Here is a 71,762-nt window from a genome sequence, read left to right on the forward strand (position 1 = left end):
ATTAGTTACGTCCTCGGTATCTCTCGCTCAAAAACAAAAGGGCTATTGAGGCAAACCACGGGCGGTGGGCCGTGACCTCCAGTCAGCGCAAGTCAGGAGGACTTGAACGGGTTCCCAGAAACTAATTGGCAGAACAAATGCAATAGTCCATGTCCCTCCCCAAGTTGCCGTATTTAAAGAAAAGCGCTGGTGCGTGTTGGGAGCCCATCGTGACGGTCTTGGACTTTGTGGCGTGTTCAAAACGGGATTTGGAGCCAGTTGACATCATGGGCAAAACTCTCCAAACACAAAGTCCCAGACCTAGACTGTCAGCAGGCCTCTGTCTTGGGGGTGAGAAAGTATTCAGTATGCAAAACTTCTGAAAATAAAATATTGAACTATTTGGAGAAAAGTAAAAATGTTACCGCTAAAAAAAGTCTGTTGTAAAGTGACATGGCTGCTGGTCTCAGGCTTGTTTGTTTCTTTATGTAGCATTTACGACATTTACTTATTCAAACCACGACTTGTTTCTTTAAAATTTTTTGCTTTTTTTTCCCAGTGGGACCCTAAGATTAATCTATAGTGAAACACCAAGAAAAATAATGTGTTTATGTTAAATAGCTACTCTTAATCCTTATACCAGGGGTGCCCAGACTTTTTTTTTTTTTTACCCCAAGATCTACTTTTCAAGCAGCCAGCCTCTCTCGAGCTCCCGACGGGGTTTGTGATGATGATGCTCCCAAACCATTTTAAGGTTAATGTTATGTTGCCTCCTATATTTAAAATACAAGAATTAGCTCTTTGTGCACTGTATTGTCTGTGCTTTCATCCTGGATCAGGCTGTGCCAAGGTGGAATTAAAATTACATTGAATTGAAATTACACACCGTCTCAACCTGCACTTTCTACTTTGGCTTGAGACCAGACCTTTCCCTCTCAGACAAGAGAAAATGTCATCCAGTTTAACCACTTTTTCTTCGATTATTCACATATTCCGACAGACAGTCAGTGCATCTTAAAACAACAGCGTTTCTTTTTTAACTTTCTCCATTAATATCAAAAGTAAACATAAGCAGCACGTCTAGCTTGTCTTTGCTCTGCGTTGCCCAGACTGTGTTGCTAACTAAAGCAGCGGTGGTGGACGCTGTCATTATAAAACACATTGATGGGCTGTGTAAGTACTGTAACATTTGTAATTAGGAGTGGAGGTCTTTAAGAGTGGGGGTCGGGTGTAAGGTAAACTAGGAAAAAAAAGTGTGGCGGAGCAGCGGTTGTTGTTAGCGAAGGTTTCGTGTGCTGCCTAAAAGAAACCAGTGGCTTCTTGTTTTCATTTTTTTACAATATATATGTGAACTGTGCCATTGGATGTAACAACCAGTCACTCATTGAATCATATTGCAAAATGCCACAAACTGAATAGCTGTATGTTAGATTTTCAGTTTGCATTGGATTATCATTATTATTTTGCGCGCAATGCAGAATATCTGCGAAGAGACTGCATCAGCGGTGCACAATGGCGCACGTGCGCAGTTTCGAAGGAACATTGGCTGCCGTCTATTCTTTTTTGGCACGCCGTCCCGCGATCGACCGGTCGATCGACGCGTTGAGAACCCCTGCCTTAGACGGTACGTATGCCAAGTGAGAAACAACCGAGTACACACAAAAGTGTGTGTGTGTGTGTGTGTGTGTGGGGGGGGGGGGTGGTTCCCATACTGCACTTCTTCTTGTGAGTCCCCCATGTGTGTTATGACATGTGGAATGTTATGATACTGTTAGCTTTAATGGGGAATATTTTAAAGGAGGACAAGGTTCAAGTGTCAATAAAGAGACTGGATGCTCAATTGTGTGTGTGTGTGTGTGTGTAAAATTACATGTTTCTTATGCATAGTTTTCATGTGTGGTTTTGGGCGTGTTAAGTTGCTTACACTGGCACATTTTGCTTGCTGAGGCTCTCAGAGCGGACTTGAAAATCTTTATTTTTTTTTCTGAGCAGGAAATAAAGACCAAGACATCTTTACAAAAGACTTCATGACATTTTGAGAAGGCTTCGCAGTTCATGCGATGACTGTAGTTTGCGTTGTTAAGCCGTTATAATTACCTCAATGCAATTGATATCGCAAAGAAAGCTTAGACAAGGAATCTGGATCGGGATCAAGAGTAGATCCAGTTGCTCCAGTTGTTCCTTCAACTGAAGCTTCAACAGTTGTTGCAGACTGTTTTGGCATGTGCGATTATGAATGGCCGCACGTTCACATCTGAGGGAGACATTTTCACCAATTTAGCATTTAGCTGTTGCTAAATTCCTGAGATTTGTTTGGTAAAGTTGATCATTGTTGCAAAACGACTTTTTGCATCCTGGAAATTGGTTGCAACCGAACTGATTCAAGCCCACAAGTTAGGGCGAGCATTCCAAAAGTGAATGAAATGAGGCTCCACCGGCAGACGGTGTCGGCGCCTGGTTTTGCTCCCCTGGAAGCTAGTTTTTCTCATGCTCACATTATTCAACAAGAATTAGTCGGCTGTTACTGTTGTTCCAGTTGGCCTGTGGGGAAAAAAAAATGCTTTTCCACTGAACTACCACAGGAAAGTGCAAAAACCGTGCTGCCATTGAACTCATCACTCAGCATGAGCAAGTAACAACAGTGTCGGCGAATAACTGCTTTTCACCATACAGCTCTTAATAACGCACTAATTTCCACCATTTTTTCCAATGTGAGAGACCTGATGAGGAAATCAAATCAGGAAGTGTGTTCTTAATTCTTTTGTTGTGTGGGGTGTACTTCAGCTGACCAGCACCGTATCCCACACAAACAATCGTATCACCAGTGATGATTGCGACTCACCTCACCAGTCTGGTATTTGACCAAGACTGACCTTCCAGACTACCCAAAAATACATGAACCAAAACCCAGCCAGTTATTGAAACATAAAACATGACGAGGTGCTCCTTACTTTTTTGTCCGGCAAGGGTCTGTCTGAGCTTCAGGGGGGTCTCCTGATTGCTATCTTTACATTTGAGGTCACAGACGCAATCCTTGGCTCGGCGGGTCTCCGTTTCCACCACACACAAAGATTTGTGATCAGAAACATTGAACATTTTTGACATTTACGATTGTCAGGACAGCCATACTCATGATAGAAGATGATAATCGCTCGGGATAATATTTCAGAGACATCTGGCAAGCAGTTCTGACTTCGATCAGAAGAGAGCGATAGCGTTAGAATTCACCCCGCTTATTTGTACCACACTTAAGTAGATCCAGCTTTTTTTGGTTTTGTTTTTGCTGTTTCTTACCTGATATCCTCGAGCCTGGTTAGGAATATAGGATTGAAATCTAGAATTCAGTCTCAATTGCTTTAATGTGACAAAAACACGATGCAAACGGAACAATCAACAATTGTTGGATCTCGAAAATTCCTCCAAATGCGCCATCGCTAATTGACTTGTCAATATCAATTGACTGCAGGGTCTGCTTACAAATTGCAACGGACAGTCGAGGTGAAGGAGGTGGTGGAGGTGGGGGTGGGGGTGGGGGCGACGTGAAAGAACAAAGGCTTCAGAGGAACCGGTACAAAAAAAATGTGCTCTGTTACATCAGACTGGTGCCATTTTTCTTGTCTTTCACACGGAGAAAGGCGAGAATGTGCAAATGCGGGGGAAAAGCGATGAAGAGGAGAAGGGAGGGGAGTAGTGGGAGGTAAGAGAGGGAGGAGGAAGAAGAAGAGGAGGAGGGGGAGTGTTGCTGCATCTGCCGGCCCTGTCATTCTGCCGTTGCGCACTCTCGCTGTCGGAGGGGTGCGTTCGGAGAGAAGCGCGTGGAGGACGAGGGGGTGGAAGGAAGACGAGGGGGGGGGGGGGGAGGAAAAGCAGGACGTTAGGGAAGGGAGCGCCCGGGCAGCACTGCAACAGCTGCAGCGTGAGGAAAAAGAGAGGGAGCCAGGGAAGGAAGGAAGAAGGAGGAGGTTGCAGGAAGTCCTTTTTTTTTTTTTTTTTTTCCTTGCAGGGTTTCTTTGTGCCCCGAAGAAGGTCGCCGTGTGGAACCTGATTTTTTTTCCTCCCTCGCCCGCTGATGCTCGTCTATCCGCTCGCATGCAGGAGGCATGCTGGCGAATAGTGTGAAAGGCAGGGAAGGAGATTTCAAGATGGATAGCTCCAAAGCATACAGCCAAGCAGATGGGAAAGGACTTGGCTACGGGGCCAAGAGGGCCAAATCCGGGACACCTCAGAGCACCCAGCGGGGAGAACTTAAGGTTTACCGGGCGGGTAGCTCCGAGGGGAGGCTGCCGGTAGCGTCCAGCCTCCGCAAGCAGAGGTCCATGACCAACCTGGCCGTGCTGACCGATGCCGAGAAGAAGTTGCACCTTTACGAGCCCAAGTGGTGCGATGACATGGCCAAGACCGGGGTGGGCGCCCCGAGGAAGACGGCGAAGCCGGCGGCCAAGGCGGTGGGTCGCGGTGCACCACTTTCTCGCAACCTCTCCAAGTCAGAACACTCTCTTTTCCAAGGCAAACCCAAGCCCTTCGCACCTCTGGCGGCTCCCTCAGTCCCCGGCAAGCAAAGCCGGATCCCTCGCGCTCCGTTTGCAGAGGTGAAGCCCCTCAGCAAATCCCCGGAAGATGGCAGGTCGGACGACGAGATCCTCTCCAGCAAGGCCAAAATCGCCACCAAGAAGCCGGGAGGTACAGGAGATTCTGGCTCCAAGGGTCAGGGGGAAGAAGGTGGCGACAAACCCTTCCTGAAGGTTGACCCTGAGCTTGTGGTGACCGTGCTGGGTGACCTGGAGCAGCTTCTCTTCAGCCAGATGTTAGGTGAGTGCAACAGGGCCAAGTTTCCAGAACGATTAGGTCGCTTTGCTCATGCGCTGGTTCACTTAGCTGACTCTTGTGCAGCTTGCATCGATTTGATGACGGTAACTCTGCGATGGATCGCTGAGGCTAAGCAATAGAATATGGATGGATGGAGGGTGTATTTGGTCATTTGTAGTAGTTGTTCACATAGCTAACGCTTAAACGACTTTGATCAGTCTGATCAACCTAATTGTGTACTTGTCCAAGGTATAGTTTCCCTGTCAACTGGGGTAGAGTCCACCGTACCCACTATCCTGAACACGATGACCGGTAGAAAAGAAATTAATTGATAGATGTAACGGGCTTTGTCTGTTTGTAGTGTAGTTGTTCACTTATTTGTGTGTCTGAGCTGAGTTTTGGAGTTGACAAACAATTCGTCCTTGATACATTCCAGCTCACCCACAATCCTGGACCGGGTAAGCGCCAGAAAAAGGCTCCATCTGATAACTGGATTGGGGTTGTCCAGGTTGTGCTCTCCCTTTGCCAGTTGGGATAGACTCCAGCTCGGGGTGTACTGGTTTTTGGAAGTGTAACAGTTCAACATAGCAGACTTGGTGTTGGATTCTCCCAGTCACATATCGCCCTGCTGACCAGTTCAGGATGTAGTCTTGCCTTTCACCCTAAGTGAAGTGGGATGGGCTCCAGCAAGAATGGTATCAAAAATGAATGGAGGCGGTTTTGGTCATTGATTGCGCAGTGGTTCGCATCGCTGGGAAGATTCCCCCTCACAATCAGCCTCGCCAACCGGCTCAGGACGCAGTCTGCTTTTCACCCCAGGTTAGCTTGGGTAGGCTCTCAGACTGCAAAATGGATGGATTGGGAGGTTGCGGGTGCATCATACTACTGCCCCACTCCCGAATCCTCAACAGGCGGTGCGACACGGCACCTGCTTGAATGCCGCAGCCTTGACAAATTACGCTGGCATCTGAAAAGATTCGCGCATTTCCTCTTCAGTCCCAATGTTTTCCATCTAGAGGACTGGATCGGATATGGATTGCGGTCATGTGCTGCGCTGCATTGTTCTTCGTCCCCATCAGCGTGCGACTGTAATTGTGTGAAACGTGCTTGTTTCCGATCGCTACGTAATTGCGAACATTTCAAACAAAGCACCCGAGGGCTCAGCGACGATGATGATTAACAGCAGCCTGATAGCTCCTGTCAAAGCCTCCCGTTTGCTGCTCCCAAAAAGTGGGTGGGGGGAATGGAATGATCGGTGTGCCATATTGAATTCATTTTCGAGGTGCAGACGCACATTTAGCCTCCTCCCGCTTCCATTCATGTGTTAAGGCACCGACAGATGGTTTGCTCCCCGTGTGCAAATGGCAGGGAGGTGGTACGGTCTTCTCTTTTGTGTGGTTCGCGTTCACTCTTATCAATAGAGGAAGTCATTGATCATGGGTTCTGACGGTTTTGTTCTTTCGCAGGCTTCCCGTGCAACTTTTGATTGACACTGTCAGAGATGTATTTATTTAACAATGAGCTTGAGGTTTTACTAATTGCACTACATCGTACGGAGAGCTGTTTCTAATATTCTACTGACCTTCTTTTGCGATACAATAAGAGCAAGCTAGTCCAAGTCTGCATGATGCAGTTCTACACTACTGCAAACTGCAAGTTTATTGTCTTTGCGAAGGTAAAAATGTCCCATTTGAAACCGAATCTGGAAGAAGTGATACGGTACACGGTCAATGTAGTACTAAAAATAATTAGTTGTGGTGTTGATGACTGCATGTTTCCAATTATATCCTAATGAATACATCTGTGCTGATTAAACACATTACACATGCTTCGTTAGCCCATTGGGATGTCCATCAGGCATATTAGTTATCCATAAAGATGCAAATATCTTGCAGTATAAGTATTTAGTCCCTTGGCTTTTTTTGACCTACTATATTCTGTTACATTACAACCTCTGCCTTGATGAAATGCTTTTTTAAATCTGAATTTTATTTGATAGATCTTCAGTTTTGAAGTAAAATGAAAAGAGTTTTCCCTGTGCCTGCGTGGGTTTTCTCCAGGTGGGTACTCCGGTTTCCTCCCACATCCCAAAAACATGCAACATCAATTGGACGCCCTAAATTGCCCCTCGGTGTGATTGTGGCTGTTTGTCTCAATGTGCCCTGCGATTGGCTAGCAACCAGTGGGATAGGATCCAGCACTCCTGCGACCCTCGTGAGGATAAGCGGCTAAGAAAATGGATGGATGAATAAATGACTGAAAATTGGCATGTGCATTTACATCCACTCCCTTTGGTTACGAAGGAACCAGTTACCTCCAAAACGAAGTCCACCCGTGTGCAATCGTAGTGTTGGGTGGTCTTTGAGTTTCTCCACACCTTTTTTGAAAGACCCCCAGAGGCTGCAGCCCCAAAGAGAGAAGGACCACGAACCCAACACAGCCATGAAAACCAAGGAGGTCTTGAAACAAGTCAGGCACAAAGTTGCTGAGAAGTCATGGTTGGGTTGATAAAACGAAACCTGTGAGCAATAAATTGTCTTATCCAGAAGACCACAGTAACCCGTGCAACTTCATAAAGTTGAGCTTTATGGAAAAAGCCTTGTGGGAGACTCCTGAAATGTAAGGAAGAAAGTGGTCTGGTCAGATGAAAGTAGATTTTCAGCAATCGAGGACTTATCTGGTGCGCACCCTTTACATCTCATCACCCCCCCCCCCCCCCCATCATGCCGTGGGGGGATGTTTTACAATAGAAGTTACTGGAAGCCAGTCTGAGTTGAGTGAAAGATGTCGGGTGGTAAAGACGGACATTTTTGAGCAATAACAGTCTGCAAGTGACAACCTTGAAGGGGGTGCTGCCGATTTCCTTGGAGAAATGGGGGGAAAAAATCCCGATGGCAAGATGTGATCCTACAAAGTACTGACTTCAGTGGAATAAAGAGTGAAGTACATGCCAATTTTAAGCTTTTTGGTTCTCAATATTTGAATCGTTGAAGCCATCCGTCCATCCATTTTTTTTTGCTGCTTATCCTCACGAGGGTCGCGGGGATTGCAGGAGCCTAACCCGGCTGTCAACGGGCAGGAGGCAGGGCACACCCTGAACTGGTCGCCAGCCAATTGCAGGGCACAAAGAGACAAACAGCCACAATCACACCAATGGGCAATTTAGAGTGTCCAATTAATGTTGCATGTTTTTGGGATGTAGGAGGAAACCGGAGTGTCCACCCGGAGAAAACCCACGCAGGCACGGGGAGAACATGCAAACTCCACACAGGCGAGTTCGGGATTGAACCCGGGTCCTCAGACCTGAGGCCAGCACTTTACCAGCTAATCCACCGAAACTATAGATTGTAAATGTGACATGGTTCAAAAGCTGGGGGGCGGCGGAGGCTTTTTGCAAGGCACTATGTGTGGAGTTGTATTAGCAGGATCCAGCTCCAATATATTAATTTATTTATGTGAATAGATAAGTATCTGGATATTGCAGGATGCATGGTGAAGTTTTATGTTTTTTTTTTGTTTGTGTGGTAGAATAAATGGAGATTTTCTTGGAAAATAGCTTCACTCGTTTTGTAGATTTATGAAACAAGATGAACAACAAACATTCATTTATTTCTCTTCAAAGCTAAATTAAAAGTGACAGCGACACAGTTTCCAGTTCATCATGACAGACTCACATTCCCGAAAAGTGGAGACTGTTATATTAGCACTGGCATAAAAACCAGACCAAGGATTGTCGGCGGTAGTGGGTTTTTTGGGGGGGGTTGACCTAACATCTCATTGTAATGATATGTGATCGGTCATGCAAGAGCTCTGCAAATGTCGCCATATTCCCCCCCCGCCCCCCATCGACTTATGCCGAGAGACGGGAAGACGGGGCTGCGGAGTCAGTGGCGCTGCCTGCGACCATTAAAGGGTTCACAGATTTGACTTTATGACATTTTAAGGAAACTGCTTTCCGCGCAGTAGAACTTTGATTTTAAACGTGCCAAAGAACTACAGTAGATGAAGAAACTACATTCCTCACTACAAATGGCTTTGTCAGCCATTTGTACGTCTACGGCATATACAGAAAGGTTCTCTCCTCTGCGTTTTGATACAATAGCGCAATTCCCCTGTCAAGTGCGTCCTTGTGATCCAATTCAACTTTTCTCTTTCTGATCTTCCTCTTTGCTTCTCGCAAATCAGATGCTGCAACCGTTTTTTTTTTTTTTCGTTTTGTTTTTTTGTAGTTTCACTTCCATTGCATCATTCATTTACTGGAATTTGCCGCTTGAGAAGAGCAAGTGCGCTTTTGTGTTGCGTGTGGCAATCATTGCGATGCCACATGTAAAATACATAATAATATATTGTAAAATATACTCATGTCCAGGAGTACAACCCACCATACTTAACCCATTCGTGGGCAGCGTCCCGTTTTTGGGACATCATGATTTTCACGCATTATATCCTTCAGTATATCAAAATATTTCAGTGTTTTAATCTGATTCTAGTTTTTGGGACGATCTACTAAGAAAACCCAATTACCCTCTCGCGGGCGGCGTCCCATTTTTGGGACCAGATTATAAATGAGTAAAGTTATCATGTAATTTAACCGTAAACAAAAAAGAAGTTATTTCCTTGATTGTGGCCTGCTTGGAGAATTTTATCTCAAGAAGGCAAAAAATTGCCACCCTGCCCATAAATGTATTATTTTTAACAAAGAAAAAGTTATATAGGACGGTGATTGTGTTGTTATATTTTATTTTTTCCCTCCCCTAACAAGATTACTTACTACCTGTTGCAAATCTTTGCAAATGAGTAGTAAGCGTGAGATAACAAAACTAGTAGACCATGATCCAAATATGCCACAGTTTTATAAGTAACCCTTCAGGTTTTTATTTTTTTTCACATTTTGGCAATAACTTGACCTGACTCATCCAAATTAACCCTGTAAATTGGCAAAAACTGTCTAAATCAACCATTTAATTTCCCTCTTTCTGTCACGCTGATGGAGCAAATTGAGTCAAATACCAATTTTTTTTTAAAATTGTCATTGTGCAGTTTATCAATGAATGTTTGTAGAATTCAGCAATCATGACAATGCCCAGTGACAGAAGACCTTTTTTGATTTATAAATGCCACTCCTTTCCAGGATTATCACATTCATACTTCAAAGCAATATTTAGTATGACTGAGTACAAACACAGTCATGACTTTTGCGTCACGACGTCTTTTGTGAACGTATTCCTTCCCTGCGATAATATCAAATTAATACCATTAAATTACCTTTTGGGGGACCGTAGTCACAGTCTAAAAAAAACGGGGGTGTCAAACTCCTTTTTGTCGTGGGGCACATTTTAATTCCGGTTTCCCTCAGAGGGTCGTTATGACTGTGAAACCATAAAAATCGTCTATCGCCTCATCATATTGACACATGAAATTTACGAGTTACTTTTGGAATCAGAAATCAAAGGGGTAATGGGTTTTTCAACTATTGTTGATGTTTGGTAATGTAAAAACACTTGCAATAGCTCAACGTTATGATTTATATGACAATTTGAAATTTTGGTACAGATTTGAACAAGGATCACGGAAGTTGACATGCATGATTTGCCTCTGCGGGCCACATAAAATCATGCGGGGGGCCCGGATCTGGCCCCCCGGGCCTGGAGTTTGACACCTGTGATCTAAAAGATGGACTGACAACGGTGACTGACGAACTGTAGTGATGATGAATTCCAAATAAGGTGAAAAGCTAATGAGCGTCATGTTTGTTTTTCGATTCACAGATCCCGAGTCCCAGAGGAAGCGTACGGTGCAGAACGTCCTCGACCTCCGGCAGAATTTGGAGGACACCATGTCGAGTCTGCGGGGGTCTCAGCTCAGCCACAGGTGAGCACGCCGACGACAAAATGAACTACCCCGCGGGTATAAGCGGAAGTGCGCTAGTAACATAATCGACCTCCTGATCACAAGAGATGATGACGAGCGTGCTAAACCCTGTAGTCTGACGGACTCTGGCTGCTGCTTGAAAATGGCTCTGGAGCTTCACCCAGGCTGGTTAAAATAACATGAGCAGAGAAACTAGGGGGCGGCACGGTTGATCAGCTGGTAAAGCGTTGACCTCACAATTCTGAGGACCCTGATTCGATCCCGGCCCCACCTGTGTGGAGTTTGCAAGTTCTCCCCGTGCTTGCGTGGGTTTCCTCTGGGCTTCGGTTTCCTCCCACATCCCAAAAACATGCAACATTAATTGGACGCCCTAAAGTGCCCCTAGGTGTGATTGTGAGTGTGGCTGTTTGTCTTGATGTGCCCTGCGATTCGTTGGAAACTAGTTCAGGGTGTACCCCGCCTCCTGCCCTGTTGACAGCTGGGATAGGCTCCAGCGCTCCTGTGACCCTTGTGAGGATAAGTGGTGAAGAAAATGGATGGATGGAGAGAAACTAGGGGTGGGGGCGGTTGTTTTTGTATGGTAATTAGTTCCACTGTTACATGAAAGAACAGCCACAGGCAAATGCTTGCTGGTTGCTGAACTAATTGGCGCCAAGACCAAACTATTTGTGTACGAGCAATAAAAAGGGGAATTTTTCCGTATGAATTTCCTTTAAGGCGTTGGACAGGTACCAATCTATGATGTAAAAGTGATGTCTGCCCCTCTTCAAAGTGGAGCAGGTTAACGCCGTTCCCCTGCTGAATTATCCAACAAGGACGGATATAAATACTTCCACGGTCGTCGCCATTGCAATATTTATTGCGGTGACTCGGTGCCTATAGTTATGTAATGAATAGCGCCCATATACACACACACACACACTGACAAGATGCTCCCATTGTTGCGGAGAGTAGTTTTCAAACCCTGACCCACTTTACAGGAGGAAAAGTTGATACGAAGATTTTGTGAGAAAGCGGCGTACTGCCACAGCAGACACTTTCAACAGCGGAACCTGCAAAGTCAATCACCCAAAAATAACAAAAAAATGATACAAACTAGGCCTTATGAATGATTACCTAATGAATTGTCCTCTGCCGTGTGCGCCCCCTAGCTGCGTGGACAGCAGCAACGTGGGCTACGACAGCGACGACACCAACGCCCGCAGCATGTCCAGCCTGTCCAACCGCTCCTCGCCGCTGTCTTGGCGCCACGGGCAAGCCAGCCCTCGCCTCCAGGCGGGCGACGCCCCGTCCTCGGCGGCGGGCGGCTACCAGGGCACCAAGACCGCCTCCCAGTACGTCGCCCAGACCATGCCAGCTCGCTGCTCGGGCAGGCTGAGCGGGACGTCGCGCGTGGACCTCCTGGACGACGGAGACCTCAAGTCTGGTTACCTGAGCGACAGTGACCTTCTGGGGAAGAGCCTCCCGGATGACGAAGACAACCTCACTAATGGGTAAGTAGCGTGGATGTATAGGGTGTTCTGTTTCCATGGCAACACATCCCCGTTTCCACTGCTGACTGCAAATGCCCTTTCGACGGCAGCAGCTTTGCCCTGGAACTATGAATTGGGGTAAGCCCCCGCTATTCACTCATGACAGGGACCAAGCCTTGCCGAAAATTGCAAGAAGATGCGAGTAATTTCCCCCCACCAAAAAGCGTTTCTGATTGCCTTCATAAACAATTTGAACTGCAAATATCGGACTTTGAAGACTCTTTGTAGTTTCCCCTCTTACAACGAGGCTGAACTTTGTTCCTCGTCGACATACGAAGCCCTCTCAATCGAGATTAATACGTCATTGATACCAATTACTACTTTCCGATTAGCCGGGCCTTTGACGTCTTGTGTCATCTTAATCCATTCCGGAAAGAAGACAAAAATTTGTAATGTGTGATTTTGTGAATAGTGAACGGCGAATAAGTGTGGTAATAAGGAGCAATCGTGCATTGGGATCCAATGGTGGTCTTAAGCTCCGCCCCCTTAGCCATGTCCCACAAGCTTCCAAAATGGCGATTGAACAGAACAAGTTTGAAGTCGATTCTCTATCGTGTTTTCCAGATAATATTGTGGTATGTTTTTTTGGCAAATGCGTCAGACTCGTCCAAGAGAGTTCTACAGAGAGGTCTCAACTATTTCACGCAAGGATGTGTACACGGAATTAAGATTTTGGACGGAGCAGGACGCAATGTCAGAGTTTCGGCGAAACGTTGGCAATCGATGCAAAAAAAAGTTTGACGCCATATTGAAATCCAACAAGTTAAAATAGCGGAATCGTACTGAGCATGTGAAGCAGGGTGAGTACTTTTTACTTGGAAAAATCACGAGTAATATCATTCTAGTATTTATAAGTGAGTGTATTCATTTGACTTGGCTCGTAATGGAACCCAGTGCTCTGTCTTAAAAGTCTGATGAGATACAAATAGGCAAATAGACCTTTCTCTTGCATGACATCGTGCATTTACATATCACTAATCATAAAGTGATCAGTTCGGCATAAAACATGACACACTTCATTCAACAGGTCAGTGATACACTAACAAAGTGAAAGTTGTTCTCCTGCAATGTATAAAACACTGATAATAATTCAATCAAACTCAGAAAAAAAAAAAACTTCTCCCTCACTTACCTTCGAACATACAGTCTTGTGTTTGTTGGTATTGTTCACATTTAGTTGTACGTGCGCTCTTCCGCGAGCCTTAATCCATCGTGGGCACTTGGTCAAACTGTGTTTTAGGCTTTGGAAAACGAATCAAGCCCCTTGTAACCTAGCAGGATATCTTTCATGGGAATTGCACGTTCCCCAAGCGCATTTTCTTCGTAACATTAACCTTTCCAAGCGCACACTACTGACAACCAGCATTACTTGTGAGACAACATGGCGGCAGGGGCGTGTCTAGCCAGGGGTTAAGAAAATCCGGCTATCTGATTGGCTATTATTGGTCGAGTGATTGACAGGTCGGAAAGGTCCGTTCTAAAGTCTTTACACCGGCTTCCAGTCAGTTTTGGAATTGGATTTGAAAGTTCTGCTCCTGGTCTATAAATCGCTAAATGCTTCAGGTCTTGGCTGGATAGTACTTTTGTCCATCTCATGTATTTCCATCCATCCATTTTCCATTGTGCTTTTCATCATAATGTCACATTTTCACTTATTATATTGGTATGGAAGCAACATCGTCACGAGCATGGAACTTCTAAACGCCGCACACGAATGCCAGAGTTGAGATTCAAATCCCAAATTTATCGGTTATGAGGCAGATCTGGTCACCTACATTTCCGGTCGGAGTTGATTTTTATGACACAGTTGAGTTGAATTATAGACACCACCTAAAAATGATCTGATGCTGGCTATTATAAAGTAAAAGCTCTCCTCAATGCTTCGTCGTTGCAAGGGACATTTTAATAATTCAACAATTTTGGGTGACGTACACGCCACTTGTGCTCCGTTCAACAGGCTTTGGCTCGTCAGTCGCTTTCATCAGCATTCTCTGGAATCAAAAGACTTCTTTCTTAAAGTGCTCACAAAAAGGAAGCTCTTTTCCCCCCGCTGAGGAGACAATCTGGAAAAACACACCAGGTGTTCCCTCCGTTATGCAACAGGACAAGAATAAATCTTTTCAGGTGCACAAGTCTGGGTTTTTTTTTTTTTTTGGTGATCATTTTGGATGTCAAAGAGGGCTGACGGGAGGATTTAACAAGGATGCAGAGTCCTGTTGACAGCAACATTCTGAGAGGAGCCGAGAAAGCAAAGTAGGACGCTCCGCTCGGTGCGGTTTTGCAGCTTTTTATCGTTGTCGGTCATGCGGATAGGATTTGAGCTCAGCCTCTCGAGTGTTTGGAAGGGAAGGACTTACTGGAAAGTGCATTAAGGGAAGACACGGAGACTTTTAAAGGGCTGGAAAGTGGAAAATGGAAAATTCAAACGCATCGGTGTAGAATTTATACTATGAAATATGCGATACGACTGAAGATTGACGGTTTCTTTTTTTAAACTACGGTGTAATTTTTTTTTTTTTTTGCTTGTGATGCGATTTCATGATGGCTTCATGTGCAAAAAGCCTTGACAGAAGATCCTCAGTAATGTCTCAGGTGGAAAGACTAAAGTTTTGTCTGCAGAACAAAAATAATGCGACGAATGTCGAGTCGAAGTTGATGTTTTATCGACCCTGTAAATGTGGCAAGACCAGTTCGTCTAACGTTTGATGCTCAATTCGAGGCTTCGCCGTGCAAAAGCTGCTCGCAACTTTGAACGTGGCCGTGCGGTAAACCACGATCCGTCTGCGCCGGACGTGTCGTCAAGGTGACACGCGGCTAGAAACAGCTGCTCCCTGGTCGTTATGCCCTGGACCAGATTGTTCCACGCGCGATACGAATACATGCATATTACGGATGTGGCACTTCAGAGATGGATGCCAAGGTCGGAGTTAAAAATGCATTATTTCGCTATGTTTGGCCCGCACTGTGGCATGAAAATACCAGTCCCAGCTGGTCAAAGGCGACTCGTTCAAGGGAAATAGTAGGCTACAAAGACACACCAAGGTATGAAAATAGCCGCTGCTGTTTTTACTTTTCACCTCTTTAATTTGCAAGGTTTTTTCTAGTCTCCACCGACTTGTGTTACTGGTCTGTAGTTTGAATTTGCTTCCTTACTCAGACTCCTTTACATTTCGCGCTGCATTCGCAGTCCTACTGTACATCCACGTACGCACTCGAAAGCTTATTGAGAACCATCAGGCGCGGGCTCTTGAAAATAGATCAGGTTGCTCCAGCGTAGCCATGGCAACAAGCTAAAAATCATCAGGAAGACCCCCACCCCCCCACCCCACCCCTGGTAGTAAGTCTTACATTGTTTAAACATGATTAGCCTTTCACAAGCGCAACATAATGATCTCTACTCCGAGCTTAAATGTCCAAAGACTTTAAATCATCGACAAGCGGCAGATTTCTAACACTGACAGGGCCGAGCTGAAAAGGAATAGAACAAGCTCGACGACGTGTTCAATGAGTATTGATCGGCATCACTGCACGCCCGTGTGGACATGGTGTAATCACTGTGGCCGCCATATCATTCGTGCCATACGCGACACCTTACTTTCTACATCGATATTCAACTGCGCACCTTGTCTTCTATCGCAAATCATACAATTACCATACTGTATTGTATCATACTACGCCATACCATAAAATATAGCGATAACACATCAGGCCGGATTGTGCGGTATACTTTCCACACAGCATTGCATCATTCTATCCAGGGAGTCTTCGGTCTACGACTGAGATTCGTCCCCAGAGTAGCAACTTAACTCGAACTTCGACTGTTCCACCATTGAAGTCAGAATTTACATCAAGATACTTTGTATAAAAAAAACAATACCGTATTTTCCGTACTATAAGGCGCACCGCATTATAAGGCGCACCTCCATTGAATGGCCTATTTAAAGACTTTTTCCACATATGAGGCGCACAGGCTTGAGTTGCAGCGTCTTGTGGAGAAAACGATTACGTTAGCGTTTAAAATTGACCGCGCGTGACGATGAGGTGCAATGATGGGCCGTCTTAGGTTTTACAATGGATTTCGGCATTCTGAGTTTGTTGGCGGATTAGACCTAAATCGGTTAGCCCTCTATGTCAACGACACATAGTGACAGCCACGATATTTAATTACCGTATTTTCCGTACTATAAGGTGCACCGCATTATAAGGCGCACCTCCATTGAATGGCCTATTTAAAGACTTTTTCGACATATAAGGCGCACCGGATTATAACGCGCAAAGAATAGACGCTACAGTAGAGGCTGGGGTTACGTTATGGATCCATTAGATGGAGCTGCGCTAAAGGCTCAATGTTGACCCATGTATAATGCGCACCAGATTATAAGGCACACTGTCGGCTTTTGAGAAAATTAAAGGCTTTTAGGTGCGCCTTTCATCTTGTTTATTTCAATGTACCATATTTTCCGCACTATAAGGCGCACCTGAAAGGCTTTAATTTTCTCAGAAGCTGTCGGTGCGCCTTATAATCCAGTGCGCCTTATATATGGATCAATATTGAGCCTTTAGTGCAGCTCCATCTAATGGATGCATAACTTAACCCCAGCCTCTACTGTAGCGTCTATTCTAAGAACCTTATAATTCGGTGTGCCTTGTAATGCGGTGCGCTTATAGTGCGGAAAATATGGTACATTGTAATAAACAAGATGATGTACTTAGCATTACTGCTGAGAGGCGGATAGAGAAGAACAAGACTTAGCTATTGCGAAGGAACCTGGTCCTCAATCCTCTCCATCTCGACAAGTATCAAAGAATCTCTTTTTGTGATCATCGTAGCTGACATAGGAACGGAACCCTTCACGTGCGCTAAAATACGGGCTTTGTCTTCAATAATTGCCACCACGGTCGGGCGACTGAAGTCTTGGCGGTGTCGATGTCTCTCCCTTCTCCAATCTTTTTTATGATCTTAGGCTTTGTTTCCATGGTAATGGATTTTCTTTTGGCTGCAGAAGCGTTGCTAAAAGACACAGCTTTCTTCTTTGGGGCGAGAATGTCTAAAAAGGAGGGCGAAAAATGCGAAGATACTCCCGGCGCACAAACACGGACAAGCGTTAGCCAGACAAAATGGCGGACGGGCGTTGTAACGTCGAAATGTCTTGGGTCGAGACCGTCTTAACCCGAGGACTCCCTGTAATGTACAATGACCCTATCACATCCCGTCACACGATGGTCATACTTAATACTGTTTAGGAAGTGAACATCTATGATGCCGTGAAATTCAGTCTCAGCTCGAAAGAGATGAAAATTAGCATTCTGAATCACTCATAATTAATTATTAGGATTGATTGCAGTTGTTAATGGTTATCATTTCATTTGAACTTTGTACAGCAATCTTACCCGAGCCAACATTCAGCCCGCAGTGTCACGTTGCGTATTTTTAGTGGGTCATATGGACCATAAATAAAACGAATCCAGCACAAATGTAAACTGTAATAGTGAGGACGGGGACACTGAACATGTGCAGGTTCTGGACAGTGTCTTGTGTGTATCGTGTACTTCACATGGGCTGCGGCACAGTAGTGGCAGCGGCGCGGCGGACAGAAAGCAGACCGGCGCGGCGAGTCGCACTCGGCTCTGGATGTGCTGCCATGGCAACCATCCTCCACTGACCCACTGATGCGGCTGCCTCGTGTGTCACGGTGATAACTGCTGAATTCTTTGTGCGTGCGCGCGCTGAGGGTAATACGAGATGGTGTTATATTTATTCGAGAACCTTGATATTCATCTTCAGGTCCATATGCTCGTACGCTCATTGTCCTTATTAGTAAGACAATTTAGCACAATCGTACAAGGGTAGGGGATGCTAGTTGTTAGTTAGGAGTAATATTATTCCATGACGAGAACCACTTTTGGGCTACTAGTACAAAATTAAGATTGATATTCTTGATCTCAAATAAACGCTCCTACTGGTTCGATATTCTCGAAATCCTTCTCCCACATATCTCCGTGTGCTAATATGCTTTCCCTCTGCACTAGTATTACAACTTTCATAGGACGACTGTTCCTGATAAGGCAAAACAGCGCACTAGTTGACAATTGCGTCCGACTAGTGCTATTTCTGACACTGTCGGCAAGTTAGCATCTAGCTCTTCACTAGTATTAAAAGTAGCATGCAGAGGTAAATTACTGCACACTGTTACCGTACTACTAACATGTAGTTGTGGAAGTGGAAAAATTCTTCTTTCCTTCCTTTGCCATTCCACTAGTGCCCTAAATTGTCTCACTAATGAGGACCAAAGTGCGTTATTCCCGGCCTGAAGCTGGATATTGAATAAATGCTCAAATGGCTTTCCATAGTGTCTTCCATTTTTTTTTTTTTGCCTTTGGTAGCACACATGACTCCTTCTCGCTTGAAACGCCAGGCCTTAAGATGCTTCCCTGGCAATGTCATCTCCATGGCAACGGCGATAAGGTCCGACCGGCGCCGAGTGCAATGCGCTCAACACTTTGGCACGTATCGTGTGACACCCCTCCAATGGCCTCGCCGGTGGAAACTAAATGCGTACCGAGCAAAGACGTTCTGGACTTAATGAAGGGTTTTGCTGCAGTCATCTCATCCCAGATTTATGCTCCCTGCAGTCTGCACTCAATTTCCCTTTTCCTGGCTCAGCTCGGACTTTTTATTTTTTCTTTCATTTTTTTTTTTTTTTATTTTGAGTCTCTAAGTGTGCTCTTTTGACTATTGAATCTTCACGTGCTTCTGAGCTCAATTGTGTCTCTGCTGTGAACACGTGAGTCCTACAAGGGCTCCCGTGGTCATTTTGGATCGGACGATCGCGTAAGCTCATTCTTTTCTCCCTCCATGGTCATGCTTCAACTCTTTTAGCGTTTTTTTGTTTTTTGTTTTTGTTTTCCTCCAAAACTTTTCTAATTGGATTTTGTACTGCGGCACGATGGAGCAGCTGCAGAGTGTCGGCCTCGCAGTTCAGTTCAAATGCCGGCCCCGCCCGTGTGGAGTTTGCACGTTCTCCCCGTGCCTCTGTGGGTTTTCCCCGGGCACTCCGGTTTCCTCCCACATCCTGAAAACGTACATACATTGGACACACTAAATTGCCCATAGGTGTGATTGTGATGCGACTGTTGTGCCCTGGGATTGGCTGGCAACCAGTTCAGGGTGTACCCTGCCTCCTGCCCAATAATAGCTGGCATAGCCCCCAGCACTCCCACGACGCTTGTGAGGATAAGTGGCTCAGAAAATGGATGGATGCTTTATATATGGGTTTAAAGGTGAAATTATGGTTCGACCCGTCTGTTCTGTGTTTCTGTACTAACTAGGACCTGAATATCCTTCCACCCATCAATTTTCTTTTGGTCCGGCTGGAATTTGCTCCAGCACTTCCGCGACCCTCGTGGGGATAAGCGGGAAGTGGATGAATGGTTGGGTTTGGTACTAAAGCCACCACGCACAACGAAAGGCGTGAACAAGATGTGCTGGGGAAAAAAATACGCACAGGAAGCTATGCTAAGTGAGACTCCAGGTTTTACGTCATCATCCATCCATCCGTTTTCTTTGCTGCTTATCCTCATGAGGGTCGCGGGGAGTGCTGGAGCCTATTCCAGGTGTCAACGGGCAGGAGGCAGGGTACGCCCTAAATTGGTTGCCAGCCAAACACAGGGCACATCGAGACAGACAGCCGCACTCACAATCACACCTACGGGCAATTTAGGGTGTCCAATTAATGTTGCATGTTTTTTGGGGGATGTGGGAGGAAACCAAAGTGATGATCCGGAGGCACGTGGGGAGAACATGCAAACTCCACACAGGCAGGGCCAGGATCAAACCTGGGTCCTCAGAACTGTGAGGCCAATGCTTTACCAGCTGATCCACCGTGCCTTATGTCATCATTCATTGTTAAAATTTTGGTCGACCGCATTGATGTTTTGACATTTTTCAGTTGTTACACAATTTTTTTCACTTAACTTACGGCGTCCTCACTAAAGTTCAGACAGTTTTAAATTATTCACATATTAATACAGAGAGCAACAACAAACCCAAGACTTGTTTTTGCTCCAATTTTTCAGGGTCTGAATTCAACAATTGGAGCTTTTCTATGGACACAGGAGATCGAACCCTTTGGCCCCAAGACTTGGGGAATTTTGACAAAGACTTGTCATAGACACACGATTAATACACCCGGGGTAACATTTTAATTGAGGGGGGAAAAAAAGCCCCTTTGTCCCCCTTTCGGGTTTATAACGTCATTTGAGTTTGATGGATGATTTCTATTAAGTCCCATGGGAAGAATAGTTTTTTTCTTTCACCTACCGTGAGGAAAGGTTTGTGTTCAACATTAGGGGGGAAAAAAATGGATTTTTTTTTTTGGGATGGGTTATATGGTGAGGGCGGCATGGTGGAAAAGCTGGAAAGCGTTGGCCTCACAGTTCTAAGGTCCTGGGTTCGATCCCGGACCCGCCTGTGTGGAGTTTGCATGTTCTCCCCGCGCTTGGGTGGGTTTTCTCCAGGTGGGCACTCTGGTTTCCTCCCACATCCACAAAAATATGTGCAACATTAATTGGACACTAAAATTGCCCTCGTGAGGATAAGCAGCAAAGAAAATGGATGGATGATGACATAAAAACTTTGCGTAGAATCTTGTGCATATTTTTTCAGCACATCTTGTTCACGCTTTTCATCGTACATGGTGGTTTTTGTACAAAATTCAACCATTCCTTCACTTTCTGAGGCGCTTATCCCCACGAGGGTCGCGGAAGTGCTGGAGCCAATCCCAGGCGTGACCCTCGTGAGGGTAAGCAGCAAAAGAAAATTGATGGGTAGAAGGACATTCAGGTCCTATTTAGAACAGAAACACTGAACAATTGGATTTGTGCCTTTGTGCCTCCTGCCCGTTGACAGCTGGGATTGGCTCCACCGTTCCACGCGAGCCTCTTGAGGATAAGCGGCTAAGAAAATGGATGGATGGGTAATTAGTGAAACTGAGATGAATCTCATTGTGGTGCAAATGTTTAATCTATCAGGAAAAAATCCCCACCGAAAACATTGAGTCACTTAATTCAGTCTGTTTTTGTTTTGTTGCACCCAATCAAAGGATCTTGCGAAATGTTGAAGCATTGCTATCATCGCATTACTTTATCCACTGCCGGCAAATTGGCGTTCCCTCGGCAAAGGGCGGGGTGGGGGGGGGGGTCAACAAAAACGAATGACTCGAGAAAAAGAAAACAGACGAAAAACACCCACGTCGCTTCGTCACCCGTTTGAATAATGAAGCATCGCCGCGGCGCTTTCAGGGCGAATAAATAAAAGTGAGACGAAGTGGCTGGCTCACGCGTTGACTCCATCCTGTAAGTCTTAATGCTTCTTCGGCTCCTTTGCCAAATCTTCCCCAAACTGACATGGCACCGCTGACGCGTCGGGGTTTAGCATTGACCGAAAAGGCCACATCCATCAGGGTGGGGTTAAAAAAAAAAAAAAAATAGTACATGAAACATCATAACTCACGTGCGCATTAGCCATATTGCGGCTAAAAGCTGGGCGGGGGCTGAGGGGACTTTTCTGTCTGCAGTTGACAGAGAATTTATTTTTCCAGTCCAGCTTTGCTTTCTACCTCCGTCTTGGCCAACTCTAACCCCGTAAGCCACTTCGACGGCGAAGTCTTTTGTTGTTTTTGTAAAGATCCCGTTATTTACTCGCTGACGTAGCGCATTTCTTTCCGTGTGAAGTCCAGCCACGAGCGGCTCAGCCGTAACTCCACATGCCTCCTGGTGGAATTGCAAAAGCGTACACGGACCATCCGGGCAACAGTTTTCACAAAAGATCAATCGACCGCATTTCAACTCATGCGTGTTTTATTCTTTTACCAAAACAGTTTTGTATTTCAATTTAATATAGATTGGAAAGTATGAAATGGGTTTATGTAAAATTGGAATGTATATCAGACTTGATTTGATTGGTTCAGATTGATGGATTTGAGTAAAACCGTTACAAAATGGAGGAATATTTTTAAAATATTAAAAGCAATGAGGAAAGCACGGTAAAGCGTTGGCCTCAGTTCCGCGGTCGCGGGTTCAATCCCGGTGTGACGGTCTGAGCGCTCCCGGTGCTGAAAAGTCTCCTTGTGATGAATGCACATGCGCATTTTCCGGCCAGTCTGAAACATCCCCATCCGTGCTTCAACGTGTGCCACTCGACAACTTGTCGCCGAGCGTTCGTGTTCGCCGTGGACGTCTCAGAAAGACGAACGCAGCGAACGTACATGTATGTGTATATCTTTTTTTTTTATCAATTTTTGTTTTAAGGTTAGGGTTAGGTTATAAAGTGTGTTAGCTCCCTCTATTTAGATGAAGGGGAACTATGAGACCGGGGGATTTCCCAGTAAGCGTCTGCTACGTGCCCAGAGTTCCCCTGTTATTAGCGCATGCGCATTCATCACATGGAGACTTTTCAGCACGGGGGAGCGCTCAGACCGTCACACCAGACCTGCCTGTGTGGAGTTTGCATGTTTTCCTGTCCCTGTGTGGGTTTTTTTCCGGTTTCCTCCCACATCCCAAAAAACATGCAACGATAATTAGACACTCTGAATTGCCCCAAGGTCTGATTGGGCTGTTTGTCTCGATGTGCCCTGCGATTGGCTGGCGACCAGTTCAGGGTGTACCTGGCCCGCATGCCCGTTGACAGCCGGGATAGGCTCCAGGGCTCCCTCGACCCTTGTGAGGATAAGCGGATAAGAAAATCGATGGATGGAAAAAGCAATGTCTTATTTAAACAACACCAACTGTATATACAATATAAATCTTATTAGTAGTTTTGTACATTATGCTTGCTTTTTATTTTATTTTTGCCATATTTATCAGGATATTAATTTCCAAACATGTGCAAAACAAACTTTAATTTGCCTTGTTGCAAGTGTATAGTGGGAATTAAAGAATTAAATGAAAAAAAATGACAAATCATATATAGTACACTGCATAGGAATGGTTATTTTTAAATTGAAATTTGTGTTTTATGACATTTAATCACAGAACTTTTGTACTGTATTATTTCTATTAAATCAGTATCCTGTGCAGATACTATATGAGAAGCCAGCAAGTACACGTCTTGCTTTTTTCCTGATGATAAAAACGATAATGATGAAAACGGCACGAAAGGGGAAGACACATCAATCTTATCGTGTGTCATCAGAGATACGGAGAAACGGCATTAAGTTTGCAAACCACAGCCACAAAATTAATAACCTTCCTGCAAAATTTCAGTCAATACCGAGAACTATCATTCTTTCTTTTTCCTTTTCCCTGAGTGGATCACGCGAAACTGCGCATGTGGACCCAAATGAAGCATGCAGCGATTCCCGACTCACTTGGGCTGCTCTGTTGTGTATTGTCTTTGCCTCCTGCAGGGGTCATTTTCCGCAGCAGAGCGTGTGCTAATGAGAGGGTGGGGGTTGGGGTTGGGGTTGGGGGGGCAAAGGGGTTGGGGAAGGTTTTCCAAGGCTACACGCTCGTCATACCTCCCCGGAGTTCTTGCATGGCGTCATCTGGGGGATTTGTTGTGGCACAACGAGGAGAATTATTACCTTGGAAGTGGTTTTCCCCTGCCAATTTCTGAGAATAATGAAGGGAAATAAAGGAGCCTTTTAGTTGCGAGGGGAAAAAAAAGAAAGTGCAAATTGAGGTCCGAGCTGCAAGTATTTCTGATAAATTTAAACAAAGAACAGAACACGGGGTTTAATATTCTCCCTAAGGAATTGCTCTTTATCCAACACGATGCTTGATAGCAACATGTTTGCTAAATGATAACACGTTTCCTGCCTCAAAATATTTCAAATCTTAGATTTTTAGAATAGGGGGAAAATGTCATTGCTAACTGACACTCCATCTGAAATTATCAGCCATTCTCATAAACGTATCATTTACGATTGGCTGAGTTAAGTTAGGGTTATGTGGAAAAATTAAAATATTATCATTTTCATATATAAAAAAAATTGCTCCTAGTAGTCATTTTAATCAACTCAATCACTTATTACAGATGGCCAGACTGGAAAAGCCAGAGCTAATGGTGAAGATGACAATGCTAGCTACTAAATCCAAACTGTTATGAGTTCTCATTTTTGAATTGGTCATTTTTTGAAGGCAACATTAGTCATTTTGTAGCCAGCTACGAAAACGATGAAGTCATTTTTATGAATTGTAATCATTGTTTGCCTCAAAAACTCAAGATCTTACAGAGGAAACGCTAACACTTTGAATAAAGAATCCTAGCTCAGAATTGTCATTTTCAAGCTGTACTTTTTTTTTTTCCTCAGCCAAGGTTATCTTCACAAAGTCATAGCTAACTGGGAAAATGCTAACACTGAGCGGAATTTATTAAAGTCATATTTCTTCACAATATCATAGCTATCTGAGAAAATGCTAACAAACCTTTGAATCTAAAGTTTTTACTTTCCGTTTAAGTTCCTAATTAAATGTAGTCTAGTTGATTTGTTAATCTCATTTTAGGATTAGTATGCAGTACTTTTAATACTTAATAATTAATTGGAGGGATTTCATACAGTGTAGGATTGCAAATACATATACAGTCAAACAAAATGTTAAAATTTATACAAAGTGTCAAGGTTAACTCACATTAGAGAAATGATCGGATATTTTGGTCCATTTCCGTGCACAGTTCCTTGCTAATTTTAGGATTCGTAGACATAAATGGCAATTAGCGGGCATGCAGAAACGAAGACCACAAGAGGTTCTTATTAGTTTACCTTTTCCCACCGTAACCCGTTTCTGAGAAACCTGACGAGCAACTGTGCAATTATACTTAAAGTCTAACCGGGCCGGGACTCCGTGTGTTTTGTTGCTCTTAATATTTACCTCCAGGCGGACCAGTTTTAACTCCGTGCAGTTCATTTGAGTCCCGCATCCGTGGCCCCACGCGGGGGGAGGTCTGTTTTTCATTTTTTGGCCACCAGGCCCGACCAGGCAGAATCCGTTTGGAGGCCACGCAGGAGGTTGCGTTGAGAGGGGGTGGCGGGCAGGGGGCCTGTCGCTCCGATTTCCACTGACTTGGACCAGACCCTGAATTAACCCTCGAGCTGTCAGACGTCTTGTTTTTTTTTTTTTTTTAAAATATCTGGCGCATCCTGGGAAGTATCCCTTGAAGCAACAGTTAATAAAGACTAAACCAAAATGTTGGGGAACAGGATCCCTTATCACACACTCATAAATAAGTCAAAATCACCTATTTACTTGAGTCTGATTCATTTTTTTTTCCCCTGCTAACATCGGGATTTATGACCTCAACTGATCTGACCCTTCATATGGTCGTCATTAGCTTTATGTATTATTATTTTTTTTTTGGGGGGGGTCTTCCTTTCAGCTGGGATGAAAGCAGCTCCATCAGCAGCGGGCTCAGCGAAGGCGACGGCGAGGTCTCGGACAACCTCAGCTCCGAGGAGTTCAACGCCAGCTCGTCGCTCAACTCGCTCCCGAACACGCCCCTGGGATCCAGACGCAACTCTTCCGTCATGGTGAGCTGCTAAAACTCTTTTTAAAGCAGTGCCATGTAAACAGTTGAACTTGGCTTGTGAGATTTGTCCATTTTAGTGATTAATAATGTGACTAGCAACTGAAACTCTTGCTAAGGAACACACATGAATGGAAACGTTTTTAGATTATATTCTGTATGACAAGAAGGAGAACCAGTGGAAACGCAATTGCAGAGTTAATCGTGCTTCCAAAGTCCTGTTGCCTGTGTTATTTATCTTCATCGGTTGTGACCCAAGGTATAGAGCTCGTGCGCGTGACGTCACCATTTTCACGGCGCCACATTGCCTGTCAAAAAGAGCTGCCGACAGTGAGGGGGACATTTTAAACCGGAGTGGAATATTCACAATGCACGAGACTTGTTGTGCTGTTGGTTGTCACAGCAGACGAGACAGATATTCAAAGAGGTCATTCTATGGAGTACCGGATGAAGAAACCAGAAAAGATTGATGGATTTCGGCAATTAAACGTGATGGATGGTGCCCAACCAAATGCACACGACTGTGTAATGATCACTTCATTTTGGGTAGGAATTATTCTTCTCAATTTCAAATTCCCAAGAAGTATTTATAATGCCAAGTTGGCTCATTTGAGAACAAGGCGTTTAAAAACAAAAAAAGACAGCGGGGAGTCTCCAAGGTAGACGGAAGCGTGTTGCGGCCACACGTTAAACTTCAGTAAACCTCTCCCCAACAGACTTCTTTTTTTAAGTATGCATTTTTCTCAAATGAGTCCAATGTGTATCTACAAAAAAAAAAAAAAAAAAGAAAATAAACCATCGGTCACATCCTAGAGGATTATTTCAGTTTTTAAAAATACGCATTGGACTCATTTGAGAACAATGCATATTTAAAAAAAAAAAAAAAAGTCTATCACAGCGAGGCTTCCCGAAGTTTAACGTGTGGCCGCAACACGCTTCCGCGTATGGATGATTTATATTTTTTCCCCAATCATAATGAATGTGAGTTTGTGTAAAACCAGGAGTCATTTATTTAAATATTGGCATTTATATTGAAAAAAGCTGAGTGGCTCCATCACTATGCGGGGATTTAATCTTGATTGAAAACAGATCCAGCAATGAAGTATTTGTATGCGTCCAGACTTTTCTCCACTTTCAAACGTACTCACCAGATATATGTGTAGATCCAGTTTTCCAAGACAAGCGCAAGCGGATTAACAGTCCAATTTCTTATCGGGGAAAACATGGACTTCGGCATTAAATATGGGTCCTCTATGCTAAGTGTCTCTCATTTTTGCATGTACCTTCGTTTATCATCACCTTCTAAATGTTTAACGGTATCGGACAAAACTCTGGGAGACGTATTTTCGTGTCATCTCAAACTGACTTAGCATTGAAGAATGGTTTGTTTGACCGACACTACTGGCCAGTGACGTGATTTCGGTGATGTCGGTGCACGAGCTCTATATGCTTCCATGTTGAAGTTGCCTTGCTTCACCTATACCAGACAACACGAGAAGACCGAGAGAGCGCCATTGGTTGCAGTGTTCCGCTTTCACTGCTCATTTTATTACGTTAAATTGTCGAACATTTAAAATGTTAATTTTCTAAGGATTGTGCTGACTTGCTAAAGGGACGTTGTTCTTCCCATGGGGAAAAACTTAGCAAAAGAAACCTCACCCCCTAGGCCAATGGCAAGTCTGACTTTGAGATGACTGGGACTAGAGTTGTGGGAGGATCAAAGCGAGGGCCCACAAAGGCAGTAAAAGCATTTTGACTCATGGATGCAGCAATTCCTCCACTGAACGATCTGTATGTGGTCCAGGTTCACATCACCAAACATTGTTTTTCAATTTGACACTGAACGGGCAGGCGGACACTCCAGAGATCCAACCACTGTATTTGTACACAAGCAACGAAAAAGTTAATTTTGCGTTAAATGTCTACGTTAAATCTATAATAGTGTTGTTTTTCTTTCCACTGCTCAGGGCAGTTGACTTATCTCCGCTTCTACCGCTCTGGAATGCAAGTGAGACGAAACAAAAGATTACAGCTAGCAGCGCGGTCACGGGGAGACGGCAGACAGCACGCGATTGTTATCATCACCGTGCCTCTCGTCTCTCTCAACAGCTCCGCACCGACGCCGAGAAGCGGTCCCTGGTGGAGAGCGGACTCTCCTGGTACAGCGAGGACGGCAAGGCGGCCCACAAGGCGGACGCGGGCGCGTACGACACGGGCAGTCTCAAGACGGAAGCGCCGAGCAAGTGGAGGAAGAAGCCGCCCGGTTTGAGCGATGAACTGAGCGTCAAAGTGGATGCAAGGAAACCTCAGAGTTTGGGCGCTCCGGCGAGCTTTAAGAAGAGTCGAAACCCTCCGGTGGGGGTCACCTCGCCCATCACCCATACGTCGCAGAGCATGCTGAAAGTGGCAGGTGAGATCCGCCGTCCATCAAGACTTTTTAGGCTACGGAAAAACTAATAAGCGGAACTCATCGATCTTTATCAGGAATGGATACATTCTATCAAATTAATATTAGTCTGTACTGCTGTATCGCAAATTATCACAAAATAATGAAGGGCAGCATGTTTACTTGTGGTTAACTTATCTGCCTCGCAGTTGTTAGGTTCAGGGCTTGGATTTCTGGTCCTCGCCGCATACTCTGCGGCCTCCCAGTTCACATGTACATTTGTTTCTTTGTACCAACCTACAGCTTCCTTGACAAACATGCCATGTTTATATAGTTCAGTAAAAGTTATATACGGTACAGTATATAGTATGCGAGACCGCAAAACCCGAAACAGGCTGGCAGTTTCTGGTTCCGGTGCAGGGCTCCATCCCACAGTATGAGTGTGATTCAACTATTGGCCTACATCTCCTAAACCTTTTTAGAATAGATTCTCTTCTTAATTATTGATTGAATAATCAAATAATATTCACCCCCACTACTATTACTATTTATTCATGTTTTTATTTTTACACATTTTAATTTCATTTGTATGGTATGAACTTTGATCCTTGAACTGCATGTTTGTACTGAGCGTATGGCCTAAACTCGATGGACGAAAATCGTGATTAGCATCAGCGCGACATCTACTGTAGCTAGCAGTGTCTTAAAAAACTCGCTTACAGACGACGCGCTGTATTTTTTGTCTCAGCCAAAGTTTTTCATCGCCCCAAAACTGCATCCGTCTACAATAAATGTCCGCGTGAAACATGGATTCCAGCGGCGCAAACTTGGGCGGAACTTATTTGGTACGGGGGTCCCAGCGGATCCTTGGATCCTCGAAGGAGAAATTTAGCGTTCACCTATTTTTGTAGTCAAATTACCTGAGTTACTCCATTTTCAATGTACAGCAGGACTTGCGCTCATTGGAAACTAAATTTTACATCTCTATGAATGTGTGCGTGAATGCTTGTTTTGTCTATGTATCCTGCAATGGGCTGGGAACTAGTTCGAGTTTTACCCCGCCAGTCAGGTGGGACTGGCCTACCTAATAAGGACAAACTTGAGAAAATGGATGAAGGAACACAGGGACCGCCTTGTAAATCGGGGACAATATGTATTTCGATGAGTGTTTGATCATGAACAGACACAAAACCTTAAAGGGTTAACACTTGCGACAATAACTAATACCTTGGAAACGTCGAGCCTAAAAGTCAAACTGTTTAAATACGCCTTAAAAGTACAAATACAACTTGTAAGAAACAGCATGTGAGGTCTCAGCTAAAACACTTATTACTCATACCCCTACTAAGACATTTTTAAAAAATGTAAAAAAAAAAAAAAGAAAAAAAGAAAGAAAGATTAAAGTTTGCTTTGATTACGTGCCCATGATGTGTTTAAGATTGACTTTATGAACAAGGACTTCTATTACCTTTTACAAATCTTAAGTCTGGCATCGATTCACACGTGCGAGGCACATCAAAGTTTCCCCCAAGTAAATGCAGATGTGTCTTTGCTTTTGTTTAACTTGGCTGCAGTGCAAATGTTTTATGCGATGGGGCTCGTCGTTTCACTTTCATCTAATTCATCATTTTTGAACTTTGGGTCCTTTTTAATGGTGGGAATGCTTGAAAAGTATGCGCAGACAAATTTAGTCCTTTTCAGCGTTGTTGTCTTCTCTCCGCAGCGGCAAAAAGTGACAAGCCACACGATAAATCCAAGATTTCCATCAAGACAGCCGGTCTGCAACGGTCACGTTCCGATGCCGGTCGGGATCATCAGATGGAGCCTCGAAAGCCGCCATCGGGTTTAGTCAAACCGACGGCAGGAGCGTCATTCGGCTACAAGAGACCGCCTGCGGCCACTGGTACCGCCACGGTGCTGACAGCAGGGGGCGCCACCATCTCCAGTGGCTCTGCTACTGTGGGGAAAACCCCCAAGTCCTCCGGCATGTCTATGAAGCCAGTAGGTTCAGGACTACCTCCTGGACGTAAGAACAGCTTTGATGCCAGCAGCGAGGCAAGTTTCTTGGGGCCCAGTGCCCGGAACAGCATCCAGTACCGCAGCCTGCCCCGACCAGCCAAGTCCAGCACGCTCAGCGTCATCGGTCGTCCCGCGTCCCGACCCGTCAGCGGCACTATAGACTCGAGTTTGCTCGCCATGAAGCCCATCAGCATGGCTTCCGCGGGCCCCAGAATGAAAGAATCCACAGGTTTTAGCAGCAAAATGTCGAATCGGACCATCGTCGTCCCGGTGAACCAGACCGACCGGGAGAAGGAGAAGGCCAGGGCAAAAGCCGTGTGCGTTGACATGGACATGGACTGCGTTTCCCTGAAAGGGGATCAGGTTCCCTCCGAGTCCTCGCGGGAATCCGTCGTGAAACTGCATGGCCTGAGACGAACCAGCAGCACCAAATATCCCGAGCTGTCGTCGCCCACCACGCCCAGGTGCCTCGATCTCGGCCGACATTCATCTTTTTGCTTGTATAGATGAGAGGTTAGCAGTCCAGAACACTTTCAATTGGTCACAGAAAAGAGATGAGATGCGCAGCTTGTGTATTTAAACATACCTTCGCCTTCGTAAAGGTTTTGATCACCCGGTTTAGGCTAGATTCTCACGCAACTCCAAAAACGATAAACACCGGATGCTGTTTCTCAATGACACATTTCGTTATTTGTGTCCTCTTCCTTGTAGGATGTTAGCTAAGTCTTTGGGACGTCCACCCAGCTTGGCTCACCTGGACAAGGTGAACTCCAACAGTCTGGACTCCTGCGTGACAATTCAGGACCTCCCTCCCAAAGTCCCCCCATACTCCAAGCTCCAGGACCTGGTTTCCTCCCACTCTGCAGCCCGCCTGACCCCCAGCCCGGCGCCCGTGCTGCACATCGACTCGCCCGGCTCGTACACCGGTGACGCCCTCGGGGGGTCGCCCCTGCTTTATCCCAAACTGTCGACCATCCACCGCAGTATGGAGTCGCTGTCCCTGCAGATGAGTGTGCCCCCGCGATCAAGGTTTAGCGCCAGCGAGTCGCAGGATAGGGATAGGGAGAGGGGCACGGGGACGTGGGGCGCCGGGACTCGGACGTCCCTCAACTTGTCAGAAGGGTCGGTGTCATCTCAACAGCTAATGGAGATGTTTTTTGTTTTTTCCCAGTCAATACAAATTTGTTGTTCTTTCTTTCCACAGGTTGCAGACCGACAGGAACACCCTGCCAAAGAAAGGCCTAGAGTATGTCTACAAACAGATGATCCTTGGTTTACGATGGCCCCGGTACCTGAGATTTTTACGAATGGCAAACGGTGTAAGAACATGTGGTCACTTGGCACAAGAAGGCGTGGTCAGTTACTGCTGTGTCTACTGCTTTTCATTTGAATTGTATAAAAATAATAATAATCCAGGCAGCATGTTGGAGCAAATGATTAGAGCGTTAGCCTCACAGTTCTAAGGACCGGAGTTCAAATCCCGGCTCCGCCTGTGTGGAGTTTGCATGTTCTCTCTGTGCCTGCGTGGGTTTTCTTCAGGCACTCCGGTTTCCTCCCACATACCAAAAAAAGCCATTAATTGTCGACGATATAATCATAATCCATAAATCCACCTTGAACTGGTTTCCAGACAGTCACAGGGCACATGGAGACAGACAACAGTTGCACTCAATCACACCTTGGGGCAATTTAGAGTCCCCAATTAATGAATGTTTTTGGGATGTGGGAGGAAACCGGAGTACCTGGAGAAAACGGGGAGAACATGCAAACTCTACACAGGCGTGGCCGGGATTTGAACCCCAGTCCTCAGAACTGTGAGGCCAACGCTTTACAGCTGCTCCACCACAGCCATTTAACTTATATAGTGCTTTCCCTGATAATAAAAGACAATTTCACACATTATTCAGTCACACCATGGTGGTGGTAAGCTAGTAGTTTAGCCACAGCTGCCCTTGGGCACTCTGACGGATCTGTGGTTGCCATTCTGGGCCTACGGCCCATCCGATCACCACCAGACATCCGAACACTTTCTTTTTCACAGGCAAGTATTTTATAAACATTTCCTCATATTCGGACTTTCCTACTGCATTAGCATAGCATTTTACATTTTACAATCTCGTAGCACACCGACAAGAAATAATCTCGCAAAAATTAAACAATGTGAGCGAATGACGAGTTAGTCGTGTTGTGTTGAACACCAAGCCATTTATTCTGTTGTACGAATGCGAACCGGTTCAAACAGCTTAACTAAACCTTGTGCCTGTCACTATATGTCGTTGACATCAAGAGCCAACCGATTTGGGTATAACCCGCGTACAAAGTCAAAATGCCGAAATCCATCGTAAAACCTGGGACGTCCCATCATTGCACCTCATGGTCACGCACGGTCGATTTTAAACGCTAACGCAATTGATGTTTTCTACGCAAGACGCTGCAACTCAAGCCTGTCGGAGAGTGACGGGATGAAACCGGGGCGACGCCACTCTCATAACGCGGCGTCCAAGTGCGACAGCCCACCTCAGCTGCCGTCGCCCACCCGTCCGCTCCACCTCCTGTCCGCCACCAAACCTCCCCTCACCAACGTGGGTGAGCGAACGTTCCCTACACCTGCATACAGCGGAGAGAATTTCTAACAAGAACCGAGTGTGGTCTATGGTTTGCTTTTGTCGCTGGGGGGAGTCAGAAAATGCTTTCCTCATAACGTGCACACAAATTTGGGAGCCTACAATTCTTGAATATGAATTATTGATGACTCTAAATGGGTGTTTTATGCGAGTGCGGCTATTTATCGGTCTGTCTGTGCTCTGCGATTGGCCGGTGAACATTCCAGGGTGTACCCTCACTGTCGCCCTAAGTGAGCTGGGATAAACTCCAGCTAATGAGGACGAGTGCCATGAAAAAGGATGGATTTATAAACTCCGACGACTGTGAGACAAAGGCAAAATCCAGACAAAGATAAATTTAGCATTTCGCGTTGCTGTTTGCCAAGCCATCAGGTTGTTTGTGTGCTGTACCCCCCTGGCCCCGACTTTATGCTCTCTCTCTCTCTCTCTCTCTCTCTCTTCTCTTTCTTTCATGATAGTTGCCCCAATTTCTTCTTTGGGCACCCCAAGGATATCGCGCTCGAACAGCATCGGGCCCCCCGGCGACTGCGAGCTCCTCAGCTCCTCCCCGCTCGGCAGCACCATGTCGCTGGCGGAGCGGCCCAAGAGCATGATGCGCTCCGGCTCGTTCCGTGAACAGGCGGACGATGGTGAGCGCCTCTAGGGGGGTGGGAGGAATGCCCAAGATGAAAGGATCTGAGATATTTGATGTCGTGAAAAAAGTCAGGGATGAGCGATTTTCCTTCCCAGATCGGCTCGAATCGTGAATGATAAACCCGTTAACTGGTTTCCATCTTAAGCCATTATTTCTGTGGTCAAAACAGGAACTCTGTGCTAAGGACAAGTTGCTCCTCTTTGTGTCCGACAAGGTCACGTCCTGATTGGTTTTTATTCCGTTTCCTGATCTTTCCCCTTTCCGACCAACTGACGACAAATAGCAGATAATTTTGCAAGAGAATTCTAAAGGGTGATCCTCTTATCTGAGCTGTGTTAAGAGTGAAATTGCCCAGGCAATCAGTTCCGAATGGCGTTTAGTAGGATAATAAGATGTTAGCTTAGTTTGAGAACTCACCTCTACCTTGTCTTAAGTCTTTTTACACACTTTTTCCAGTTTCTCCACGGTCAGGATTTATCTGTTTAAAAAAAAAATAGCCTCAGGACTACTACCGTTCGACCTCCTTCCTAACATACCCCATGAGATAATCGGTCAGGATCATCTTTTAGAGACAGCCAATCGTCCGGCTTTTTCTTACCTTGATCAGAAGCAGTCGGGAGTTTCTCAAATTCTTCAGAATAAAACAAAACATAAGGTCATTCATCTCCATCCAGAACTCAAATCGACTCAGCCATCCACTACAAACTGTTTCACGTATACGTTTGAGAGTGCCAATCAAAAGTGAGCATCGTTATCGTTGTATTTTTTGATAAAGCTCTTGTATTACACAAGACGCAAGGCTTATTCTTCTTTTTCTTTCAGCTTGTCCCGTTAGGGGTCGCCACAGCGTGTCATCTTTTTCCATCTAAGCCTAACTCGTGCATCTTCTTCTCCAACACCCAACTGTCCTCATGTCCTCCCTCACAACATCCGTCCACCTTTTCTTTGGTCTTCCTCTCGTTCTTTTCCCTGGCAGCTCCATCCTCAGCACCGTTCTACCAACATTACTCACTCTCTTGCCTCTGAGCATGTCCAAAGAAGTCTGCTCTCTCTAACCTTGTCTCCAAAACATCCAACTTTTCTAATCCTATCCAACCTGGTCACTCCGAGCGAGAACCTCAACATCTTCATTTCTGCCACCTCCCAGTTCTGCTTCCTGTTGTGTCTTCAGTGGCACCGTCTCTAATCCGTACATCATGTCCGGGCTCACCACTGTTTTATAGACTTTGCCCTTCATCCTAGCGGAGAGTCTTCTGTCACATAGAACACCAGACACCTTCCGCCAACTGCTTGTACCCGTTTCTTCACTTCCTTACCACACTCAACATTGCTCTGTATTGTTGACCCCAATATTTGAAGTCATCCCCCCTCGCTATCTCTTCTCCCTGAGAATAGATGACATTTCATTTTCGAAAGTTACTGTTTATACCTTGCATCGGTCCATCCTTCAATGAGGAACCAAATAGGTTTGAATAATGTTGCATATGGTTCAAATTTTCTTTCTCTCCTTTTTGCAGTTCACGGCTCTGTGCTCTCTTTAGCTTCCAACGCTTCATCCAGCTACTCCTCCTCGGTGAGTAAATCACATTTTCATCCAAATAATTTCTTGGCCTCCCTTGCTGAATAATAACACGTTTAACGACGACGATGACTTGCGGGAAAAGATGAATATTGCCGTGTTAATGATCATCATTTGGTTCACGCAGAGCCCAGAGCCAATTATTTTTTACTGCAATTTTAACAACTTCTACTCAAGTTCCCCTTCTTATTTACATGCTTTCGTAATGGCTTCGGTAGAATGAGGACAGGATACAAGGGGAGGTAAGGCCGCAGTACCGAGACTGGTACCGCATGAATTCAGACTACTTGTCAGATGTTTTTGTGTTGTTGTATTTACTTCAAAACCTTTTCACACTTCATAACATTATTTTAAAAGTTATCATCGTTCTATGATTCAACACCTGTCAGTCAGTAGCTACAATGGAACTGCCACACTCAGAAAAGTCAATATTTGAGTTTTACTTTATCAGCCGCTTATCCCCACGAGGGTCGCGGAAGTGCTGATGCCAATCCCAGCCGGACCAAAAGAAAGAAAAATGTAATTAAAAACATTTACACACAGGCGGAACGGTGGATCAGCTGGTAAAGCGTTGGCCTCACAGTTCTGAGGGCCCGGGTTCGATCCCGGCCCCGCCTGTGTGGGGTTTGCATGTTCTCCCCCGCGCCTGCGTGGGTTTTCTCCGGGTGGGCACTCCGGTTTCCTCCCACATCCCAAAAACATGAAACATCAATTGGACACTCTAAATTGCCCATAGGTGTGATTGTGAGTGCGGCCGTTTGTCTCGATGTGGCATGCGATTGGCTGGCGACCAGTTCAGGGTGTAACCCGCCTCCTGCTCGTTGACAGCCCTTGTGAGGATAAGCGGCAAAGAAAATGGATGAATGGATTTAAACACATTTACTTGTAGAAACAATCTTACTAAAGACAGGAATAATTTTCTGAATTAATGTTTCTTGAGGTCATGAATTGAGGTTTATTTGTGAGCTGTGAGAAATATGAAAAAAAATAATCATTTAGTGAATCTATATAAAATACGAGTTGCATTTTTTTCAGTCAAACTGCTATATTTATGATATTCATTGCTGTGAACCTCCATTTTTATGATCAATCTGCAGCTATTTTGAAAAGTGTAAAAAAAAAAATCAAAAATAGAAGAGAAAGAAGTAAAAACAAAACACAACTTAAATCTGTGATTATTGCTTAAGTGCTGTACAGTGACGTATCATGTCATATTTTGCTTGAATTCACTTTTTTGTAATGTTTTTATCATTCATTTTGGCCTTTCTTCCCAACTGTGTGTAAATGTTTTTTGGTTTTTTTTCTGTGATGTAATGGCAATCGAACTTTACGTTGCTTTTGTTCTGTTCCTTGCTCCACATAGAAACGCAAACAATAAAAATAACAGTTTAACGAGGTGACGGGTGATCTTTCATCCTCAGCAAATCCGCAAACTGCGCCGGGAGCTGGAATCCTCGCAGGAGAAGGTCGCCGACTTGACCATGCAGCTGTCCGCCAACGTACGTACGACTTTACGACTTTGACTTGCAGTCGCTCTCCGTGATCTAAAAGCAGAACGTCGTCGTGTCTACGTTTTCCTGCTGCTTTTACAGGCTTCTGCCACATTGGCTGGATTTAGACTGCACGGTTCCAATGACCTGATTCAGATTATTTGGGGCCATTTTGGAATATGAGTCACAGTAACATAAAAAAAAAATGGTAAAATATGATTAGGTCAGAAATGTTTGTAATATTTTAAAATTTGTATTTTTCATGCATTGTTCGCTTCTGTATTGTCAGTGCAAGCTGTTGACTCTTGTCGTGTTATCTACGTGCATTTGGGCATCTGCTCCCGATGTAGGCGTTACAATGTTATTACAGTGTAAATCCAGCTATTCACGCCACTTTAACACCGCCTCACTTTTTGCGTTAACGCTTTTAACTTGTCGAAACTAACCTGGCCGTAGATCAATGTAACACTTGCTTGTATGCGTGTCACTTTGCGGTTGATTGCCACGCCTAATCACCACTGTCCCTCTCTTTTATTCTCTCGGCCTCAAATTGGCTTGCGGACTTCCTGCTGCTCGATTCCTGACCCCCCCCCCCCCCCCCCCCCTCCTCGCCTCCCCCACCCCCACCCCCTTCTCTCCTCTTCCCCGCTAACCGGGTCCCTCCTGTGGATGTCGGGTGTCGCAGTTAGGCCAGGTTTGTTGGATTTTCTAAAACAAATGGTGAAAAAAGAAAAAAAACGTCTGGGATATGAATTGGCCTTTTGGGTGAAATTTCAGGATGAACATAAAATGTATTATAACTTTTACAGCGGACCTTAATTTGAGCTCTAAAGTTTTGAATTCGCGTCCAACTTTTTTTGTTTTTCAGTACTTTTGGGAAATCTTGCTGTTCTCGAATAAGTTGCTGACTGAAACATAAAAATCACAAAAAGCATTCACGTTTAATTAGAATTGGTATTACTGAAAGGACGTCCTGAGAAATTTTTCATGGATTCAATTTTTAAATTTTGATATTCAGGTCCGGGCGGCACGGTGGGCTCAGCTGGTAAAGCGTTGGCCTCACGTTTCTGAGGACCCGGGTTCGAACCCGCCCCCGCCTGTGTGGAGTTTGCATGTTCTCCCCCGTGCCTGTGTGGGTTTTCTTTAGGCATTCCAGTTTCCTCCTACATCCCCCCAAAAAACATGCAACATTAATTGGACACTCTAAATTGCCCATAGGTGTGATTGTGAGTGCAAATGTTTGTCTTTATGTGCCTTGCGGTTGGCTGGCAACCGGTTCAGGGTGGAGCATGCCTCCTGCCTGTTGACATCTAGGATAGGCTGCCCGCGACCCTCGTGAGGATAAGCAGCAAAGAAAATGGATGGATGATGACAACTGGAGTCTCACTTTGCATCGAATCTTGTGCGTATTTTTTTTCAGCGCATCTTGTTCACGCTTTTCATCGTGCATGGTGGCTTTAGTACAAAATTCAACCATTCCTCCACTTTATCAGCCGCTTATCCCCACGAGGGTCGCGGAAGTGCTGGAGCCAATCCCAGCCGGACCAAAAGAAAATTGATGGGTGGAAGGATATTCAGGTCCTAGTTAGTACAGAAAGACAGAACAGTTGGATTTGTGCATTGAAAGGTTTTAGAGGTCAAATGACGTTCAATCTTGAAAGATATAATTTGATTTGGGGTCATCCGGAAATTTCACCCAAAAGCAGAATATCCCAAATATTGCAATTCAAGTGCATCACCACTGTTTGTGACTTCCTCCAAGAAGATATTTTCTGAGCTTTTCGGTTGTAGCTGGTGAAACCGAATTGAAAGTCTTTTGTCACGTTTGTCAAACAGGCCAACCTGGTCGCAGCTTTTGAACAGAGCCTGGCGCTGATGACGGCTCGCCTGCAGACCTTGTCCGTTTCCTCGGAACAGAAGGTTTGTGGAAATGATCCCGCTTACATGCCTTCTTGTCACATGTACATGATTGTAGAACAAAATACAGAAATATTCTCTGTTTTTTCCGTCTTCTGTCACGCTTCAGGATTCCGAGTTGAACGACCTGCGGGACACCATTGAGATTCTGAAGACCAAGAACACCGAGGCCCATGATATCATTCAGGGTGCTCTCAATAATTCTGAAATCGTGTCTAAAGGTAGAACACAGTTTCCACTTCGGGGTGTACTCACTTTTGTTTCCAGCGTTTCAGACATTTATGGCTGTGTGTTGAGTCACAAAATAGACTTTTATACAAGCTGTACATTGATTATATTTTAGCAAAGTGTCACATGAACAGATTTCTGAAAAACTGTAAATTAAATACATTTTCTAGCGCTTCCGATTTACTCAATGTGTCTGTTTTCTGGTTTAATTCAATTTAGAACTGGAGCTTAATTGTCAGAACTCGTCGGAAAGCCTCTCCAGCCTCGCCAGCACCCTCAGCCACGCGAGCTTGGGCAGTCTCAAGGAGCAAGAAGCCAAGAAGAAGAAGAAGAAAAGCTGGGTGAGGACGCGTCCACCACACAAACTGATTGCAACTTTTCACAGGTGACAAAACCTACTGCACAGAATATTTCCCAGTTTGCGTTCACGATCCTGTTATTAAGTAACATTTTTATGTCTCCCTCATGCCGCCACCCGCTTTTAATTTTAGGTATATGAGGTGAGTTGGGACGGCTTGTAAGCCCTTCATCCGCCATTTCCTTCAGCCCATTTTGTCTTGTTGAGCTGCTTTATTTCGAGGGTTGTTTTCAATTTACACCAGTCATACGGAAAATCACATCTGCTCATAATTAATGACTTCGTATGACATATTTATGTATAGAATCGTTTTTAAATGGCATTTTACAACGTTAGCCTTAAAAATGAAAAGGGATACGTTCCAAAAAAAAAAAAAAAACCTAATAGTTGAATTTTTGAATACAGAATCACAAATATGCTTTTGCCACCGCATGCGTTGGTTCATTGCACATTTTTCTTAATTTTGAAATATACTCTATGTCTGGAGCATCCGAAACGGACGACTTCACGTAATCTGTATTTAGCGGATTTTAAAAAAACATACAGTGTTTCCCTTCCCCCCTCAACAGCTACGCAGCTCGTTCAACAAGGCTTTCAGCAAGAAGGGCTCGAAACCAACCGGGCCCTATGCAGACATTGAGGAAATCGCCACCCCGGAGTCGTCGGCACCACCGTCGCCCAAAGTCCACCGTGACGGGGCTGAACCTTCGCCGTCGTCCGTGAAAGTCTCAGCCTCTGCTTCGTCATCTGAGTAACGCTTACTTCTCTTAAAACACCCTAACATGAAGAAGAGCGAGTGAAGTAATAATCGCCTAAATATCTGTAGGCTCTGCGAGGGGAGCGAGGTGGCGGATGACAAGGTGGTTTCGGACCTTCGCTCAGAATTGTGGGAGAAGGAGCGGAAACTTACTGACATCCGGCTGGAGGCTTTAACGTCTGCCCATCAGCTGGAGCAGCTGCAGGAAACAATGACCAACATGCAGGTAGAATTTTATTTGGCTTTATTGCCCCCCCCCACACACACACACACCGAAACCCCTGATCATTAAATGTAACTCTGTTAGTATGGGGTACCTCAAGGCTCTGCTCTAGATCCAGTGTAATTCTTCATATGAACAATGTAAATGATTACATCCATTTCATGAAAATGTTAAATTGTATGACTTTTCACCTCATTGATTTGAAAGAATTACTCAAATAATCTGTGTCTGCAATATTTTGCTTACTTAATGATGGGCATGTCTAATGTACTTTAGCATACTCGGACCATATTGTCTATGCTCCAAATGGTTTTGATTCACACGGTGTTCTTTTTTAAATGTTTCATTTTGCTGTATGGGTAGAAAAATGTATCCATCACCTATGATGCAAAGATGCCATTGACTGATTTTGTCTGGGTGTTTCCACGGGAATCCAAATGTTTAATTCAGTCAACTGATTTCCATCAGAAGATAATTGAGTTCAATATTGTTTTTTGTTTACATTGCCATGAAGCATATCACAATTGTTTTGCTTGAAATGGAAAAAAAAAAAATCACATAATCACACATATTGGTGTTCAGTTACAGTTTATACCTTATACTGCGAGATCTAAGTAATAAAGCCATTCTTGTGCCAACAGAAGACTGTTGAGAATCTCAAGGTGGAGAACGACCAACTGAAGACAAGTGGCCTGTCCCCCTGTCCATCTCCCGGACCCTCCAGCTCCATTTCTCAGTCCTCCGGTCTCACGTCTCTCGCCAACTTGTCACCGCGACATTCCCTTACGGTGCGCGAGGCCAGAAGAACCAGCACAGGTTCGGTTAAAAACTTGACATGCCATCGGTTAAATGAAGGTCTGTGTGTCAGTCCGCCAATCATCGTTTCCTTCCGGCAGATTCCATGGATTATGGCAGTCTGTCTGCGCAGCGAGACGACCACCGTGTCAGGGTGGTTGTTTGCGTTGCAGATTTGCACGTGTTCAAAGATGTAAGCACCGGGAATACCGTTGCTTGTCCACCTGTAGACATCATGATCCACGTGCATCATCTGTCTTGTTTTTGGCGTCAGCAGGAGGTGAAACAGCAGGACTTCTTCCTGGGTACCATCAGGGTGAACGGCCGGATGGATTGGCCCATGTTGGACTCTGCCGTCAGCCAGGCCTTCAAGGTGAGACATCTTATTTTTTTGAGTAGCAGGAACCGGATGTGTAATCGGCAAAGACTCCGGTTGTACTTGTAGCGTTGGCGTTTGGAGATTTTCCAATTGTTTGAATCCTGGGAGATGAACATTAACACAACACTGGGTACTCTGTTTCCCACAAAAGATTTTACGGGATTATGGCCTCAAGGATTTTGGATAAAAAGCCCCAAGCTTGGCGCTGAATGCTGAACTAGTTGTTAGCGCTTTTACCCCACAGTTTGGTGGTTCAGAGTTTCGGCTCCTGCCTTCCTGTGTGGTGTTTGTATGTTCTCCAGGTCCTCCCACATTCCAAAAACACGATAAATCCATTAAAAACGAAAACTTCTCATGATTATCGTGATCATTGTTTCTGAATCCTTTCCTTTTTTGGCAATTCTTGGCATTCATTGCTGTGGCGTTCTTTCCAGGTTTACGTTGCCAAGGTGGATCCCACTTACAGCCTCGGCCTGTCGACGGACTCGATCTACAGCTACAGCATGGGTCATATCAAGAGGGTGCTGGGCGGGGAGGCTCCAGAAACTCAGCCCTCTCGTTGCATGTCCCGAGGGCCCACCAGCATCACTGTGGCACTCAAAGGTACGGGCAAAATTGACCAGTTGTGTGAAATCACAATTTTGCATGGTGACAGTTTTCATCTACCTACCCAGTTTAAGTAAAGAACACGATACGTATACTCATATTTCAAACAAACATGAACCAGAATTTGCTAGGTCAGCTAAAGTTCCTCATGCAAGCGCTCAAACGTACTCCCAATATACTTGTAAATATTGCAGCACAGCCCTGACAACCTCAAGAACATGTTTTGCATACCGACACAGCAAAAAACGCGTACACATCTGGTCCAGGATTTACAAGTCAGTTTAAGTAGGATACACAAATACCACAAGTAAATGACACTACCAAATGCAGTAAGCACAGAAATGAGGGTTGTTTTCCTCAGTATGTCGTATGTATGTATGTCTTTGATTTTTTTTTTTAAGTTTTGAATACAAAAATATCAAAAAGGGGGGAAAAAAGCAGGGACATCAATCGATTTGATATGATACATTTTTGGGGAACAACTAACAAGACACTAAAGAATTTGACCCAACCACTAACAACAAAGAATCAAAAGATGACACGCTGTGGCGACCCCTAACGGGACAAGCCGAAAGGAAAAGAAGAAGACTAACAACAAAGAATATGCTTAGCAACTCTGGTGGATCAGAATAAATGTACGTAGCCTCCTTAAACCATTTTATTTTGGTGTATGACTTCAGTTTCTGGAAAGATCAGGAAACAAAATTACTTTTATTATTGCGATCTGCGAATCGGGCATTTGATCACGAGAAGGAAAATGTTCAAATTTGGCCCAATTGTGTCAAGGACCTCCGGTGCAGGGGCGAACACAATGCAGGACTTCGAGGCAGAGGCATAATGTTCAATATAGTTAATTCTGGAAACCGAGTCATACACAGTGTAGCAGTCCGACAAGGTAGAAGTGCAGAAACGCTAGGCTAGGCGAGATCCAAAAGACCTACAGCAAGGGTTCGATGACTCTGAAGCAAACTAACTAAGTCAACAGGACAGGATCAAACAAAAGGGCACAGGATCGCTGTGACTAGGGTTACTCTAACTTACGCGTAGAAGCGGAGAGTCCCACAGGCAGTAAATGCAACTCACTAACGCAAGGCAACGAACTGACAAATGCCCGTGACAAAACTCCAACTTAAATGCCTGTCTAATTACAGTCCGAACGTGAAATAGCCGTAACCGGTGACAGGTGTCACCGCCCAGAGCAGTGGTCTGACCACGCCCCTCTTGGCAGTGGCCAAGCCTTGCTCATGACAGATTGTCCATATGTGTGCACCCTGTTTAAGATGTTAATCATCTCAAATTTGCCCACGAGGAAAAAGTAAAGTTCTCCATATGTATAGTGCTAGTAGATTAGATATGGCTCCATCAGACCACCTCCGATGAAGACTCCAAAAAGCCAAACTGACGCGGGAAATCGTGTCCAATTACTGTGAAACACGATGCCTTGTAGCTCAGTGCCAGCCGGGTCCAGCTGGTCGGGCCACCGCTCGCCCCCTGCCACCACCGTGGATGTCAATGCGGAACCCAACACTTGCGCTAGCTGGTGGGGTCCCTCGCGGTCACCAAACTGGAAGTTATTTTCAGAGCCAAACGCTTGGGTAGCGCATTGCTTACGAAGGGCACGCGAGACGAAACAAACTAATTTGTGCGACGCCTTCTTCCTTCTGTCGTTGTCTTTCCTTAAAAATGTTCTCAAATAACAAACATCGTGTTGGAACTCCTTAACTTGAGACTCGTCATAATTGGACCACGTTTTGTGTTGCTGCGTTCAACTCGTATTGGCAGGGATGTAAAAAACTTTGAAATTACATTTGTGTGCGTACAGAGAAATTTGAGCCCCGTTGGCGCGATAATGGCGTCCCAGTTAATAGCCCAAAACAAAAGTATTGTCTGAAGATCATACTGGTCTCCATTCAGTAATCCCACTGGTAATAAAAGTACAGTGAACTCCTGTTCATCTCCAAATATCAGTCATAACGGTGTCTTTATGCGTGTCTGCAAAATATCTGTTCCCTGACCCAGGTTTAAAGGAGAAGTGTGTGGACAGCCTTGTTTTCGAGACCCTGATCCCCAAAACCATGATGCAACACTACATCAGCCTGCTGCTCAAACACCGCAGACTCATCCTGTCCGGACCGAGTGGAACGGGCAAGACCTACCTGGCCTCGCGGTTGGCAGAGTACCTGGTGGACCGCAGCGCCCGCGAAGTCTCCGACGGCATCGTGGTGACCTTCAACATGCATCGTCAGTCTTGCAAGGTGAGAGGAAAGGCCAAACAAATCTTTCTTAAAATCAGCATTTCAAGACTTATTTCCATGGTCTCTTCACGCAGGATCTGCAGCTGTATCTTTCAAACTTGGCCAACCAAATAGACCGAGAAACCAGCGCTTCCGAAAACCCTCTGGTCATCATCGTGGACGATATTCACGATCCGGCTTCTGTCAGTGAACTCATCAACGGGGCGCTGACGTGCAAATACCACAAATGGTAATCTATACATAATCTGATATTTAAATATGCGTGTTACAGTAACATGCCATCAATTATCCCAGCTGCTTATCCTTACAAGGGTGGCCGGAGGGCTTGGAGCCTATCGTAGTTAACTTCAGGCAGGAGGTGGGGTACACCGTGAACTGGTTGCCACCCAATCACAGGGCATATATTGACAAACAACCATTCGCACTCATATTCACACCGACGAGCAATTTAGGGTCTTCGATTATGTTCTTGGATGTTGGAGGAACAAAGTGCCCGGAGAAAACCCACACAGGCCCGGGGAGAAAAATGCAAACTGCCCGTCAAGTAGTGATTTGCTATTACCGAATCCACATATTCAGATTTCTTTGGATCCCGTCCTTTGTAATTCGCTTCCCTGCGTGACTTTGCCTCCTTCCTCAGTCCGTACATCATCGGAACGAGCAATCAGCCGGTGAAGATGACGGCAAACCACAGCCTGCACCTCAGCTTCAGGTAAGTGGATCGAGATATTCATGTCGTTTGACCCAATTTGTGTAGAATTTAATAAAAGCTGACGTTGGGTTTTTGGTCTTGACGAGGACTGGAACTGGACTGAGATCTTAAATTATAATTGTTACATTGTCTACCAGTCGTCACCCATTTTGTTTGATTTATAACTTCCCCCTTCGTCTCAGGATGGTGATCTTCTCCAACAACGTGGAGCCAGCCAACGGCTTCCTGGTGCGATATTTGCACAGGAAGCTGATGGAGTCCGAGGATGAGCAGAATCTGACCAATGAGGATCTGGTCCGGGTACTGGACTGGGTTCCCAAGCTCTGGTATCACTTGCACACCTTCCTGGAGAAGCACAGCACGTCGGACTTTCTCATTGGTACGAAACCCCGCCAAATAATTTTAGGCGATTATCTCGGCGTCTGTGCTCGAATGCGTCCTGCTTTGGTCTCCTTAGGCCCGTGCTTTTTCCTGTCCTGTCCCGTCACTGTGGATGAGTTCCGGTCATGGTTCATTGACCTTTGGAACCATTCTATAATTCCCTACTTGCAAGAGGGAGCCAAGGATGGCATCAAGGTGAGAAACCATCATAACACACAGCTACTGGCTCTTTAACTTTATGATTCCTACTCTCTCTAGAGTCCACTTAAACCTTTAGGAAAGTTTAGTCTGTGATAGCTAATGTGCTCCGCTGTGTCTACTCTTGTGACAGTGGCTCAACTAAACTAAAATAAATTTAAGTACTGAGTGGCTGACTCTGTACTAGAAGTAATGCCATATTTTCCGCACTGTATACAAGGCGCACCTTCCATGACTGGCCTCTTTTAAAACTTTTTTCATAGATATAAGGTGCACTGCATTAGGTCCATAGAATAGTCTCCATAGTCAAGCCTGGGGTTTTCCTTAAGCATCCATTAGATGGGTTGCGCTAAAGGCTCAATATTGATCCTTGTATAAGGCGCACCTGATTATAAGGCGCACTCTGAGCTTCTGAGAAAATTAAAGGCTCTTAGGTGCGCCTCATAATGTGTAGTATAGTATGTCTACCTTACGCCCCAGTTCTCCCCCCGTCTGTGTGCGCTCTGCGGAGGACCAGTCCAGGGAAATGTGTGACGGGTATAATCAGACAGAACACTTCTTTTGGTTCTGTTAAATGCCGTCAGAGCTAGTTCGTAAAGTCCAAATATACAATGATCCCTCCAAAAGTCGCACGAATCTGAAGGTGGTGGCGCGGCTTGATTTTCAAGGTGCTCTAATTTTACCCTCCTGGTATGCGGCAGTTCCACGGCCAGAAAGCGGTGTGGGAGGACCCCGTAGAGTGGGTGAGGGGCACGCTGCCTTGGCCTTCCGCCCAGCAGGACCAGGCCAAGCTGTTCCACCTCCCTCCCCCGAGCATCGGCTCCAGTAGTCCCAGTCAAGCCGGCGAGGAGAAGTCTCACAAGGAGATCACGCCCAGCTCAGTGGAATCTGATCCGCTGGTAAGCAGGACCGCCTCATGCACGGCACATGGCGAATGAGCGCTTTTAATTGAAACTGATGTGACCGCGTCGTCTCTGATTTTAGATGGCGATGCTTTTGAAACTCCAAGAGTCTGCCAATTACATCGAATCTCCGGAAAAGGACGACCCGAGCCTGCCAAGACTGTGAACAAGCTTACACTTTAAAAAAAAAAAAAAACTCAGCACTTCGTCTAAAAAAAAAAAAAAAGTCATTGTTACTCGTCTGCTGTAAGGACAGTGTACTGTGCATTATGGAACCCTCGGAAAAAACATGGTTGTAGGGTGATTTTTGAAGCGTCATTCCTACTCTGAAAAGTTGGAAGTGAAAATCATACAGTATTTAACGAAAGTACAACCGGAAACAAAACCTATATAAAGGAGGAGGTCCTCGCTTTATGACGGCGTTCTGGCGTCGACGTAACCCCGACTTCTACATTGAGGTCTACCACTAACCTTGTTCAATTGGACTTTAAAGACCCTTTAAAGTGAATTGTTTCTAAATATTACGTGTCTGACGATAATATCTGAAAACGTAAGAATGTTTTGTCAACAATTTTGGAGCTTTAGCATAAAATTGCTTTTCCCGTTACAGTTCTCCTGATTTTGGGGGGCGTGGCTGAAACTGCCCCTGTGACATATTTACCCGCCAGGCACGAGTGCCATCTCTTCACAACATAACAAGTGGTTGTGCAACGCAATTGTGAGTTACCAAAGTTCCGATTCCGGAGCTAGTTTGCGGCTTGTACGTTCCGTTCCGACGTGGAAAAACCATGCGACAACCCAGCAGGATACGGATCAGCCACCGGACGTGCGTTTGCGGCTCAAACACGTTTCGGCATAAGGAAGATGCTCGGATCCGTTTTTCGTGTTTTTAGTTTGTAGTGTGTCAAATTTGGAAGACATTTAAGTTCATCGTTTTAGATTCATCCTGAAATTCCCTCAAGCCTGATATCTGTCAACGCGGCAATGACTGAACTTCTGCGCCAGGCGCAGCGCATTTTTTTTTTCCCACCGTGTCGTTTGTAACTTTTTGTACGACGTGTCGTGACCGCCGTAAACCGAGGACCCCCCTGTATTTACACGATTCCTTCGAGGTCCCTGGACCACCTCTTTGCCCGCAGTCCTATTCTTAGATTGGTGCTAAAAGTTGAAAAAAAAAAAAAATCAGTCTGAAGCGGTTTTCAAAGTGTGGGGGGAAAAAAAAAAGTATGGCAGCACAATGGAAGTCGCACAAGTTCATCTTTGCTGCATCCCGTCTCTTGAAGCCAAATGTTACACGTTATGCAATCCCCTGACTTTCCAACTCGATCAGGTGAAAAACAAAAAAAAAAAAAAAACAGATGCCTTAAAGAAAACAAAACAAAAAAAAAATCACTGGTGCTTACGTCAAACTAGCTCCTTCCATCAGCATTTGTCGATGGCCTTTCGTTTTCCGCCGCAACTTCTCGCTTTGAACTTGCGCGACCATTTTCACAAACTGGAAAATGTTGCTGTCATACTTTTTTTCGCCCCCCCCGCCCCCGCACCTGTTCTAAGGCTTGTTTATTTTAGCTGCTTTAACCTTGAAACGCACACACACGAACATCACCGGTGCTGCCATGTACAGTATAGCAGGTACTACGTTCACAATTACTCCACCAGCTTGAGGAGAACGAAGATACGCTTTGACTCCGAAACGCAACGCGAGGAATATTAGCGCTACACAGAATACGGCTAGCTGTGTCTTACTGAAAGAGAATATCGCAGGAAAAGTTACATTTGTATTGGAAACAGATTCACATTGTGTTTTCTATCGTTTTTGTGAAAGAATTAATGAAAATCCACAAATTTACCATTTCAAGAACATTAAACAAGAAACAAGCATTGATTTTTATTGTAGAATTTAGGTGGGAACTGGAAAAAGTATTTTCCAATGTGTTAAATTAATACATATACCGTAATTTCTGGCTTTCGAGCCGCGACTTTTTTCACACCCTTTCAACCCTGTGGTTTATGCGGTGATGCTGCGCTAGTGTTAGTGCAGCGCCAGCGTTAGCCCACATGGTTATAAGCCTCGGTACACAGAAAGAGTTTGTTTGTGCTAGCGTTAGCATACCAGCGTTACCGTTAGTTTAATACTAGCGCCGCGCTAACGCCAGCGCCGCACAAACGTTAAACTCTTTCTGCGCACCGAGGGTTATAACAAAGTGCGCTCTGTAGGCCGGGAATTACGGTAACTGTCCGACAAACGTAATTGTACAAAGAAATTCAAACTAGTTGAAATTATTCAAACGTTGCCACAAACATAACTGGTAGTTTATCTTGGGCTGTGCTGTTAAGGACAACATTGGTAGAAAGACTTTTAAAAGCTTTTACCTTCCATAAAGCTGTTCGACGGTCCATTTTATTTGGATTGCTCATTAAGTCTCCTGACGACAACTAATGAAAATAGAACAAAATTGATCCAGCAATCCAATTTTTGTCGTGATAAATCTTTTGAAAACACGAGACTGCTTGTGTTAACTTGCGATTCAGCCAAACTAAGGCACAGGTTGTGTTATTAAAAACTCAAAAAGGTGTACTGTATTTGTTAAGCATTTATTAAGCATTTATCATGAATTTATTTCAAAACCATTGTAATGTGCGCATTTTCAACATTGAATTCAGTATTTGTTTGTGTACCACCCGTGATCATTTAGCTAGATCTATGATTTTTGTCCTTTCCGTGCGGCGCTAATACGCTCTCACAATCGCTCGCGTTCCGAACGATCACTCGCGAACGCGAAACCCGACAACATTGTTCCGAATCATGTCTGTAGGTGCGAACGATTGTAAGGCGACGGAAGCAGCGAAGAGTATTAAACACGTAGCAAAATGAGTTAGCGAAAGCCAAGGAGAATGACTTTAAAGCTACCTACACCCACGTCGTTGTCCAATCACGTCATCATCTTAAATAAAATCTTGCGTAGCGTCGACATTCACGTCGCTTTGGTGCTTTTACCGTTGTTCGCTGTCGAAGATCACGCAACGATTCAGGGTAGGTTGACCAGATTGATGACGCTAAATAGATTTTTAGACTAACGTTTTTTTTTTTTTTAATATATATAAATAGAAACAAGTGGAATCACGTGAGACATTCTACCATGTATATGACCATATGTATCCGTGTTACGGTATTGGCAGATTGCTCCAGAGTCAGAATGATTGAAGACTTTTGAAGGTGCTTCATATATTTATTGTGTGCGTGTGCGTGTATAGATTGTCCCTCAAATAGTAAATGACTGTATTACATCAAGCGGGGTATACACATAGCGATTTTTAACCATGCCAATGATTTTTCAAAAGTTTGCCAGACACTACACACAAGATGACTAACATAAAACCACAAACAAACATAACAATAACGACAATTATGTATATACCGTAATTCCTGGCCGACAGAGCGCACCTGGTCATACGCCTCACCCAATACATTTGTAAAGGAAATACCATTTGGTACATACATAAGCCGCAACTGTGTAAAAGTCGCAAGTGCCGACATTGAAACACGAGATATTTACAAAAAAAGACGGTACACAGAGAGTTGCGCAAACGCTAGCGCTTTGCTAACAGGGCCGGTTAGAAAAAAAACATATTGGTAAAAATCACTGAGACAAGGCAGTAAGATGCTAGCGCAGCGCTAACAGCGCCGGAGTGGTAAAAGTCATTTCCTCGGCACATATATTCCACCGGTGTCACTCTTACCTTTTCCGCTCGAGTGCCCCTCTGCGGCCATTAGAAAAAAAAAATGCACAAATTAGCTGCGTCAAGGCATAAACCGCAGGGTTGAAAGCGTGTGGAAAAAGTTGCGGATTATAGGCTAGAAATTATGATAGTTCGGATTTAATATGTGATGAATATATCTGTTTAAATAGTTTTGAGTAAGGGTTCAGTTCCTAAATTTTGCGATAAGTTGGCATATGCTGAAAGTTGACCCGATTACCGATATGTGTGTACCCCGCTTTAAGGATGTGGTGTTGAATGAACTTCATATGTACTTCAATCCCCTTAATGAATGTCCAGCCACTTTAGCGCCGTACGATAATTTTCGCTCGGTTGCGACTGGCTGGCTGATTGGTCAACATAGCTTTCAACGTGAACGCAAAGAAAAGTTTCACGCAGAAATGGGGTTAGAACAGATTCTTTGTAAATATGTCCGCCCCTTTGCGCCACCCCCACGCTCCATTTTATTGCGCTTTTCATCTCATGGACTGGTTGTTGTGCTTGTCACCGTGTAGTAGCCGTGACTTCGGTTTTGTTTGGGGACTAGACGGCAACGATGTCGGGATGTTTCGGTTTCAGACCCGGAGCGAAGGGACGACCCGGTGAGCCTTAAAATGGTGGGGCGCGGTGTTGGAAACAGGGTAAAAAGACCAAGTCTAAAATAACGGTCAAGATCTCAACTGAACCATAAATTCCACGACTGTTGGAAAAAGCACTTCGAATGGGTCGAACCCCAAAAACTTAACGCAGGTTGCTGGATAGTCGGAATTTTTGGGAGAAAGTTGGAGGGGGGAATTAAAAAAAAAAAAAAAAAGTTTTGCGCTATCTTGAAATGTTAAAGCTTTTTCTGTGTTGTACATGCATGTAAACTCGCTGTGTGACAAATAGGAAGATAATTTTTCTTTTTACTACTCCGATATTTGATAATTCCTCTTCTTTTCTAAGAATCCTTTATAAAGGTTACGTTCTCTATTTTGTACGAAACGTTCGTTGTAAAGATTGTAAATACGGCAGCGTCCTGGAAGCACGGCGAAGGGAAACCGTCCCGAGGCGGGTCCCGATAAAACCGTGGATAGCTTGAGGGAAAAGCGCTGGGCGGCCTCCGTAAACTACATCCACCCACCGTACCACCAACAACTGTTTGTTCAAATCAATAAAGTTCATGTTATATTTCATCAGCTGCTTCTTCTCGCTTCATTGAATTGCCCCCCCCCCCCAAAAAAGACCATCAGTTTTATCTCGTATATCTCAGTTAACTTAATGTAATTGATCACATTAGGAAAAAAAGTTAAAAAAAAAAATAATAATTTGCAGGATGAGTTCACAATTTGTATTAAATAATTGGCTACTGTAAATGTTAGTGTGTTATTTATAATTTAGAATGTTATTTATAATTCAAAAATAGTTTATTTTTGGGTGAATAAACTTTAAAAATATAAAATAAAATAAAATAAAAGGTAACGAATATAAATCTAAAAAAGATTTTAGATCATTTAGTTTTTTAAATTAACTTTATTAAAATGTAATGTTTTGTTTTTATGAAAAATAATTGGGTGCATATTGTAAATAAAATATATAAAATAAAAACTTAATCTGTAGCGTGCGTGTAACAAATATTGTAAATTAATTTAATTTATTGTAAATAAAGACTTAAACATATTTGTTTTTAAAAAGGATTTAAAAATGTCAATATATTGTGAATCAATTTTAAAATAACGCATTCTAGCTATACATTTAATATTTCATTTCTTATACAATAATTGGGTATTTCCATTTTAAATTGTATAAACTATACTTATCCATAATTTATTAAAATTAGTTTTGTAAAATAAATGTAAAAATTAGCGCATTTACTGTAACCACGAAATTCAAATGTTAAACAATATTACAATATTTTGACTTTTCAATACATTTTTATAACAGTATTTTAAATGATAAAAAAGGAAAATAGTAGTAAAATCAATTTAGCTAATATTCAACCTTTGGCGATAGATTTGATGAAATAATTTGGAAATTTATTCTGAATAATGTAACAAAACTATTTACCATTTTACTTATAAATTTCTTATTTGTATTAAATGGCTTGTTAATTTTATATAAATAAAACAAAATATAAAATGAGTTGACTAATACTAATTGTGCATACATTTCATTAAGTAATTGATTCAGTTATTCTAATTTGGTGATTGCCTCAAGACTTTCCTTCATTCGGGGCTTAAAACTTGGCGTCGTTGAGCTCGAAGTCAGTCAAGCGGTGTCGGTTCCGTCCATTGCAAAGAGGGCAGGGCCCGCCTCTCTCGGGGGGCCCGAGGGCTTGTATATAAGCGCTCCTCTCCAGTGAAACTTGTGGAATTGGATACAGTCGAAGGCCTTTCTCGTTTTGTGCGCCTCTTGGGAATTAGCTGCCAACATGCCTTCCAAGCCTGCCCCAATCAAGAAGAAACCCGCCCCCCTTAAGAAGGCGCAAAAGGCGCCACAGCCCGCACCGGCACCGGAACCGGCCCCAGCACCGGCTCCCGAGCCCGTTCCGGTCGTGGAAGAGGCCCCCCCGGCGCCACCGACCGAACCGACGGAGGCGCCGCCCGCCGCTGACGCCGAGCCGGCCGCACCTGCCGAGGCCTCCGCGGCTGCCGTGGAGGGCGAGGCCCCCGCTGCTCCTCCGGGCGAAGCCGCCGAAGGGGCACCAGCTGATGGTAAGGCTTCTGTGTGGAATTCTAAAAAGTATTTGACGCCATTTACCATTATGAAACTGCTTGTTCTTTATGTTCGGGAGCAAACAAACTTTGTACGATAGCGTTTTAATGTCACCTTACACCATGTTTAGGAGTATATATATAATATACAACTTCTCAATCACATTTTGTTACAGTTACGAACTACACATGCACATAGCTCCACCGTGCCAAAAAAAAAACAATATTTTTGTTACATATCTCAATGAAATGAACCTCTTGTTGGGGTGGTTTTCACTCCTGTAGCAGAATAATAGCGAGCTTTTAGGAAACTTTTTTTTTTTAATAGTCTCACAGCCGTGCCGCAAACGCTTCCTTTGCGGTCTATCCGGACCACACGACAATAAAATCACATAAATATTGAAATACATTAACTCTGGCATGCGGGATTTAAAATTCGAGATTGGCATGGTCTCACAGCGATGTTTCAAATGCGCTTTGTACAATTTTGTTTATGGCCATGTGTCGGCATGGTCTCACAGCCGTGTCCACCCTGGACGATGATGAGATTTAAATAGAACTAAAGTGTCATTAAGCGATACGACAAATGGCATCAACAAATGGTCTTGGTGCAATCTCTGCGCAACGTCCGCTAGACTCCACTTAACGCTTAACCCGACGTGACAAATGGCACCGGCGCAGTCTTACAGCCGTGCAGAAAGCGCTCTGTAACGTCCATTCCCGTTCCCGCCACTTAACTTTACGTTTGGAATCGCAAACGCTGGCACGCAGTAAACAAAATGGCTAAAAGTTTGCCAACTTGCTATTATGATGCAGCTACGTTGTGATATGTACAGTTACAATTCCCTTAGTACTCGTTTATAATACGCATCTACGTAGCTTGCCCTTCTAATTAAGTAAATAATCATTTATTCGGGGAAATACAGCAATATTTTAATTGTTTATGAACAAAACCTCCACTGAAATAGTTTTAGCTCAATATTAATCTTATTTTTTTAATTCCAGACTGAGATAATTGTCATTTGAGCATGATAAAAAGTAAACTCGCCGCAGCGATAGCGCCTCAGCAGATGCCGCATCTTCTGTTACAAACACCTGCCCATCCGTGACGCACTCGTTTTTTGTTTCCCGTTTTTTTTTTTTTTTTTTTAATTAACGGCCGTCGACGTCGAGCCAACGTGTTCTTGCTTTACACATTAAATGGGCCGACATTAACGTCGGCATGTCGGAAACAAAATACTGCTCGTGCTCCAAATAACATTGGCACGGTCGAGCCACAAGTGCTCCGTGTGAACCGTCTGCTACTTTACAGTACTATACGCTTGCTATAGAAGTACCTTTTCCAACCAGGCGTACGATAACTGTGAACATTATTAAAAGCAAACACTTTACCATTTGTCACATGCCCTCATTTTCTACTTACATTTATTCATAGCTGCTACACTGCAAACACCAAAACCTAATCCTGATGAAATATCCTAAATTGAAATATGCTTCATCTTTGTTTGCCTACATAAGACTTCTTACCAGGCAGTTTTTGTCTGAGAGCATCACACATGCTTCAAGCTTTTTTCTTGAAAATTACATTGTTTGCTTTTTGTCGAGATTAATATCAATTGCTAATGATTTGGTATTCTCATTGGCAGCACGGAGGTTCAGCTGGTGAAGCGTTGGCCTCACAGTTCTGAGGTCCTGGGTTCAATCCCGGACCCCACCTGTGTGGAGTTTGCATGTTCTCTCCGTGCCTGCGTGGGTTTTCTCCGGGCACTCCGGTTTCCTCCCACATCCCAAAAACATGCAATATTAATTGGACACTCTAAATTATGTGATTGTGAGTGCGACTGTTTGTCTCCATGTGCCCTGCGATTGGCTGGCAACCGGTTCAGGGTGTACCCTGCCTCCTCCAAGTTGACAGCTGGGATAGGCTCCGGCACTCCCCGCGACCCTCGTGAGGGATAAGCGGCAAAGAAAATGGATGGATGGATCGATGGATCCTATCATACATTTATGGTAAAATAAGACATACCAAATTTCTCTACGTATGGGGAGTATAAATAAAGTACTTTTGAGGTGAGAAATGTTTTGTTTTGAGAAATTGCCGAGTCAATTTCTTGTTCTTTGCAGATAATTTTACTCAAAATTGATTAATTTTTGTTGTTTGAGTCATTTTTAAGACCATTTGTTCATGTTCACCTCTTTATTTTTTGACAAATTGGTTAAAAAAAATAGAAGAATCGAAATAAAAATGTTTTTGCTGCTGCTTCTGCCGCTGATAATTCTCCCTATGGCCGTTCAGCTGAAGCCGGCGAGCCCCCTGTGCCCGAAGAGCCTAAAGAACCCACACCGCCGCCACCTCCGCCCAAAGGTAACCCCTGCGCCCACACAGCCGCTGCTGAATCGAGAATCGATTTAATCCATGAATGAGTTTTATCGTCACTGTTTGCAGAGCCCACGAGCGCCCCCGTGGATCTGTTCGTGGAGGACAAGAACGACACTTCGGTGACGATCATCTGGAGTCAACCGGAGGTCGTCGGGCTCTCCGGCCTAGATGGCTACACCGTCGAGGTGTGCAAGGATGGAAGTGAGTCCCAGTGTGCAGGTTTAAGTGCCAGGTGCACCCGCCGCAAAGCTGGGAAGCCAGAGGTGATATTTATACACTGCTCGCTAGACGCTCAGCTGACCCTGGAACTCACCAGACGGGATTCAGAAGGGCAGCTGATGGAGGATTTCTTGCATTAGTGGTCAGCTCACAAGTTTGTGGACTACCGCTGTGTATGAAAGATCACAGATTATGATTTAAGACGCACTTATCTCGAGAGTGCAGCAGAAATATTAAAGAAAAATTTAAAACGCTAAAGGAAGAAATTTCTGCCAGTACTCGGATAAAAAAAGGTGGTGATGTTGCGAGAAGATTGTCAAGTCAGATGAGAAAAAGTTGTAAAGTACTGTGGAAAACACAGGACAGCTGAAGGTGCGTCGTTCCAGAAGTGTTTGGGTCGTGTGGGCTCACAGCTGTCCCCCTACCGCAACCCCCCACTTGTGGCGTCAAAGGGTGTGTCGACATCTCAGAGTGCCCTACAAGGACTGAGTCATTTCGGCCATTCTACTGTAAGACTAAAAGCTAGCTCTTGAGGGGGGTGGTACCATTTTTTAGGTCTTTTGTCTTGTGAGTGTGACCTCAGCACAACATAAAATTCAGCAAATGGCTAAAACGTTAGCCGCTCTGCGTGTTGAGTGACGGGGTCACTTGAGGCCTTCTGTAGATCGAAGAATGTGCTAGTGATTATTGTACCATATTCCATTATTTTTTGTTGAATAAAGTGATTGAAAGTGCACCAGAGGATGTACCTACACTTCCTCTATCCTAACCACCTGCGGAGGGATGACAATACATTCTAGCTAGTGGTGGTAGTCTATATTAAATTATCAAACAATGAACACCCAACAACTTTATCATAAACCTTCAGCTGTCTCATTTAAGTCAGGTGTAATTTAACTTCTTTTAATAACGGTGACAGAATCCCAAATAAAAGTCTGCACTAACTGTATGGAAAAATAATCGCCACAAAATCCCACGTTACAGCCAAAAATCCACAATATAAATATGATTTTGAAAAAGGTTGGCTATGTAATGAAGCCCAAAAAGTGAATCATGCTACAGTATGTTATTTAATAACATAGAATTTGGTAGTTGCTTTAAAATGTTTGTGGGGGGAAGGGATTCTGCTTTAGGTTATCTTAAGGACACCCGCCTTACCCACACACAAAGACCGAAATACAGTTGTCACATTTCACCTGAACGTCAACCTTATCCTTGCAGCCGAGGACTGGAAGGCAGTCAACGAGGACCTGCAGAAGTCTTGCCGTTATATCATCAAGAACCAGACCACCGGAGACCGGCTCAAGATCCGCGTAGTGGCCCTGAACGCCGGAGGACGAAGTCCGCCCGTTGCCCTCCCCGAGGCTGTCCTGGTGAAGGAGGTTGCCGGTAAGACGGGACATATTCAAATCTTAAAGAACATCAATTTACATCTAATGAATGGCTGCCACTCACTTCAGGAGACTAAATAAACAATATTTGAGGAAATATAATTATGGCTATACTGGTAAATGAGGTAACGAGGTAAAGACCATCGAGAAAATATTTGTCTTGGTGGTGTCCTGTAAGAGAGACCATGACAAGACAGAAAAGACCACTTCTGGCTCATTAGCGTAAAACCTTGAGCCCAATTGTCTCCCCAGCTAGCAACTAGTTGGGTTGTCATACACTTCTTGGCGGGTACGCTAGGAATAGAAAGCATTTTATCAATGGTTTCCTTCAAACGGTCTCCAAAGCTGTGGAAAAATAGCTGGGATGTCCGCGGCCATTATCGGGCTTGCGCAGGCATCGAGCTCGCGGGAGACGGATTGCGTCGAGTGAGCTGAGGGCCAGCAGGTGGGCGTCCGTGGTGTGGTGGAGGTTGAATTCCTGTCTGTTTGCGGGGGAGCGGTGTTGACTGGTCTCAGGTGGCACTCAAATCTCATGACAGCCTCTTATTTTGGAAGGCACAGTGCAATTTTTCAGCGCAGCTAATCTGCTCCAAGTGACATAAAGTTGACGTTAGTGGCGTTTCCGCTTATTCTCGCATTTCTGATTGTTCAGCCGAATCCACAAGTGAGTGACCGCTAGCTATGTTTTATGGCTGATTTTTTCAAGATACCTGAACACTTTATGATGTAAACACTGATGCGCTATTTACAGTTAAAAATGCTGCTACACTGAAAAAAACAGCTTCTCGTGAAATCCCAGAATGTTATTAATGGTACTTGAGATCTCGAAATACGCCAAAAATGTCTGTTGGCTTAATCCCATCTAAATCAAAAAATAATCGGAGATTTGACAAGGATTTTATTGAACAAAAAAGGGTCAATGCTGCAAGAAAACAAAACATTGAGCTAGGAGTTTGCTTCATACTGGATGGTAAATACAATGAAAAACAGCGGTATATGAAAAAAATACTGAATAAAAGAATGAAAGAATGGCTAAGTGGGAAAAAGAATATGAGATTTATTACAGAAATTAGAATAGCCACACAAACAAGAGGACTAAAGAAAGGACTTGATCTAACCACACGAGTTAGCCACAACAACAGACTCACAGGACTGAACAGAACTAGCTGCAAGTTAGCGCACAGATGAAAGAAACAATGAAACAGAAGCTAAGTTAGAAAAACAAGAAAAAAAGGGAGACTAAGGCGACATACAGACAAACCACGAGGAAGGAAAAAACGGAATACTAATATGATGAGGAATAAGCAAAAGATAGCGGGTAGAACCATAGTCCAGCCGCACTTAGCAATGTGGCTCGGATGTGCGCCGGAGGCTCCGCCCAACCATGTCAGCAACTGGCACAAAAGTTGTAAATCATAGGATTAAAATGATGAAAAAATTCATATTTATGTCAAAGACTTGAGGGAGAATTTACTTTTTACTACCTGACTCAAAAGATTCATTCCTTAAACTGAATTTAAAAAAGCTTTCCTTAAACTGACTTTTGAAAAAAACTAAACAAATATTGTCGTTGTTTTCTTCTTCCTTAGATCGTCCCAAGGTGCGCCTACCTCGCTTCCTTAGGCAGCGATACGTGGCGCAGGTTGGAGACAAGATCAACCTGACCATCCCCTTCACAGTAAGCACAAGACCAGCAAAGCCGCCTCACGTCTCGCACTTGACCTAAAAAAATGAACGGTCTGGTGTCCTCAAGGGCAAACCCAAGCCCGTGGTGAGCTGGACCAAGAACGGCCAGCCCCTGGAGAGGGGAAGGGTGAACATTCGCAGCACGGAGAGGGACAGCATCCTCTTCATACGAGCGGCCGAGAGGGACGACTCCGGCGTCTACGAGATGTGCGTCAAAGTGGACGACTTTGAGGACAAGGCCGCAGTCACCCTGCAGATTGTTGGTAGGTGTTAGCATCTGTGGTTTTGTCAAAAGTAAAGTCCTCCTTGCAAAAAATAAACCTTAAACACATTATGTACTCTCTTAAATACATCATCTCTTTAGCTAAGTAAAAATAAAACACTGTCTGGTCACAACTCGAGCGAAATTTTAAAAAATTTCATTTCAAATCGACTCCTTTCAAATCATTCAAATGATTACCTCATTATCTCAAGATGAACATCATGTATAAAGGGAATGAAATAAGATATTGATTCTTAAATAAATTAAGGAGATTCTGGAATGTTTGCTAATGTTTTGTCTTCTGCATTCACAGAACTTCCTGGACCTCCAGCCAGCGTCAAAATCGCGGACACGTGGGGCTTCAACGTGGCTTTGGAGTGGACTGTGCCCAAAGACAACGGCAACACAGAAATCACAGGCTACACCATCCAGAAGGCCGACAAGAAGACCGGAGTAAGACGAGCACTGTCACCCGACGTAGTTACGAGACAGCTTGGATCCTGACGAGAGTTGCGGGGGTTTGTTGACAGGACTGGTTCACCGTGCTGGAGCATTACCACAGACTCAACGCCACCATCTCGGACCTCATCATGGGCAACATCTACAAGTTCCGGGTGTTCTCAGAGAACAAGTGTGGAGTCAGCGAGGAGGCGGCCATCACCAAGGATGAGGCCAAGATCCTCAAAATGGGTAAGAGATTTATTCTGAACTACAGTTCGACTTTTCTCTTCAACAAGACTTTTATTTACCGCAGGCATCGAGTACAAGGCACCAGAGTACCACGAGCACGACTTCAGCGAGGCGCCTAAGTTCACCACGTCCCTGGCCAACCGAGCCACCACGGTTGGTTACAGCACCAAGTTGCTGTGCTCCGTGAGGGGATACCCCAAGGTACGATTCTCTGCCCCCATTCTCTCCCTTTTACCTGCTGTCATTAGCTATGTCAGATGAAGAGGTTCTTAGTGGGATTGGTATACTTTGTGTCCGAATGAGAGGGAGTTAGAAAAGGCCAGCAGGGGTGATGGGTTAGGTGAGGAGATATCTCTGGCAATCCCAGGGCATCGTCGGCATGTCAAAACTCTACAATGACTAGAGCATTCATCTATAACACAAATAGAAACCATCCTCCAAATCCACATCAAATGTTGGTACTATCCCCATAGCCACAACCAAATAAAAACCCCAATCTAAATCTGTCTTCCTCCCCCCTGCAGCCCAAGATCGAATGGCTGAAAAACCAGATGATCATCGGCGATGACCCCAAATTCCGTCAGATCTGCGTGCAGGGCATCTGCTCCCTCGAGATCCGCAAGCCGGTGAGCTTCGACGGAGGCGTTTACACCTGCCGAGCCAGGAACAACCACGGCGAGGTCACGGTCAGCTGCAAGTTGGAAGTCCGACGTACGTAAATAAAATAAGATGTTCATTGGGGGTGAAGCTCCCCGAAGACTAACACGGTGCCTCCGTTATAAACAGAGCCGATTATTCCAGAGGCAGAAAAGAAATAAGTGGTCATCGTCATTGGCAAAGGTAAGAACTGATCGCAGCCAACTTGGGGAGATTTATTGACAACGCCAAAGGTGCACTAATTCACCCATCGGCAACCACACCCTGCATTTAATTCCTATCACTGACCCATACCTCCCAAATTTTTATGGAACCCCAACATTAAAACACATGAGAGACGTAACTTCTAATAAACAATTGGTAGCTCTCTGATTTTCAAACAGTTCAAATAAACCACCGGCAGTTTAACCCGTTTTGTCACTATTCCAGCCATCCAAAAACCCTGCCACTAGGTCTTAAAAAGTCACGAGGCAGTCCAGGTGAACTCCACGGCACCCTTTTCCCGACATGGAGCGGCCACTAAACCGGGACGAGGTGCCAAAACGGCAGAATTCACAAATGACATTGGTAGCTTCGCTTCTTTTTCAAGAGACTCGCTCACATTTCCACGACTCAGCAGGCAAATCTGCTGCCTGCTCAATGGACGTCCACATTTTAATAATTTCAGTTTTAGCGGGTCGTTCCATTTTATCCACCCTCAAAACCGCTTTCGAGTGTGCCTTGGACATGCTCCAAAACGAAGCGAACACCTGTTGCGCTCGCGGTGACTTGTCCGTGTATGTCGACGTCCCAAATTTAGGAGCCGAGATCGCGGGGCCCTTCGCGGCGCAAGGTGCGAGACACCTAAAGCCTCGTCTAAAATTAGATCTCCCCCTTTCGTCATGAACGCATTTTGTGCGTGTTAATACTTTTTCTACCCCCTACAGGAAGGTTCAGGATTCCTTGGAAGAACATGTACAGTACAGTACATACATATGATGACCACAACCCCAAATCCGTGTCCGCCATCATTTCACCCCACTCCACCTCCCAAAATGGCAACAAACTCAACATATAACGTTTGTACGAACGACTCATTTAGTTAGCGTCCGTTGTTGTTGTTGTTGTTGTTTTTTTTTATGAAGGATGTGGTGAGAGGCTAAAAGATGCTAACAAAGCTAACTCATGAAAACGGATCAGTTTCATATAATTTGATCAAATATGCTAAAGACGTAGCCCACTTTATTCCTTTTTGAAATTACTTATTTTAATAATGTTTGAATTATTTGCAGTTGTTATGATTAAAACGAAAAAGAAACAAGTGCTCATGTTTTATTTTCCAAACTCCCAAAATCCCCAAATGTTTTTATCGTTACGTGCCCCAAGTGAAATGTCATAATTTACAACATGTTTTGTGAATTTGCTTTTTGCATCATAGGGTTTTGTAGAGTTCCAATTTTTTTTCATTAATTTTTTTTCCCCGTCCTGCTTTTTAACTTTTGTCGTTATTACCACTGAAGAGAGCCCCATTACGTTGCTCCAATGCACCAGAGGGATCTGTGATCTGAAGTTTGAGGACGTGGAAGCCATTTTGCATTCACACAATAGCGGACAGAAAAATAGATTATTTTTCTGAGGTATGTATGAATTTGTGAAAGTGTCAGACGTATTGCATATCTTAAGCATTATTATAGGGTTAGGTTTGTATAAAGACAAGAGTCTAATGGGTTTAATGAGTACCGTAATTTCTGGCCTACAGAGCGCACCTGATTACAAGCCTCACTGAATACATTTGTATAGGAAATACTATTTGGTAGCTACGCCACAGCTGTGTAAAAGCCGCAAATGGCCACATTGAAACACGAGATAATTACAAAGAAAAACAATACACAGAGAGTTTAACGCAAGTGGTGCCGCGCTAATGCTAACGGCGCGCTAAGACACCTGGTTAAAAAAAAAAATAAACATACCGGTAAAAATCACAGAGACACGGCAGTAACATGCTAGCGCAGCGCTAACAGGGCCGGACCGGTAAAAGTCCCTTCCTCGGCACATATATTCCACCGGTCTCACTCTTACCTTTTTTGCTCGAAGCTGGAAATTACGGTAGTTGGTATCACTTATGCACTCTGGAGAGTTTGAAGGCCAACGGATGTAAATTGTGCAATTTCGCACGGTCCCTATGAAGCTATTAATGTCTTTGCTGTTTTGTATTTTTCTTCACTATGATGGGGTGTAATTTTAAATGATTAAAAACTTTGAAAATAGGAGTTCAAGCATGGCTGTTTCTGGATGGAATGGACGTGCGCTCATAAAATCAAAGGAGCATTAAAAAATGGAATTATCTATTTTTTTTTTAGCCAGGATATTTACCTTTTTGAATCAAATTACATGACAATAACCCAGATGCTAACAAATGTTGAAATAAACGCTCTCTGATCATTGTTCTTAGCGTGCGGCAACGTTTTCTACAGGGAAATCAGCACACACAACTTTCAACGGTCGTGATTTTGGGTTACCAAGGCAACAAGAGAGAGAGACTATTTTCCTTAATGTCAGTACCGAGTCCACCATCCAAATGATTTGGGTTCCGCCATGTTCGGGACGAGCAGTTTCCTGGCTGGTCCACCGAAGTCGCAGACTGCTTAAATGAGGTGGTTTGGGGCAACCCGGCAACTATTTTCCTCGTGTTAAGCCTCCTAAAAACTATTTGTTTGGTAGTTGTCTGGTTCTATGAGAATTAAAAAAAAAAAAAAAAAAAAAACCACCATCATCTTTTGCGCGTGTGTAAAATAATAAAGTAAATAAAATAAATAAATAAAATTAGATGGCTCATTGAAATAGAAACCCGGTAAATAAGCACCCAGAAACTGGGATTTAAGGATGCTATGTGGGGAAAAAAAGAGATTATTTCCCTTATTCTAACCATTTGGATTTGAGTAAGTTGGAAACCACTTAAAATAGATGATTTGGAATCAGAATCAGAATCAGCTTTAATGGCCAAGTGTGGAAAAACACACAAGGAATGTTTCCCCGGCAGTCGGTGCTGCCCTGGAGTCACCGATGGTAGCAACGGAGACACTATTTTATGAAGAATATTGTCTTTATTTTAACCATTTGGATTTAAGTAAGTTGGAAATCACTTAAAATAGATGATTTGGAATCAGAATCAGCTTTAAAGGGCAAGTGTGGAAAAACACACAAGGAATTTTTCCCCGGCAGTCGGTGCTGCCCTGAAGTCACCGATGGTAGCGACGGAGACGCTATTTTATTAAGAATTATTTTACCCTGTCAACCATCCAAATCAAGTTTCTTAGGGACTAGAGTCTTGACTGGTCCAGAACTATTGAACACACACTATTTTCCTCGATTATGAACCCACTCACCAGACTATTTGTATTCGAGTATGTTACAAATAAATATTCACGATAGCCGATCCCTATTATTTTGGTGCTTAAAGGTCAACCCCCCCCCAAAAAAAAAAAAAAAAAACCACTACTGTCCTGGTGCATAATCAAAATGATTATGATGCAAATCTAACAGGCTCAGGTTACTTTTAATCTTTTGAGGGGGTTCATGAACACCCCCTGCCTAAAACCAAATCGCATGTCGACTAATTCAAGAGCACGCAGCAGCAGTAAATTCATGGAATTGGCGCCGGGGCGCTCGGCATCCCGGCAGCCAACTCTCACGCGACAAGCACGCGGCGGCGGTCGCGCAGCTATGCAGTCGAGGATTTACAGGAATAGTGACGATCAGGATCTGCAGGCGCTGGCACGCAAGACAGGCGCGGTCTCCTTACTTGGTTATTGTGATAAATGATAAATCTGTTCACACTTCTGTTTTCATGATTTGAAAGAGTAGGTTAGTCACAATGAAAAGTGTAAATTGTGTTTAAGGTGTGCTTGTGTGAGAAGCACTGATCTAAAAAAAAAAAAAAAAAAAAAAAAATAGAATGGATGGTTCATTGGCCACCAAAACTGAAGTCGTCTTGATACTCCCAAAACAAACGATGCAGCGACGCTAGTTTCGTGGCTGTGACAAAACATTCCACAGGTAAATTAGAAAAGATTTACTTTGACACTGTTAAGGTTTGTTTGTAAAGAGTTTTTTTTAATACTTTTCTGATTAACTTAATTCACTTGAACAAAGTTTTCTTTACGGTTGTCGTTGTTCACCGTTCACTCTCTGCTTCACCTTTATAGGCTGACGATTTTTCGCGAAAAAGCGATGTAAATATTTTCCCAAACTTTATCAGTGGGTAAGCAAGAAAACACATTTTCTGTCAAAAATTTTTTTGGATGAATTTCATAATACAGAACTCTGAAAATTGAATGAGATTTTCAAATGCGAGGAAACAAGTTTAAATTTTCTGTATGAAATAGGACGTCGCAGAGACAACAAATGAACAATGCGTTTAGCGTGTATTTACCATTGCAATTCATTATTTCCAAAAATATATCTGATTGACTTAAAATTTAATATTTTCAAAACAAAAAAAATGCGTGAAATGAGTTTTTTGCTATGTTATGATGATAGTGCTTCACAGCATATTTTGGGAAAAGTTAACGTCATGTCTTTCCTTTGCACTTAGCTTTTTTTTTGGGCTGACCAAGTTGAATAAAAAAATCCTTCCTTTTACCACAACCGAAAAAATGTCAAGTTCACACGGCCAGTTTCAATTCTACATGTTTGTTGTCGAATTTTGAGAAAAACACTGCCAAAAACACTGTTCTGTGGCGCCCTCTAACGGTTCAGACGGGAAATGGTCAGTGGAAGTTGACTAAACGTCATTGAACCACAAAGACCAGAATATAAATGTTTGCATTTGTACAAATAAAGACCTCATTACATACAAACACCTGGCAGCTATCAATAAGTCAGCAGATAAATGCTCTCTCAACACTATTTTAATTTTGATATTCATTATACTAATCATCACCTGGGAGTTGTTTGGATGAAGGTAAATTAATATAACTACTGTATGTCTTTCTTTCCAATGTAAGCCTGGTACAGTGCTTGTATGTGCTTGATTAAACTGTAAAGTTTGGGCGAAAGACCCCCGCCCCCAAGAAATAAGGGTCTTAACGTCTCTCTAATAAACACAAGATTTCACACAAAATTGAAATTGTTTGTTTTGATAACAATAATACAGGTGGGCTTCTTGTCTGTAGTTGTAAAAGTTGAAAGAGAAAAAACTGCTTAGCTGTTTTTATACAAACAAACGACTCCTCTCAAATAGACGTCTCATTTTGAATAAATAATTGCACCTTATTTGTTATTGTTGAATATTGTAAATACATGAATTCTGGACACAGTTTTGGCAATTACAACACACACAAATAAAGACATCCATTTTTCATATCGGGACCATCCTTGTAAACACCTCGAGCTTGATTTCAGTCTCATTTCAGGCACGCTCCTGTTTCGTTCTCCCTGGTGCAGTTCCCAATTAGATGGAATTCTCTCACTATGTGACCCCATTGCAGAATTTCAGCATCCAGGGAGCGAGCACAACTAGGCCTGAGACCCACTAAGGCACCACCAACACGTTCTTTTGTAGTTCTGTGTCTTTTCGGCTTGGACTACCAAGATGGAAGAATGAGCTGATGAAAGCGGAACAACTCACACGGGTTAAGGATATTTTAGGCCGATCGAGGCCTCCCGTCTGCCGGTGCTGCGACCGTAAGGAACGATCTGACGGACAGCATCTTGGCGAGCTTCCATGAGGGGCTTTAATATATGTAATGGTGGACTTGGCGCCCACAGCAAGTTGTGTGCGCCAGTCAGTCTCATTGACGGATGCAGACTTCCACCAGACCGAAACTTAGACGCTCATACTCAGTCAGTTTCCAAGCCCAAGTTTGACGTTGCTCTTGACTTCACACTTTCTGTACCCCATCCCGGCGATTGGCATGGTCCCAGGAGCGGTGCACTCAAGGTAACAAAGTGCGGTAATTTTGTGGCCTTTCCGTCACATTTCTCAAAAAATGACGCCAAAACATTGAGTGGGGCCACATTTTCCTATCATGACTCGTGGCCACCCTGTTCTGAGTTTTGGGTGGGATCGCATTTGAGAATAATTGTCTCCAGATGAAAGTGAGGCGGTGCCTGAAGGCCAGGAAAATTATTTATGGGGCATCGGCCGTAAGGAAAAATGGGAGGTCACACATTCTGCCGTTTGCATCCCATGAGACAAAAAATAGGGTTTACCACAAATTTTTGAACATTGGGGCATTATGACAAAAAACATGTCAGAGAAGCACTTGCTAACTATTTGGGATTTTGACCTTTAACACCTCCAATTCCTCTGCTGCGGTCCCCTTCTGGCTTCTTGCCCGTTTCCTTCCAATACAAACAGCTTCATCCCCCCCATCCATATTGCACGCGTGTACTTTATTTCCTGACGGATGCCGCAGCACTAACAGCCCGCTGCAGCTGAGGGACTCGAGCCGGGTATTGATTTCGGATGCCAAAATGAATGAAAGACCCTCCATTGCATCAATTTAATTAAAACGGCAGCATCGGGATTGTTCAGAGGCAAATGATAAGTAGTGATTGCTTTTCTTCTCCATACCGCATTAGTCAGAGCTAAACCGAAATTAGATTTTTGTTTTTATCCGTTTGGAGATGCACGTTTTATTGGTTACCAACATAATCAGTTGTATACTTAATGCAGAATGAGCCGTCCTGGCGGCACACAAAAAGGAAACAGAACAATAATGTTAATTAGCGAGGTTGTTAATAAGAGCTATGCAGAATATGCAGTTCAGTTCAGTTCAGGGTGTACCCCGCCTCCTGCCCGTTGACAGCTGGGATTGGCTCCGGCACTCTCTGCGACCCTCGTGAGGATAAGCAGCTAAGAAAATGTATGGGTGGCTTTAAACACACTTACTTGTTGAAACACTCGGGTCTTACCAAAGACAGGAATAATTTTCTAAATTAACGTTTCTTGAGGTCATGAATTTAGGTTTATTTGTTAGCTGTGAGAAATATGAAAAAAAATAATCATTTAGTGAATCTATTTAATTTATGAGCTTCATTTTTTTCAGTCAAACTGCTCCAATTGTGATATTCATTGCTGTGAACCTGCATTTTTATGCTGAATCTATGCCTATTTTGAAAAGTGTATATAAAAAAAAAATCACAAATAGCAGAAAAAGAAGTAAAAACAAAACACAACTTAGTCCTGTGATAATTGCTTGAACTCGGAAGTCACTTATGGGACTTTTGTAATGTTTTTATCATTCATTTTGGCCTTTCTTCCAGACTGTGTGTAAATGTCGTTTTTTTCTGTGACGTAATGGCAATCGAACTCTACGTTGCTTTTATTCTGTACCTTGGTCTATGTAGAAATAAATGCAGCCCTATGGGGGCACAAACCAGTGCAATCTGTAGGCCGGTCCCAAGCCCGGATAAATGCAGAGGGTTGCGTCAGGAAGGGCATCCGGCGTAAAAACTGTGCCAAACAAATATGAGCGTTCATCTAAAGAATCCCATACGGATCGGTCGTGGCCCGGGTTAACAACGCCCGCCCCCCGGCACTGCTAACCTGCAGGGCGTCGGTGGAAATTCAGCTACTGTGGGTCGAAGACAAAGAAGAGGAGGAAACCGGATCCAGCGTCAGAAGAAAAAAAGGAATGCACAGAGCCTACAACTGAGTGTAGGGACTTTGAATGTTGGGACTATGACAGGAAAAGCTCAGGAGTTGGTTGACATGATGATTAGGAGAAAGGTTGATATTCTGTGCATCCAAGAGAGCAGGTGGAAGGTAGTAAGGCTAGAAGTTTGGGAGCAGGGTTTAAATTATTCTACCACGGAGTAGATGGGAAGAGAAATGGAGTAGGGTTATTTTAAAGGAGAGCTGGCTAAGAATGTCTTGGAGGTGAAAAGAGTATCAGATCGAGTGATGAGACTAAAATTTGAAATTGAGGGTGTTATGTATAATGTGGTTAGCGGCTATGCACCACAGGTAGGATGTGACCTAAGTTGAAAGAGAAATTCTGGAAGGAACTAGATGAAGTAGTTCTGAACATCCCAGACAGCGAGAGAGTTGTGATTGGTGCAGAGATTGTAATGGACATATTGGTAAAGGAAACAGGGGCGATGAAGAAGTGATGGGTAAGTACGGCATCCAGGAAAGGAACTTTGAAGGGCAGATGGTGGTGGACTTTGCAAAAAGGATGGAGATGGCTGTAGTGAACACTTATTTCCAGAAGAGGGAGGAACATATAGTGACCTACAAGAGCGGAGGTAGAACCACGCAGGTAGATTATATTTTGTGCAGACGATGTAATCTGAAGGAGGTTACTGACTGTAAAGTAGTGGTAGGGGAGAGTGTAGCTCGACAGCATAGGATGGTAGTATGTAGGATGATTCTGGTGTGGGTAGGAAGATTAAGAAGACAAAGGTAGAGCAGAGAACCATGTGGTGGAAGCTGAGAAAGGAAGAATGTCGTGGGCCCTTCCGGAAAGAGGTGAGACAGGCTCTCGATGGACAACCGAAGCTCCCGGAAGACTGGACGACGACAGCCAAGGTGATCAGAGAGACAGGCAGGAGAGTACTTGGTGTGTCATCTGGTAGGAAAGGGGAGAAGGAGACTTGGTGGTGGAACCCCAAAATACAGGGAGTCATACAAGGAAAGAGATAGCGAAGAAGAAGTGGGATACTGAGAGGACTGAGGAGAGGCGAAAGGAGTACATCGAGATGCGACGTAGGGCAAAGGTAGAGGTGGCAAAGCTAAACAAGAGGCATATGAAGACATGTACACCAGGTTGGACACGAAAGAAGGAGAAAAGGATCTCTACAGGTTGGCCAGACAGAGGGATAGAGATGGGAAGGATGTGCAGCAGGTCAGGGTGATTAAGGATAGAGATGGAAATGTGTTGACTGGTGCCGGTAGTGTGCTAAATAGATGGAAAGAATACTTTGAGAAGTTGATGAATGAAGAAAATGAGAGAGAAGGAAGAGTTGAAGAGGCAAGAGTGAAGGACCAGGAAGTGGCAATGATTACCAAGGGGGAAGTCAGAAAGGCACTACAAAGGATGAAAAATGGAAAGGCAGTTGGTCCTGATGACATACCGGTAGAGGTATGGAAGCAATTTGGAGAGATGGCTGTGGAGTTTTTGACCAACTTATTCAACAGAATACTAGCGGGCGAAAAGATGCCTGAAGAATGGAGGAAAAGTGTTCTAGTTCCCATTTTTAAGAACAAAGGGGATGTTCAGAGCTGTGGGAACTACCGAGGAATAAAGTTGATGAGCCACACAATGAAGTTATGGGAAAGAGTAGCGGAGGCTAGACTCAGGACAGAAGTAAGTATCTGCGAGCAACAGTATGGTTTCATGCCTAGAAAGAGTACCACAGATGCATTATTTGCCTTGAGGATGCTCGTGGAAAAGTACAGAGAAGGTCAGAAGGAGCTACATTGTGTCTTTGTGGATCTAGAGAAAGCCTATGACGGAGTACCAAGAGAGGAACTGTGGTACTGCATGCGTAAGTCTGGTGTGGCAGAGAAGTATGTTAAAATAGTACAGGACATGTATGATGGCAGCAGAACAATGGTGAGGTGTGCCTTAGGTGTGACAGAGGAATTTAAGGTGGAGGTTGGACTGCATCAGGGATCAGCTCTGAGCCCCTTCCTGTTTGCAGTGGTAATGGATAGGCTGACAGATGAGGTTAGACTGGAATCCCCTTGGACCATGATGTTCGCAGATGATATTGTCATATGCAGTGAAAGCAGAGAGCATGCAGAGGAACAATTGGAAAGATGGAGACATGCACTGGAAAGGAGAGGAATGAAGATTAGCCGAAGTAAACAGATATATGTGCGTGAATGAGAAAAGTAGAGGGGGGAAGAGTGAGGCTACAGGAGAAGAGATAGCGAGGGTGGATGACTTCAAATACTTGGGGTCAACAATACAGAGCAATGGAGAGTGGTGGTCAGGAAGTGAAGAAACGGGTCCAAGCAGGTTGGAACAGCTGGCGAAAGGGTGTCTGGTGTGTTATGTGACAGAAGAGTGTCTGCTAGGATGAAGGGCAAAGTTTACAAAACAGTGGTGAGTGCCGGCCATGATGGACGGATTGGAGACGGTGTCACTGGAGAAACACAGAAGCAGAACTGGAGGTGGCAGAAATGAAGATGTTGAGGTTCTCGCTCGGAGTGAGACGGTTGGAAAGGTTTAGAAATGAGCTCGTTAGAGGGACAGCCAAAGTTGGATGTTTTGGAGACGAGGTCCGAGAGAGCAGACTTCGATGGTTTGGACATGTTCAGAGGCGAGAGAGTGAGTATATTGGTAGAAGGATGCTGAGGATGGAGCTCCCTGGCAAAAGAGCGAGAGGAAGACCAAAGAGAAGGTTTATGGATGTGGTGAGGGAAGACATGAGGGCAGTTGGGGTTAGAGAGGAAGATGCAGGAGATAGGCTAAGATGGCAAAAGATGACACGCTGTGGCGACACCTAACGGGACAAGCCGAAAGGAAAAGAAGAAGGTCTATGTAGAAATAACAAACAATAAAAATAACAGTTTCATGAGGTGACGGGTGATATTTCATCCTCAGCAAATCCAAAGACGTGACATGTTAACTTTTCCCAAAATACGCTGTGCAGCACTACCATCATAACAGAGCAAAAAACTAAGCATTTTTTTTGTTATGAAAACATTAAATTTTAAGTCAATCAGATATATTTTTAGAAATAAAGTAGAAAAAAAAGGAAAATACACGCAACATTAATTGGACACTCTAAATTGCCCCTACGTGTGATTGTGAGTGTGACTTTTTGTCTCCATGTGCCCTGCGATTGGCTGGCGACCAGTTCAGGGTGTACCCCGAACCCTGCCCGTTGAAAGCTGGGACAGGCTCCGACACTCCCCGCGACCCTCGTGAGGATAAGCAGCTAAGAAAATGGCAAATTCATCCCTCGACTGCATGTTTAGTGGAAACAAAGTCATACTTGTTTGTGTTGCTTCTCACTGCAGCGCAGCCACCAGCTGGCAACTTCCTCCCTCAGTGCACATCAGTGAACTCGGGTTCCTGCGGACGCACTCCCCGCACAGGCACAGGTACGAACTGGACTTCCTCTCTCTCTCTCTCTCTCTCTCGCTCTCTCTCCCTCTTCGATTCTCCCACCTCAGCAGCATCTGCACGGATGGGCAAGGAGCAGGAATGGGGGGGGGGGGGGGAGTGTCGAATGCAGCACACAGACCTGAACCCCTCCTTCTCCCTCTTTGGTGGGCCAATGAGCAAAGAGTGCCGGGAAATACAGCAGAGGAACGACGGCGGCTGCGTCTTGTCAGTGTCTTGGAACCCAAAAAAAAAAAAAAATGTTCTGAGTGTATCTTAACAACAAAAGAAAACCTGGGAAAAACTACCCCCCCTCCCCCCAAAAATAATCTTCACAGGTGATGTTTGACCAAATATTTTTGAGCCACTGATATTTTGGGGGGGGGCATCTCTCCTTTTTTTTTTTTCGGCGTCTTCTCATCTTTGATTCCAGGTAAGACGAGTCTCAGAGGCTCCTAACCTCATTTCGGGCGCAACGAGACGGAATTAGGAAGTCATTATAGAAGATTACGCCGGGATCTGCACGAGTTGAACTTTTGCTGCATGGGATGGTGGATGAGGGTGGGGGTAAATGGGGGGGGGGGGGATTGCTTCTGCAGCCTCATAGTGCTGCTGCAGTCTAATGTTACATAACACAAACAAACGTGCGTGGGTGAGCGAAGGATCGGAATAGGACACTTTGTTTTTATTGTTTTTTTTTTTTTTTTTTAATTTTTAATCAATACAACTTTTTGAATGAAGAGTCCGACTCACTCAAATGTGCAGCTGCAGATGTCGAATGTGCTGAGCAAGCGTCAGGGAAAGGACGATGTGCTGTACGCTCACTGCGC

The 71,762-nt window shown here is 44.3% G+C and overlaps 2 protein-coding genes across 5 annotated transcripts; both read left to right on the forward strand.

Moving 5' to 3' along the window:
* Positions 1–3,854: 3,854 nt before the first annotated feature.
* On the forward strand, positions 3,855–51,057 carry nav1b (neuron navigator 1b). 4 transcript variants are annotated; one of them, XM_061831260.1, is made up of 29 exons: positions 3,855–4,788; positions 10,554–10,656; positions 11,808–12,149; positions 25,564–25,714; positions 27,820–28,120; positions 29,820–30,579; positions 30,827–31,237; positions 31,320–31,361; positions 32,544–32,701; positions 33,198–33,368; positions 34,891–34,946; positions 35,171–35,194; positions 36,374–36,451; positions 38,279–38,362; positions 38,469–38,580; positions 38,807–38,928; positions 39,515–39,696; positions 39,772–39,928; positions 40,567–40,741; positions 40,822–40,913; positions 40,995–41,093; positions 41,534–41,702; positions 43,725–43,960; positions 44,035–44,189; positions 44,601–44,672; positions 44,855–45,051; positions 45,130–45,248; positions 45,953–46,150; positions 46,236–51,057. In XM_061831260.1, exons 1-29 carry the CDS (start codon positions 4,080–4,082, stop codon positions 46,317–46,319), a joined length of 5,559 nt encoding a protein of 1,852 aa, XP_061687244.1. In that variant the 5' UTR covers positions 3,855–4,079; the 3' UTR covers positions 46,320–51,057. The 4 variants fall into 4 exon arrangements, with proteins under 4 accessions (XP_061687244.1, XP_061687245.1, XP_061687247.1 ...); XM_061831261.1 differs by having other exon boundaries at positions 40,998–41,093; XM_061831263.1 differs by having other exon boundaries at positions 40,570–40,741.
* Positions 51,058–52,180: 1,123 nt separating this feature from the next.
* mybphb (myosin binding protein Hb) lies at positions 52,181–61,101 on the forward strand. Its single transcript, XM_061832581.1, has 12 exons — positions 52,181–52,605; positions 54,902–54,970; positions 55,052–55,186; positions 56,426–56,593; positions 58,185–58,273; positions 58,349–58,544; positions 58,857–58,996; positions 59,074–59,233; positions 59,298–59,434; positions 59,758–59,944; positions 60,020–60,073; positions 60,817–61,101. The coding sequence occupies exons 1-11, from the start codon at positions 52,323–52,325 to the stop codon at positions 60,049–60,051; spliced, it is 1,596 nt and encodes a 531-aa protein (XP_061688565.1). The 5' UTR covers positions 52,181–52,322; the 3' UTR covers positions 60,052–60,073; positions 60,817–61,101.
* Positions 61,102–71,762: the final 10,661 nt, after the last annotated feature.

The sequence above is a fragment of the Syngnathoides biaculeatus genome, chromosome 10 (genome assembly GCF_019802595.1).
Source record: "Syngnathoides biaculeatus isolate LvHL_M chromosome 10, ASM1980259v1, whole genome shotgun sequence".
In the NCBI taxonomy this organism is placed as follows: domain Eukaryota; kingdom Metazoa; phylum Chordata; class Actinopteri; order Syngnathiformes; family Syngnathidae; genus Syngnathoides; species Syngnathoides biaculeatus.

Bases quoted from the DNA above. Each gene is read 5' to 3' on its own strand.
- mybphb (XM_061832581.1), top strand. From the start codon at position 52,323: ATGCCTTCCAAGCCTGCCCCAATCAAGAAGAAACCCGCCCCCCTTAAG. The intron at 55,187-56,425 runs GTGAGTCCCAGT...TTATCCTTGCAG, and splicing joins CGAGGTGTGCAAGGATGGAA to CCGAGGACTGGAAGGCAGTC. The intron at 56,594-58,184 runs GTAAGACGGGAC...CTTCTTCCTTAG, and splicing joins CCTGGTGAAGGAGGTTGCCG to ATCGTCCCAAGGTGCGCCTA.
- nav1b (XM_061831260.1), top strand. From the start codon at position 4,080: ATGCTGGCGAATAGTGTGAAAGGCAGGGAAGGAGATTTCAAGATGGAT. The intron at 40,742-40,821 runs GTTCGGTTAAAA...TCCTTCCGGCAG, and splicing joins GGCCAGAAGAACCAGCACAG to ATTCCATGGATTATGGCAGT. The intron at 44,190-44,600 runs GTAATCTATACA...CTCCTTCCTCAG, and splicing joins ACGTGCAAATACCACAAATG to TCCGTACATCATCGGAACGA.